General features: G+C 42.1%; 6 protein-coding genes across 8 annotated transcripts; all 6 read right to left on the bottom strand.

The window, feature by feature from the left end:
• Positions 1–7,709: 7,709 nt before the first annotated feature.
• On the bottom strand, positions 7,710–13,677 carry LOC139561705 (E3 ubiquitin-protein ligase TRIM21-like). Its single transcript, XM_071378959.1, has 8 exons — positions 13,404–13,677; positions 12,770–13,000; positions 12,455–12,595; positions 12,151–12,246; positions 11,006–11,239; positions 10,510–10,657; positions 8,790–8,816; positions 7,710–8,650 (listed from the first exon to the last, which is right to left on the bottom strand). Exons 1-8 carry the CDS (start codon positions 13,611–13,613, stop codon positions 8,112–8,114), a joined length of 1,626 nt encoding a protein of 541 aa, XP_071235060.1. The 5' UTR covers positions 13,614–13,677; the 3' UTR covers positions 7,710–8,111.
• A 7,311-nt stretch (positions 13,678–20,988) lies between these two features.
• LOC139561195 (zinc-binding protein A33-like) lies at positions 20,989–24,926 on the bottom strand. The gene is made up of 7 exons (XM_071378141.1): positions 24,825–24,926; positions 23,861–24,444; positions 23,682–23,777; positions 23,320–23,553; positions 23,075–23,222; positions 22,956–22,982; positions 20,989–21,856 (listed from the first exon to the last, which is right to left on the bottom strand). The coding sequence occupies exons 2-7, from the start codon at positions 24,440–24,442 to the stop codon at positions 21,273–21,275; spliced, it is 1,671 nt and encodes a 556-aa protein (XP_071234242.1). The 5' UTR covers positions 24,443–24,444; positions 24,825–24,926; the 3' UTR covers positions 20,989–21,272.
• A 299-nt stretch (positions 24,927–25,225) lies between these two features.
• LOC139561227 (E3 ubiquitin-protein ligase TRIM39-like) lies at positions 25,226–28,694 on the bottom strand. Of its 2 annotated transcripts, XM_071378190.1 has the most exons (7): positions 28,591–28,694; positions 27,576–28,159; positions 27,390–27,485; positions 26,928–27,161; positions 26,667–26,814; positions 26,535–26,561; positions 25,226–26,397 (listed from the first exon to the last, which is right to left on the bottom strand). In XM_071378190.1, exons 2-7 carry the CDS (start codon positions 28,155–28,157, stop codon positions 25,817–25,819), a joined length of 1,668 nt encoding a protein of 555 aa, XP_071234291.1. In that variant the 5' UTR covers positions 28,158–28,159; positions 28,591–28,694; the 3' UTR covers positions 25,226–25,816. The 2 variants fall into 2 exon arrangements, with proteins under 2 accessions (XP_071234291.1, XP_071234292.1); XM_071378191.1 differs by lacking the exon at positions 28,591–28,694 and having other exon boundaries at positions 27,576–28,525.
• A 189-nt stretch (positions 28,695–28,883) lies between these two features.
• On the bottom strand, positions 28,884–41,372 carry LOC139561224 (E3 ubiquitin-protein ligase TRIM39-like). The gene is made up of 9 exons (XM_071378185.1): positions 41,320–41,372; positions 39,549–40,174; positions 39,144–39,377; positions 38,472–38,567; positions 36,448–36,569; positions 33,003–33,114; positions 32,677–32,824; positions 32,428–32,454; positions 28,884–31,604 (listed from the first exon to the last, which is right to left on the bottom strand). Exons 2-9 carry the CDS (start codon positions 40,170–40,172, stop codon positions 31,048–31,050), a joined length of 1,920 nt encoding a protein of 639 aa, XP_071234286.1. The 5' UTR covers positions 40,173–40,174; positions 41,320–41,372; the 3' UTR covers positions 28,884–31,047.
• Positions 41,373–45,786: 4,414 nt separating this feature from the next.
• Positions 45,787–55,962, bottom strand: LOC139561225 (E3 ubiquitin-protein ligase TRIM39-like). 2 transcript variants are annotated; one of them, XM_071378187.1, is made up of 10 exons: positions 55,749–55,962; positions 54,827–54,954; positions 54,227–54,573; positions 53,927–54,122; positions 52,991–53,086; positions 50,838–51,071; positions 50,575–50,722; positions 48,705–48,731; positions 47,819–48,086; positions 45,787–46,975 (listed from the first exon to the last, which is right to left on the bottom strand). In XM_071378187.1, exons 1-10 carry the CDS (start codon positions 55,753–55,755, stop codon positions 46,705–46,707), a joined length of 1,722 nt encoding a protein of 573 aa, XP_071234288.1. In that variant the 5' UTR covers positions 55,756–55,962; the 3' UTR covers positions 45,787–46,704. The 2 variants fall into 2 exon arrangements, with proteins under 2 accessions (XP_071234288.1, XP_071234289.1); XM_071378188.1 differs by lacking the exon at positions 54,827–54,954 and having other exon boundaries at positions 55,749–55,961.
• Positions 55,963–57,543: 1,581 nt separating this feature from the next.
• LOC139561226 (E3 ubiquitin-protein ligase TRIM17-like) lies at positions 57,544–69,184 on the bottom strand. The gene is made up of 8 exons (XM_071378189.1): positions 69,074–69,184; positions 63,684–64,274; positions 63,225–63,320; positions 62,623–62,856; positions 62,093–62,255; positions 60,217–60,243; positions 59,094–59,473; positions 57,544–57,914 (listed from the first exon to the last, which is right to left on the bottom strand). The coding sequence occupies exons 2-8, from the start codon at positions 64,263–64,265 to the stop codon at positions 57,702–57,704; spliced, it is 1,695 nt and encodes a 564-aa protein (XP_071234290.1). The 5' UTR covers positions 64,266–64,274; positions 69,074–69,184; the 3' UTR covers positions 57,544–57,701.
• Positions 69,185–69,835: the final 651 nt, after the last annotated feature.

Genomic DNA, 69,835 nt, shown 5'->3' with positions numbered 1-69,835 from the left:
TGGTTTCAAGTCCACATTCAAACACAAAAGTGTACAAAAGATGATAAGACAAGAGTACAGCAAATGACTGGTAATCATCATGTTAGTCATACTGTTAAAAAGTAACTTCTGAGTAATATTCCTTGTCTCTAACCAAGGACAACTGAGTTACATCTGTATACAACATTAAACCAAATACTCATTTCAAATCCCATGTCTATTCTACATCAATAAAATAAGTGTTTTTCAGCAGGCAATCTTATGAGGTGGTGTTGACGGGGAGAGCCTGTGATATAATAGACAACAAAATACAATTTACCTCTTGGCTATAAAGAAAGGACTAATCTTTTTGCTAATGCACTTCACAACCAAAATGACTCTACTGGCTCTAAATGCTTGGCTGGGAAATTTGCCTACTAGTTTATCAAGCCAGGTCTTTTTTAATACAACTTTTCAAATATACACTGCTCAAAAAAATAAAGGGAACACTAAAATAACACATCCTAGATCTGAATGAATGAACTATACTTATTAAATACTTTTTTCTTTACATAGTTGAATGTGCTGACAACAAAATCACACAAAAATTATCAATGGAAATCAAATGTATCAACCTATGGAGGTCTGGATTTGGAGTCACACTCAAAATTAAAGTGGAAAACCACACTACAGGCATTTCCAACTTTGATGTAATGTCCTTAAAACAAGTCAAAATGAGGCTCAGTAGTGTGTGTGGCCTCCACGTGCCTGTACGACCTCCCTACAGCGCCTGGGCATACTCCTATTGAGGTGGCGGATGGTCTCCTGAGGGATCTCCTCCCAGACCTGGACTAAAGCATCCGCCAACTCCTGGCAGTCTGTGGTGCAACGTGGCGTTGGTGGATGGAGCGAGACATGATGTCCCAGATGTGCTCAATTGGATTCAGGTCTGGGGAACGGGCGGGCCAGTCCATAGCATCAATGCCTTCCTCTTGCAGGAACTGCTGACACACTCCAGCCACATGAGGTCGAGCATTGTCTTGCATTAGGAGGAACCCAGGGCCAACCGCACCAGCATATGGTCTCACAAGGGGTCTGAGGATCTCATCTCGGTACCTAATGGCAGTCAGGCTACCTCTGGCGAGCACATGGAGGGCTGTGCGGCCCCCCAAAGAAATGCCAACCCACACCATGACTGACCCAACGCCAAACCGGACATGCTGGAGGATGTTGCAGGCAGCAGAACGTTCTCCACGGTGTCTCCAGACTGTCACGTCTGTCACATGTGCTCAGTGTGAACCTGCTTTCATCTGTGAAGAGCACAGGGGGCCAGTGGCGAATTTGCCAATCTTGGTGTTCTCTGGCAAATGCCAAACGTCCTGCACGGTGTTGGGCTGTAAGTACAACCCCCACCTGTGGACGTCGGGCCCTCATACCACCCTCATGGAGTCTGTTTCTGACCGTTTGAGCAGACACATGCACATTTGTGGCCTGCTGGAGGTCATTTTGCAGGGCTCTGGCAGTGCTCCTCCTTGCACAAAGGCGGAGGTAGCGGTCCTGCTGCTGGGTTGTTGCCCTCCTACGGCCTCCTCCACGTCTCCTGATGTACTGGCCTGTCTCCTGGTATTGCCTCCATGCTCTGGACACTACGCTGACAGACACAGCAAACCTTCTTGCCACAGCTCGCATTGATGTGCCATCCTGGATGAGCTGCACTACCTGAGCCACTTGTGTGGGTTGTAGACTACGTCTCATGCTACCACTAGAGTGAAAGCACCGCCAGCATTCAAAAGTGACCAGAACATCAGCCAGGAAGCATAGGAACTGAGAAGTGGTCTGTGGTCACCACCTGCAGAAAAACTCCTTTATTGGGGGTGTCTTGCTAATTACCTATAATTTCCACCTGTTGTCTATTCCATTTGCACAACAGCATGTGAAATGTATTGTCAATCAGTGTTGCTTCCTAAGTGGACAGTTTGATTTCACAGAAGTGTGATTGACTTGGAGTTACATTGTGTTGTGTAAGTGTTCCCTTTATTTTTTTGAGCAGTGTATATAACCAGATACATAACCAGCAGTCTATGGTCTAGCTACCGGTATACTCAGCAACACTGCACTGGGGACCAACGAACTACAACCACCTATTCCATATGATAGTCTTTCAGCAGGGCATGCAAACCATAGATGGTCAATCCATATGGGGATTTTCAGTCTCAAATGGTTGTGATCTTTGAAATGCTTTGGGGGCGAAGAAACAACAAAGCCCCATTCATTGAAGGAAAGCAACGTGGGCAGAGGTGCAAAATAAGAGCTAAGACACTAATAATTCTGTAACCTCTACATACGTGTGTTCTCTGAGTGTCACTGAAATGTTGATACCCCATGTCATGGGTGCACAATCTCTAGCTTAGGCTGTACAGTCCAAGATGTATGTTGAATACGCATAATAGGCTTCATAGTGAGCTGATTTCCCACAGTCAAAGTCCTGCAATAAGAGCTAAGACGCTAATATTTGTGTAAACTCTACATAGTTGTGTTCTGTGAGTGTCAGTGAGTTGGCTGATACTCCATTTCATGGGTGCACGGTCCATAGGTTAGGATGTACAGTATAATGCAATTCTAAATGCTATTACACTCACAGTTTGAAATGAACAAATTCTTGCAATTTGTTTAATTTATATAACACCCCGATCTTGGTAATCATTATCTAGTTCAAATATGGCACGATTCCACTATATGTATCCGTTTGAATTACTTTCCATGGGGGACTTTAATTTTGAAAGCGAACCACAAATTCCAATATTGTGGCTAGTCCTTGTTGTATCTAGCTTCACACAGGTGTGCACAGCAGAGATGTTGACAAATGTCCAACACATGGCACAGTTGTTAATTTGGCACTGTTGATCAGCACACATTTGGATTAAAATGTCAAGTAGACAGGAGAAGGAGCGTAGCGGAATGTGTTATGTATGTTCAAATCTGGTGAGCTTGTCTAATGATAGAGTAGCAACCCGTATCATCGGCATATTCAACAGCGTTTAAGAAATATATTACCTTCAACACTGTTATCTTGTGATCAAGCCATCAATGTTTTGTGATTATTGGTGTTGTAAAAATGTTAGCTAACGTGTTAGCAATTAGCATGTTTAACATTTCAGTGGAAATACTACCACCAGCAGATTTTTGATAAGCGGTATAGCAAATAAAATATGTCCTGTATTATTGGCCACCTAACTGTTTTGTTCAATTACAAGATTTATCCGTTTTATTTTGATCAGAAAATATTGACCAACCTAGTATCCGAAGTGTTTACTAGATAGTTGACTAGTTGGCTAGCCTTCCAAAAAATGACTTGTGTGAAATCCGCTAGCTGCATTTCGGAGGTAAAAAGTTTGATTTTAAATGATGTGTGGTCTGTCGCACAGTCAATTTTTTTAATATACAGCGTGTCCCACAAAATGTATAACTTTTTTGAAAACTCTCAAAACCTAACTTACATAAATTGCAATGAAAATCGGTGGTCAGCTAGCTAGAAGGGTGTCTATAGTCGCAAAACTTACCGTTTAAATGTTGAGCTCGAGGTGATAAACTGCCTCTGCGGAAGAACCGGCACCCAAACTTGTATCGACCGGAAACATGACCTTGAAGTCCAGCAGATCTACAATTGCCTCTAACCTCTAGAAAGTTAGGGGTTGTCCGATGTTGGAGGAAAATGAGCTAGCAAGAATGCATTTGCACACTGCAGTCAGTCCACAACAGAACGATGCGCTTTGTTTATTTGTAACGTTAGCTAGTGTGAACGCTGCGTGTAACACATCCGGTGTCAGGATAAATAAAAAGCAAGGTCTGCTAACTTTCTTTAATTATGTTTAATTACCGCAAACAATGAATGGCAAATGCAATTTTCGTATAAACGGGTTCGCTGTATCACCGCGCAGGATGAACAGGGAACTGGCAAGAAGTACGTAAACACCTGTTCTTATACCGTGATAACGTAGTTTCAACGCGTCTGTTAGCCTATCACAGTAGAGGCTGGGCTTGGTTTAGACTTTGCCCCCCTTTGCTGGCCCTTTGTCCAAGCCCCTTGGCGCGTTCCTTTGTCCACATCTGGTTGCTGGGTAGATTAGCTCCGTCTTGGGTCTGTCGATTCTACACTAAAACAGTTCCTAATATGGTATTGTCCAGTATTCTAAACTCTTGGTTGGTCTAGAGAGATGCACCCCTCCCCTCTCCAGACCGTCCACAGCTTTTATGGCCTGTGTTGGTTCAGTCATTACACCTACACACACACCCCCCTCTGTATAGTTTGTGTATGTGTGTAACAAAACAATATTCCTCTTCAACCAATATGCTAACAGGCTATTATGCATAAACATAAATCCTAACACTAGCAATTTGTTTTCTCAGCAGTTTGAGATGTGTCATACCGTAGCTTGGACTATGGAGTAGCGAGCTAGATAGTGTTGCAAAATACCATTGTATGCATTGTAAGGTGACAATTTGCCCAAAGTTTGATGTTGGTTTTGAACTGATTTACATTAGCTAGCTAGCAATGTTTTGTGGGAAAATGTAGGGCTGGCATTTGGAATTGAGCTAGCTATCAATAGCTTGCTTCTGTGTTGAGGTCAGCTGTTGTTGTCTGGCTATAGCAAATGGCTGAAGTAATTTGTGTAAAAACCATCCATAATCAAATATAGCTACCTTTGTTTTCCTGTTCGTTAGCTAGAGGTGTGGTTAAAGTTAAGGTTATTGAACCCCCAAATACCAAGATTGGAGGACCTTCCACTGGCGACGAAGTGTTTACTCTGGTTGTTTTGAGTTTTGTATATCAAGAACGCTGTTGATGCCTGATATTAATAAACCAGTTTAACCCTTCACTTGGACTGGTGCTGTGTGATTGTATATATAAACCCTGTCTTACAAAGATCTTGGTGCCGAAACCGACACAATAGCTATAGTGATGTATTCATGACTTTATATGAGTATAGCTTCAGCAGTGCAGTGTATGACCTAATTTGCCCCAAAAGTGCTTTGAGTTAACAGCAATTGATGTGTGACTTCAGAGATGGCCAGTGTAACTATTTTGGGTTGGTGTTAAATTGTTTGTTGACTTGCTCCTGTGTGAATAAGAGGCATGTCAGCAAACATCTACAGTACACAGGCCTACACAGAGGGTTCAGGATGTATACACTTATGCTTTGTAATGCCAGTAAGAGTTTTAATTTCATACAAAAAGTAGTCACTCATTGGTTATATATATGCAATTGATTCAAATATTTTCATCAATGTGTAACAAAGTAAAAAGAAAGACAAAATACGTATCTGATTGAATTGACAATTTGCTAACACCATACTAACCCTAACCCAACCTAGGGCTGTTGCGGTGACCATATTACCGCAACACCGGCGGTCACAAGTCATGAAGGCAGTCAATTTCCATGTGACCGTTTAGTCACGTTAATTAGGCTTCTCCAAGTTCTGATGCTTTCTGCTGGTAATTGGTAGCCTACCAAACTTGCCAGTTGCCTGATACTCAGCACTCTATTATCCATCTAATCAATCTGACATCAATGCAAATGTAATCGAATCTAATCACACACTTCATGCAAGTCCATGAGCTCATGTTGCACAACATTTCTATAGGCTATGCAATTGCGCAAGAAAAGAGTGATGGGCTCTATAAAAAAGAGGAGGATTACATCAGCTTTCTATAGGCTAGGCCTACTATATTTATTTCTCAACTTTCTGTTACAGTTTCTGTTTTATTTTGAGTGTGTTTCCTTGGGTTACTGCTGGAGGGCACCCTTACCTTGTTTCTAGTTTCCAGCTTACCCTGATTGTTTCTTATTGGCTTCACCTGTGTTTGATTGCCCCCTCTGTTCACCTGGTTGCCTGGCTATTTAGGTTCCTCTGTTCACCTGGTTGCCTGGCTATTTAGGTTCCTCTGTTCACCTGGTTGCCTGGCTATTTAGGTTCCTCTGTTCACCTGGTTGCCTGGCTATTTAGGTTCCTCTGTTCACCTGGTTGCCTGGCTATTTAGGTTCCTCTGTTGGCCTGGATCCTTGCTTAGCTCTTATGTTTAGTGCACTCTTGTGTGGTTGCCTTGTTTCTGTTTTTAGACTTTTAGACTTTTAGACTTTTAGTAAAGATCTGGATTTACCCTTACCTCTGCTTGCTGTGTTTCTCTGCGACGGGGTTCGAGTTCGTACAATCATCATTGTAACACCTTCCTAATATTAAGCACGTTGCTTATATTTATAACAGGAGTATAGCCTACCTGACTGGAATGAAAATGAACCATGTCAAAAGCATCCTCCAGTTGCTCTTTAAGTGCATAGATGACATGTTTTCACCCTGTCCCTGTTGTAATACAGGTGCATGATAGTGGTGCGTTCTCAATCAAAACTAATGTCATACAAGTATTATTTAGTATATGTAAAGATTAAATCAAGAATAGTCTGATGGGTGACAATATTAGCCTATTATATATTATCACTTGAGAATGATGCCCAGCATAAGAAACAATTACTTTTTTTGCGACTTTTTCTAATCATAGTCGCACACCTCATGTAGCCTAGCCCATAGCTCTATTTAAAGTTGCCAAATAACTTCTTAAAACTAAGTACATTAATCCGCTTTACACGGGGTGTAAAGCCTAACTGACAAACATTAGCAGCGTGTGAGTTTACAGTTTGGGTAAGATCATTTTCACCAGAAAAATGCACCTTTATAATAAAAGCATTACAAGCATAATTGCATTTGCGGTCACATTTGATAAGTGTTTTCCGCTAATTATAGCCTACTACCATGTGCGCATTGCTGCGCTTATAATGTGAATAAATAGCCTAATAGCCTAACATTTTAAGCTATATGTTCTGATCTGTTGGGTCAGTCATATTGCGTAAAAAAGGTTTTTTGATGCTAGTGGTTGTATTAATTTGGGATCTATCACATCCCACAACTGGCCCAGACTATGTTTGGAATATTTATTTATCGCACAGAACAGAATAGGTTGACTTTTGCACTATGGGGGATAGTAGATTGACATAGGCTAGTGCTTTTGCTGTTCGTTAGGCCTACTCATCTTGTTGGCTGACGAAAAGTAAATGTGAACAGTTCTTCCAATAACTTAAATATGAACCTCGGAATTGGATAAGGACACGTGCAGTTGTGGCCCCGAAGTGTCGGTCTTCACTTGTAGCCTGTGAGAAAGACCCGATCAAGTGATGGAGAGCCATGTTAGTGAGAGGTGATTCAGAGCGAGCAGCACTCGCAAAAGGCATGACATTTTTTAGGGTGCATTACGGCCACACAAAGGGAATGCTGTAAAAATCGAGACATCAAGTGCTTGTCATATTGTGAATGAGTGACTGATGTCGTGTGTACAGCCTGCACCAAAAAACTAAGCAGAGCTCATGCCTTTCAAGCAACTTTTTTCAAATCATTAGAGTCACATCATGCAGCCTTACAATGTATTAGACATCTAAACATATAGCCCAATGTTTGTAGAACAATTAAAGTTACATGAATAACTCTTAAGCATATAGAAATACCTATTTCTTTGTTAACCACTAAACCTAAAATAGCCACATGTGCGCACTTCCTCAAATCTATTGGAGAAAATATCCTTTCTATTTTATTCAGCTTTGTTCAATTTTATTCTTCATACAATAATGCAACGAAATTCTAAGCAAATCTTGTCTGCTAAATGAACTAGTGTAGCCCACAGCCATTTGGCATCGCCAGATCAGGACCTAAAATAAGGACATCTCAAAGTATGCTACTCTGTTCTTCTGAAATAGACTACATTTTCTTAATATCATGCTTCTTTAGACCTGTCTAAAATAAATAATGGATTTATTGTGAATTTGTAGGCTATATTACATGGACTTATTAGACTTTTTCAAATGTTAACGTTCCAAAGGTCTGCACCAATGGCTTGTATGTGTGGAAGCCAGGAAATGCTAAATGTGTTTATGTTAATTAACAGTGAACTACCTTGACACCGACAGTTATTTGCTTGACAATCATCGGCTGACAACATTTTGTGACCGCCACAGCCCTAACCCGACCCTAACTCTAGCTGTAGCCCTAATCCTAATCCTAACCTGAAGTGAATGTCTTTCACCTATAAGGCTGAGCAATGCGTGACATCACCCTGTTTTGGTGATGACCAGTGGGTCTGAGTTCTCCTCCCCATTCAGAAGATGTGGGCTGAGATATGGATATATTTCCCCAATAAAGGAATACCCAGTGAAAGAATGTATGTGAGCCTTAGCCTCCACATTATAAAAAGACACCAACCCCTCCTCATAATCCACAAACACCCCCACCTTCTGGGGCTTTTCTCTCAGTGACAACAGAAAAGGCGGGTCCCCCAAGGCTCCGTATTTGGCACCATTATAATTCACTATAGCCCAGTAACCGTTAGTAGGATTCACAGAGAGCTTCCCCTTCCTGTTGGCATCTCCTCTTGCTATTCCCAGATCCCAACCCGTCTTGTTCCCGACATCCACCTCCCAGTATGATCTCCCAGAGGTTAGCTTGTTGTGTCCTAGGACGCTGCCGAAGTGATCGAAGCGATGCGGACAGTCAGGGAGGTCCTGTATCTTCCCTCCATCTCTCACTTCTTTCCCGTCCTCAGATAGAATCAACTGTGTGTTTGCTGTGTCCGGGTCCAATGTCACATCAACTGAATAACATCATATGTGGTTGTTATTGATATGAATGAGGTTAACATGTGGCCTACTTCAAAATGAATGTGGTTGAGATGTACTCTAAAATATTTGTATACTAATGTAGTTTTACACTGAAATAAAAAAAATATACACCTGCAAACTTCAGGATCCTCTCAAGTTCTGTGGAAGAAATCACATATTTGGGCTGTCAGGGTACTTGCAACATATCAAGCTAAACAGAAAAACACTGGAAAGTAGTCCTATACTATTTACAGTTGAAGTCGGAAGTTTACATTCACTTATGTTGGAGTCATTAAAACTTGTTTTTCAACCACTCCACAAATTTCTTGTTAATTAACAAACTATAGTTTTGGCAAGTCGGTTAGGACATCTACTCTGTACATGACATAAGTAATTTTGCCAACAATTGATTACAGACAGATTATTTCACTTGTAATTCACTGTATCACAATTCCAGTGGTTCAGAAGTGTACACTAAGTTGAATGTGCCTTTAAACAGCTTGGAAAATTCCATAAAATTATGTCATGGCTTTAGAATCTTCTGATAGGCTGATTGACATCATTTGAATCAATTGGAGGTGTACCTGTGGATGTATTTCAAGGCCTTCCTTCAAACTCAGTGCCTCTTTGCTTGACATCATTTGAACATCCAAAGAAATCAGCCAAGACCTCATAAAAAAATTGTAGACCACCACAAGTCTGGTTCATTCTTGAGAGCAATTTCCAAACGCCTGAAGGAACCACGTTCATCTGCACAAACAATAGTACGCAAGTATAAACACCATGGACCCAAGCAGTCGTCCTACCGCTCAGGAAGGAGACGCGTTCTGGAGACGCGTTCTGTCTCCTAGAGATGAATGTACTTCAGAGCAAAGGACCTTGTGAAGATGCTGGAGGAAACAGGTACAAAAGTATCTATATCCACAGTAAAACTGTGGTCCTATATCGCCTCTGCTCCAAAACCGCCATAAAAAAGCCAGACTATGGTTTGCAACTGCACATGGGGACAAAGATCATACTTTTTGGAGAAATGTCCTCTGGTCTGATGAAACAGAAATAGAACGGTTTGGCCATAATGACCATCGTTATGTTTGGAGGAAAAAGGGGGAGGCTTGCAAGCCGAAGAACACCATCCCAACCGTGAAGCACAGGGGTGGCAGCACCATGTTGTGGGGGTGCTTTGCTGCAGGAGGTACTGGTGCACTTCACAAAATAGATGGCATCATGAGGTAGAACAATTATGTGGATATGTTGAAGCAACATCTCAAGACATCAATCAGGAAGTTAAAGCTTGGTCGCAAATGGGTCTTCCAAATGGACAATGACCCCAAGCATACTTCCAAAGTTGTGGCAAAATGGCTTAAGGACAACAAAGTCAAGTTATTGGAGGGGCCATCACAAAGCCCTGATCTCAATCCTATAGAAAATTTGTGGGCAGAACTGAAAAAGCGTGTGCGGGCAAGGAGGCCTACAAACCTGACTCAGTTATACCAGCTCTGTCAGGAGGAATGGGAAGCTTGTGGAAGGCTACCTGAAACATTTGACCCAAGTTAAACAATTTAAAGGCAATGCTACCAAGTACTAATTGAGTGTATGTAAACTTCTGACCCACTGGGAATGTGATGAAAGAAATAAAAGCTGAAATAATCATTCTCTCTACTATTATTCTGACATTTCACATTCTTAAAATAAAGTGGTGATCCTAGCTGACCTAAGACAGGAGATTTTTACTGGGATTAAATGTCAGGAATTGTGAAAAACTGAGTTTAAATGTACTTGGCTAAGGTGTATGTAAACTTCCGACTCCAACTGTATTATTTTTAGTACGGTTTATATTGTCTCAATCTTTTACCAACTGAGGAGAGCTTCTCCAGCTCGTGCTTGATTCTCTCCGTCATGGTCGACCAGCTGCTTCTCATGGTGCCAAAGGAGAGTGTAGTATCAATGGAGGCCTCAGTCCAGTCTCTGCCATCACACAGCCCCGACAGGGATGGGAAAGTCTGGTGGCGAGACAGATGGAGGGACAAGGGAAAGAAAGAGAGGGAGACAGAGGAATCAATAGAGAGAAAGAGAGACACATTAACAGAGATAGATGACAAAGTTCATTGAACACTTGTTTTTCATTACACTGTATCATTATTATGAAATTCAATTTCAACCATTTTTAGACAGACAATAGACACTCCAGTCTAGTACACTCCATGTACTGTATTTCACACAATACTGGTACACAAACACATGCATCAACTAACATCGGAACAGCTTGCAGAATGTTCAGAGTGTGGTGCCAGTGGAGATCATGTGTGGATCATATATTAAAAGGGTTATGTCAAAGTAAAATTACTCACCTGCAGGAAGAGAATGTGATCCTTGAGGTCAGCAACATCCTCCAATTCACCAATGGTTTCTTTCAGTTCTCTGATCTCTCTCTTCAGCTCCTGGGTGAGTTCTCCTGCCTCTCTCTCCACCTCCTGCTGCCTCTCCTCCATGGGCCTGAGAGCATCTAGATGGGTCTCCTCTACAGCTGCTATCACTGCTTTGAACACAGAGTCAATCTCCCTCCTCTCCCTGTCCATGTGGGCCTAGAGGATGGATGGTGGACAACAACTCAGTATTAACTCAATGTCTCTCTCCCTCCTGTGTTTTTGTCTTTGTCTGCCTCACTTTTCACTTTACCTTTCTCTCTGTGCTTGTCTCACTGTCTGTGTTTCATGTCTCTCTTTCGCCCTGTCTATGTGCAACAGGTCTCTCTTTCTCCCTGTCTATGTGCAACAGGTCTCTCTTTCTCCCTCTCTATGTGCAACAGGTCTCTCTTCCTCCCTGTCTATGTGCAACAGGTCTCTCTTTCTCCCTCTCTATGTGCAACAGGTCTCTCTTTCTCCCTGTCTATGTGCAACAGGTCTCTCTTTCTCCCTATTTATGTGCAACAGGTCTCTCTTTCTCCCTGTTTATGTGCAACAGGTCTCTCTTTCTCCCTGTCTATGTGCAACAGGTCTCTCTTTCTCCCTGTCTATGTGCAACAGGTCTCTCTTTCTCCCTGTCTATGTGCAACAGGTCTCTCTTTCTCCCTGTCTATGTGCAACAGGTCTCTCTTTCTCCCTGTCTATGTGCAACAGGTCTCTCTTTCTTCCTGTCTATGTGAAACAGGTCTCTCTTTCTCCCTGTCCCTGTCTATGTGCAACAGGTCTCTCTTTCTCCCTGTCCCTGTCTATGTGCAACAGGTCTCTCTTTCTCCCTGTCCCTCTCTATGTGAAACAGGTCTCTCTTTCTCCCTGTCCCTGTCTATGTGCAACAGGTCTCTCTTTCTCCCTGTCTATGTGCAAAAGGTCTCTCTTTTTCCCTGTCTATGTGCAACAGGTCTCTCTTTCTCCCTGTCTATGTGCAACAGGTCTCTCCGCCTGTCTCATGGTTAAATATGTCACTGTTACAGTCCTCCATCTCTGTGTTTGCAAGTAAACAGGTAGTACCTCACTCTGACTTAACCAGGCCTCACCTTGCACTGCTCCACAGACACCCTGATCTCCTCCACCTTTCTCTCCCTCTCCAGGATTCTCTCCTGCATATCAGCCTTGGTGCTCCCCAGGTTACCCTAGGACATACAAACATGTACACACACACACACAATGAAACTATCTCATAGTTTTGTGGTAGGTTATTTTATGTTTTCATCACTCAATACACACTCTCATTCAGACACACTCAATACTACACACTTTTTAAACACAACGAAACATCTACAGAATTTATTGAACCAGTTGAATATATGACAGCATGAAAACCCATTGAAAATATGACACCTTCTTCCTGTCCCACTCCATTTCCACGGAGATGACCTCGTGACCCTCCTCCACGCAGAGGGCACAGACACAGCGCCCCTCTGCCCTGCTGTACAGCTCCAGGGGACGACCGTGGGTCAGACACGCCCTCCCATCCAGGTCCTTCACAGGGGCCACCAGCCTGTTTATTCATTTTAAACAGTACACTATATTATCCATCTAAGTGTGTGTTTTCTGATGAAGTTTTTTTCTATGCAATTTTCTGTATTTCTACAGTTTTATTGTGAACTGTTAGCAAGAATCAATAAAGTTAAAGTAAATCAAGCCATTCAGGACATCCACAGGGGCCACCAACCTGTGGCCCTTCAGCCTGCCTGCTGAGGTGTGGGGGCCCAGGTGAGTCTCGCAGTATGAGGCCAGACACACCAGACAGGACTTTTGGGCATTGAGCTTCCTCTCAATGCAGACGTCACAGGCCACCTCACCTGGAGCTCCAGAATACTCCCCTGGCTTCCTCTCCTGGGCCTTCTTCAACTCCTGAATGAGAGTACTGAGGATGATGTTCACCTGTGGATGATATTGTGCTTTGTTTATCAATTTGATGCTCTTACTGTTTATTATCTATCCCGTTGCCTAGTCACTTTATCCCTACCTATATGTAACTATCTACCTCGTACCCCTGCACATCGACTCGGTACTGGTACCAAGTGCATATAGCTAAGTTATCATTACTTATTGTGTATTTATTCCTTGTGTAATATTTGTTCTACTATTTCTAAATTTGTTCTCTCTGCATTGTTGAGAAGGGCCTATAAGTAAGCATTTCCCTGTTAGTATACAGCTCGGTTAGTCTACAAATCATTTGATTTGATTTTAGTACAATACATCCCCCCCAAACAACAGGTTGATGTAGAGGGGAAAATGGCTGAGACAGGAAGTGTTATATTGATTTTATCTGGCATTAATTCACCTGTGGGTTCCTCCTTAGATGCTCCTTGCAGACGGGGCATATGAGGTCATTGAAGTGGAGGTTGCATTCCAGGCAGGTCTGGCAGAAGGTGTGGCCACAGGGGGTGGTGACCGGGTCCTTAAACAGGCCCCGACAGATGGAACAGTTGAGGTGCTGCTCAATCAGGACAGGGGTGTTGATGGAGATGGAGACTGCAGATGAGAAGGCCATGTCTGATATGGGATGTTACAGATGTCAGATTAATTATTCATTGTTCATTAAACAGACAGTCTGCAGTTGCAACATCATTTTAAATGCCTCATGAGCTTAGTTAAACTGTAGTACTCCATCAGAACCCAAAATATAAGATTGTTTTACTCCAATGTTTGGAAACAAACACTATGTATCCTCAAAACATGGTTAAAACTTTCATCTTGATATAATGGATGGTCAGCCCTTGCATCCATAGGTCTGTCTATGAATTTAGGAGTGGTTACATTTCTCCAGCCCCATTGATAAGCTTTATACCGAAACAGGGGTGGGAATCACACTCTGTTATTGTTTCAACTGCTGATTGCCCCTTTAAGAGACTAAAGCGCATATTAGAGATGCGTTGTTGGTGGTGCATAGTTTGGTTTTTGCCCTAGCAGTACACAGCTGATTTAAATAATCAACGTTTTTTATTTGAATCAGATGTGTAGTGTTAGGGCAAAAACCAAAACGTGCACCCCATGAGGTCCCCAGGAAGAGTTTGGAAAACGCTGCTTTACAGAATAGTCACAACTTTGCTGTGTAGCTGAGGCACTAAAATGAACAGTGTTTGGTCGCCCTCTACTGGTACAGGAACAGTACAACACCATCCTGATGTCTATAGTACATTGTCTATTGAGGTATTGCATCAGTCAAATGAGATTTCACAGTGAGACATATAGGTATGCCCACATATGGTATGACCACTGACACACCCATATAACGAGAGATGACTCTAAGACACTGTGTGTATACCTACCTACCTACTGTACCTACCTACCTACCTACCTACTGACCTACCTACTGACCTACTGACCTACCTACCTACTGTACCTACCTACCTACCTACTGACCTACTGACCTACCTACCTACTGTACCTACCTACCTACCTACTGACCTACCTACCTACCTACTGTACCTACCTACCTACCTACTGTACCTACCTACCTACCTACTGTACCTACCTACCTACCTACTGTACCTACCTACCTACCTACCTACTGTACTTACCTACCTACCTACTGTACCTACCTACCTATCTACTGTACCTACCTACCTACCTACTGTACCTACCTACCTACTGACCTACCTACCTACCTACTGTACCTACCTACCTACCTACTGTACCTACCTACCTACCTACTGTACCTACCTACCTACCTACTGTACCTACCTACCTACCTACTGACCTACCTACTGACCTACTGACCTACCTATCTACTGACCTACTTTCCTACTGACCTACTTTTGACTATTTCATTGAATGAGGCTAATTGTTGGCTAGTTTTGATGCAGAAATAACAATAAAAGTAGTTTTACCATAGTCCTTCAAAGTATAATATGTCTATCAACAGTATTCCACCATGTCATAATGTCTTACATCTATGGTACCTGTACGTGGTCAATAACAAACAATCAATAATACATGACAGTTGAACAACATTCCTTTACATCCTATGTCAACACATCCTGACGGTAGCATAATGTACACATAAAAGTCATACAATCGGTTTTTACTATAAGAAAAAGAGTACTACCTTTCAGCTGATGCGATCTTCCTTTACTTCAGGCTCCTATAGTCTCTGTGTATTTGATCTCTAATACTCTCTGTCTTTTCTGCCTTGAGTTTCATTTCTGAAAACATAATAAATACACACCCCTTTCCCTGAATTAGGTATTTCTACATCAGAACCAGTGTGGGCCTATGCAAACGTGTGTGTGTGTGTGTGTGTGTGTGTGTGTGTGTGTGTGTGTGTGTGTGTGTGTGTGTGTGTGTGTGTGTGTGTGTGTGTGTGTGTGTGTGTGTGTGTGTGTGTGTGTACGTGTGTGGACGTGTTTAACTATTCTTGTGGGGACCAGAAGTCCCTACAAGAATAGTAAACGAACAAAAAGTTGACCAGCTGGGGACATTTTGTTAGTCCCCACAAGGTCAAATGCTATTTCTAGGGGGTTTAGGGTTAAGGTTAGAATTAGTGTTAGGGTTAGAATTATCTTAAATATTAAGGTTAGGAGCTAGGATTAGTTGTAGGGTTAGGGTTAGGAGCTAGGGTTAGGATAAAGTTTAGGTTTTTGGGTTAGGGTTAGGGTAAAGGTTAGGGTTAGGGTTAGGGTAAGAGTACGGGTTAGGATTAGGGTTAGGTTTAGGTTTAGGTTTAGGTTTAGGGTTAGTGAAAATAGGATTTTGAATGGGACTGAATTGTATGTCCCCACAAGGTTAGCTGTACAAGACTGTGTGTGTGTGTGTGTGTGTGTGTGTGTGTGTGTGTGTGTGTGTGTGTGTGTGTGTGTGTGTGTGTGTGTGTGTGTGTGTGTGTGTGTGTGTGTGTGTGTGTGTGTGTGTGTGTGTGTGTGTGTGTGTGTGTGTGTGTGTGTGTGTGTGTGTGTGTTTGATGCTTGAAAGTCAAACGTCTTTCTTTGGCATTCTGTTACGTTAACGACAAGCTGCAGTATTTACACAAGACAAAGACAAACTTTGCTAACTGCACAATCACAAAATGGTGACAACCCTGTGTAAAACTTGATTGGTGGGTCATGCTGTTTTCTGGCAAAGTTGAAAATAATTAAACATCTTCACATTTCCTCTGGTCAAATTATAAGAAGCCATACATTTTAGTGGTGCGCGGGTCAGCTGTTTGTTCACCCGCAATTGCTAATAACCCATCTGCAACAGCCTGACTATATGTAATAAAGTCAAAATCTGAGGCCCACACACAACCCTAACCCGCAAATATAGACAATACGCTATAAGCTACAGTCAAAGACGGCAGAAAGATTTTTTGACAGCGGTTGCAGGATTTCTTTTTTGCTTGAGTAAGATATGTTCCTGCTTATAATTTGACATTTTGGTAGGCTATTTGTTAGTCAACGTGTCTATAGTTAGATACATGTAGCTTCTCTATTGTCATTATATGTTGCCATAGAAGACTAAAAAAAACCCTGTGAAACAGAATAATGTAATAGTTTGATAGAATGAATGCTTCAGTCTATATAGTTATATCAGTAAAGTTCTCTCTGTCATCAAACATTTTTATTTTATGTAGAAAATGTCCAAATGACATCATTTTGACCGATGGTAAGGAAAAAGAAAGCTGTGAAAACGACTCAACGTGTTTCTGAGTTTCAGATCTCGACTCCTGTAGCTGGACGCCGCTCGGGGCTGATGTATGTTTCCCCGCCTTGTAATCTGTCCCTATCCGAATGGCCTGTGCTTCCTGGAACTTGCCTGCCAAGGAAGTCGTCTCCATCTGCTTCTCCTCCTCCATCTTGTAGTGGAGTAGACAAAGAACAGCAAGAGGATTGTTTCAATCAGAGCTGGTCCCATGTCACAAGTCGTGGAAACAGAAGGCAGCGGCATGCTGCTAAGCGGACGGGACGCGTGCGAGAGGTTCGGAGCAGATTGACATCAGTTATAGCTTCGCTGTACCTATTCTACCGGTGCCTTTATCGTTGGGATTGCCTGTGTCTGCGACGGCTGTGCTGATTTCAGCTACGCTGACTCCAGCAGCGGCTTTGTTGTCGAGTTTGGAACCTTTCCCTCTCTCTGGATCTGACGGGGCACTGCCTGCTATGGGAGGTTTGGATCTATCCCAGGGGGCAGCGAAAGGTTCAACGAATTGTGTGAGGGGTAGGAATGGGTGGATTTCTCCATCTCCTTCTCCGGCCATTGTATTGGGAAGATCAATGATGAGAAATGTCTCAGTACCTGAGCAAAAACATTGTGCTATCCATGAGCACAAGACATTAATAAGCTGCTCCCAAACATTTTAAACCTACATCAGGAATTTGAGTTTATGATAGTTCATGTGGGATTCAATAATATTATGAAGGGCAGCCGAGAACGTTGAGACAATGACTGACCCAAGCCCAGCTCAGTTAATCCCTACCATTGTGTCGCTGAGTTGTCATAATGCTTAAGCAAATGTACATTATCCCAGGGGCGTTGGAAGACACAATGTAAGTAACCTAATTTATGTCCCTCTTACTGCCCTGAATGGTTCTGCTGATCTTACAGCTAGAGTTATATAGCTAGCACTGAGGCGGTGTGCCCTAGTAGAAAATGCTAAAAAAATAGCCCACGTTACAATGTGTTTTTATTTAACCTTTATTTAACTAGGCAAGACAGTTAAGAACAAATTCTTGTTACAATGACAACCTACCCCGGCCTCTCCTAACCCAGACGATGCTGGGCCAATTGTACGCCGCCCTATGGGACTCCCGATCACAGCCGGTTGTGATACAGCCCGGGATCAAACCAGGCTCTGTAGTGGCACCTCTAGCATTGAGATGCAGTGCCTTAGACCGCTGCGCCACTCGGGAGCAGGGTTCATGAAATCAATAATTTGCTAGTAACAGATGATGTTCATATTCTGACAATCTCTGAAACTCACTTAGATTATACCTTTGATGATACAGTGGTAGCAATACATAACATCTACAGAAAATACAGAAATGACAAAGGTGGAGGTGTTGCCATTTATATTCAGAACCACATTCCTATAAAGCTTAGAGAGGATCTCATGTTAAATACTGTTGAAGTAATATGTCTTGAGGTTCATCTGCCTCACCTAAACCCATTCTGGTGGGAAGTTGCTATAGACCACCAATGTCTAGCAGACAGTCTCTGGATAACATGTGTGAAGTACTTGATAATGGATGTGATATCAACAGAGAGGTATATTTTCTTTCATCAAGCTGCCCACTCAAGAAAAAGCTTCAAACTGTAACTAGTGCTTACTTGTAACCTTGTCCAGGTTATCAGTCAACCTATCAAGGTTGTTACAAACAGCACAGGAATAAAATCAACATGTACTGATCTCATCTTTACTAATGCTGTTTGCAAAAAAATTAATTTGCTTTAAAGCAGTATCAAAATCCATTGCATGTAGTGATCACAATATAGCAGCCATAGATAGGAAAACCAAAGTTCCAAAGGCTGGTCTAAGAATAAAAGGTTTACACAATAGTGATTCCTATGTTGTTGATGTAAATAATGTTTGTTGGTCTGTGGTGTGTAATGAGGAGCAAACAGACGCTGCACTTGACACATTTCTGGAAATTGCTTATTCCAGTTACTATTTAGCATGCACCCATTAGTGAGTTTGGAAGTAGTGAACAAATTATTAGAAAGTGTTTGCCCTCAGGCCTGGAGGGAAGCAAAAGTACTTCCGCTACCCAAGAATAGGAAAGCCCCCTTTACTGTCTCAAATAGCCGACCAACCAGCTTGTTACCAACCCTTAGTAAACTTTTGGAAAAAAATGTTTGACCAGATACAATGCAATTTTACTTTCAGACTTTCAGCACGCTTAAAGGGAAGGACATCAACAAGCACGGCACTTACATAAATGACTGATGATTGGCTGAGCGAAATGTATGATAAAAAGATTGTGGGGGCTGTATGTTGTTAGACTTCAGTGCAGCCTTTGACATTATCCATCATAGTCTGCTGTGGATAAAGAGTAACCTGCCCAAAAGAACACAGAGGGTGTTCTTTAATGGAAGCCTCTCCAACATAATCCAGGTAGAATAAGGAATTCCCCAGAGCAGCTGTCTAGGAGCCTTACTTTTTTCAATCTTTACTAATGACATGCCACTAGCGTTGAGTATGGCCAGTGTGTCTATTTCAGAGAGAGTGAAATGACTGCAACACTTAACAAAGAGCTGCAGCTAGTTTCAGAAATTACGGCAAGGAATAAGTTAGTCCTAAATATTTCTAAAACTGAACACATTTTATTTGGGACAAATCACTCACTAAACCCTAAACCTAAACTAAATCTTGTAATAAATAATGTGGAAATTGAGCAAGTTAAGGTGACGAATTGTTGGACTGTAAACTGTCATGTTCAAAACATGTTGATACAACAGCAGCTAAGATGGGGAGAAATCTGTCCATAATAAAGCTCTGCTCTGCCTTTTTAACAACACTATCAACAAGGCAGGTCCTACAAGCTCTGGACTACTGTTTAGTTGTGTGGTCAGGTGCCACAAAGAGGGACCTCGGAAAATTACAATTGGCTCAGAACAGGGCAGCACGGCTGGCCCTTAAATGCACACGGAGAGCTAATATTAATAATATGCATGTACATGACTCAAAGAGGAGAGATTGACTTCATCACTACTTGTTTTTGTAAGAAGTGTTGACAAGCTGAATGCACCAAGGTGTCTGCCTTGGTAGCAGCTAATGGGGATCTTTAATACAAATACAAATAGCCTTCTTTATGTGGTTGAAATACTATCAGCTTTTATGATGAAGACAGCACCTCAACAGATGGTGTCAAACTGAGCATTGTATTCTCTTAAGATGCAGAAAGAAAGAAATCACTTTTCTCCTCTACTGTTCCCAAGTCCAAATTCTGCCTGCATTTGGTGTATCATTTTCATTCAAGAAATTTTTTTTTTTCTGCAGGAGTTTATAATAAGGCTATGTGAGAGGTTATAGACGTACAGTCAGTGTCCAGATTTCAGTTTCCATGTAACCTATCTAGACAGTAGGCTACAGTTTCCTGGACTTTCCATAGGCCTATTAGGAAGATGGCGCTGACAGACATGGCAGCTCTGCCCCTGAGCAACTTTGCAGTACTTAGTTTTTTTGTGTGTTATTTCTTACATTTTTAGCCTACAACGTGTTTTGTGTTGTTACACGCAGCCTGAAAGAATATGGATATAAGAGTGGCGGTAACTCACCAGCATTACAACCAGGTTATCATGAGGTGCTTTGAGAGGCTAGTTAAGGATCGTATTACTTCCACCTTTCCTGATACCCTAGACCCACTTCAATTTGCTTACCGCCCCAATAGATCCACAGACGATGCAATCGCCATTGCACTGCACACTGCCCTATCCCATCTGGACAAGAGGAATACCTATGTAAGAATGCTATTCATTGACTATAGCTCAGCCTTCAACAGCATAGTACCCTCCAAGATTATCATTGAGCTCGGGGCTCTGGGTCTGAACCGCGATCGGTGCAACTGGATCCTGGACTTCCTGAAAGGCCGCCCCCAGGTGGTGAAGGTAGGAAACAACACCTCCACTTCGCTGATCCTCAACACAGGGTCACCACAAGGTTGCGTGCTCAGTCCCCTCCTGTACACCCTGTTCACCCATGACCCATGACGAGACAGCCTGAGGGCCCTGGCGGAGTGGTGCCAGGAAAATAACCTCTCCCTCAACGTCAACAAAACAAAGGAGCTGATTGTGGACTTCAGGAAACAACAAAGGGAGCACGCCCTATCCACATCGACAGGGCCGCAGTGAAGAAGGTGGAAAGCTTCAAGTTCCTCGGCGTACACATCAATGACAATCTGAAAAGGTTCACCCACACTGACAGTGTGGTGAAGAAGGCGCAATCCAAAATGTAGATTAGAAAATTATTGATTTATAACATTATACACTCATAGTGTACATACAAACTAAACAGCCATTGATACAGAAAGGCAACAGTGTCAACAACATTGAATTATTGTTCTACGATATGTAAAATGGCTATAAAATGTGTTTTGACACTGTTACTAAAGATACATTAGAAATAAATATTTATGGGATTCATAGAAAGTGAACCACATTATGATGCATTAGAATGACTGGAAGGGAAACTATAAAACCAGATTTTTAGAGTGCTAGGGCCATACAATTCATATGGTTACTCTTTAGCTTTAGAGACGGCTTGCAGGAGTGATAGGTAGCGTGCTCTTGGGTCCTCCATGCAGGAAATGACCAATGCCTCTGACTTTTTGGCCTTGCTATACACGTAAAAGTAAGGGTAGAGTTTCTCAGTGAAAGACTGGTTTGTGAAAGAGTAGATGTGAGATTTTTCATCCACGTCGTAGAAGGAGACCTGACCCCTCTCATAGTCCACATAGATCCCAATTTTTCTAGGCCTGGGGTTCAGATAAAGATTCTTAAGGGGGGAGGAATGAACCTTATAATCAAATCCATCTTTTCCCAGTGCAAAGAACCCATGCGCTGAGATAATTTGGACCTTTTCCTTCCTGTTTACTGTTTCCTTGGCAACGCCTACATCCCAGTCATTTCTTAGGCCCACCTGAACCTCCCAGTAATGGCGTTCAGAGTTGAAGCCTTTCTCTCCTAAAACCATGGGGTAGATGTCAAACCTCTCTGGGTTGTCAGATATGATCTGGGGTGTTTTAGTGTATTTGATGCGTTTGCCACCATCAAACAGGCATATCCAACGACTTGCTGTGTTCGAGTCCAGGGTGACGTCCTCTGTGGAACAGAAAATTGATAGCAACCTTACTGAAATATATAGTGCTGCGAAAAAGTATATGCCTTTCTGTTTTTCTTCATTTTTGCATATTTGTGATACTGAATGTTTTCAGTTCTTCAACTTAAACCTAATATTAGATAAAGGGAATCTGAGTTTACAAATAACAAAGTTATGTAACACACAATTCCCCTGTGTGAAAAAATAATTGCCCCCTTACACTCAATAACTGGTTGTGTCACCGCTGCAATGACTGCAACCAAATACTTCCTGTCATTGTTGATCAGTATCTCACATCGCTGTGTAAGAATTTTGGCCCACTCTTCCATGCAGAACTGCTTTAACTCAGCGATATTTGCGGGTTTTCAATAATGAACTGCTTGTTTCAAGTCCTGCCACAGCATCTCAATTGGGATTAGGTCTCGACTTTCAGTTTAGGCCATTCCACAACTTCAAATTGGTTGCGTTTTAACAATTTTATGTAGACTTGATTGTGTGCTTTGGACAATTGTCTTGCTGCATGAACCAGCTGTGCTTCAGCTTCAGCTCACAGACTGATGGTCTAATATTCTCTTGTAGAATTATCTGATACAGAGCAGAAACCATGACCTAATCCCAATTGAGATGTTGTGGCAGGACTTGAAATGAGCAGTTCATGCTTGAAAACCCACAAATGTTGCTGAGTTAAAGCATTTCTGCATGGAAGAGTGGGCCAAAATTCCTCCACATGATGTGAGAGACTGATCAACAACTACAGGAAGCATTTGGTTGCAGTCATTGCAGCTAAAGGGGCATAAGTATAAAGAGTATAAGGGGGCAATTTATTTTTCACACAGGGGCATTGGGTGTTGCATAGCGTTGTTAATGAAATAAATGAAATAAGTATGTAATTGTTGTGTTATTTGTTCATTCAGGTTCCCTTTATCTAATATTAGGTTTTGGTTGAAGATCTCATAACATTCAGTGTCAAAAATATGCACAAGTCGAGAAAATTTGATAGAGGGAAAATACTTCATCATAGCACTGTATTCACTGTTAATGGCAATTACTGCTCTGATTTAAGTGTCATACTGCTTGTAGTTGAAGAATTTAGCATCTTACCTTTAAACCCCCCCATTCTCTTCAGTTCTGAAAAAAATATGAAAATGATTGATCCTCCACTATATTTACATTCAGAAATATATATATATATTTTTTAAATAATTTAACATAAAGCTTACCCATGTCTGTTAGTGTTTTCAATTCTCTCTTGAATATCTCCACCAGATTGGACACGGCTCTCCTCACTATCCCAACACACAGATCTGAGTACACACTGATCTCAGAAAAGTCCTTGGTGGATGGAGGGGCACATAGGGTCAGGTAAGTCTGCAGGGAAGGAGATCAGAAAGCCAACAACATTAAGTTATGTACAGTATAGTAATCCTCTGATACATTGACATCAACCACTGAGAGTGATACTGGCCTGTAGGAAGTGGAGGTGATCCTCAGTGTGTGAGAGCTGCTCCAGCTCAGTGCTTCTCCTCTGTAACTCAGTGATTTCCTGCTCCAGGTCATTGATGAGTCCTTCAGCCCTTTTCTCTGCTGCTGTTTGCATCGCCTCCATCACCTGCTTTAGATTGGTTCGTCTTTCGTCAACCGAACGCAACAGATTGGTGAAGAGATTCTCACTGTCCTCAATATCTTTGTTTGTACTTTTCTGATGTAATGGAAAGATGTATACACACTATTTATTAACTGATTGAATTGTTATACCCATTTTCCCAATGATTACATTAACATTGTGTATTGGTGATATTTTTTATTATGACATTTCTAAAGACTTACCCTACTGAGCTCCACGAAGTGTTTGATTTCATCCACCTTCTTCTGTCTGACCTGGACCATCTCTCCAACCTCTGCTTTAGCGGCTGCAAGCTCACCCTATAGACAGACAATATTGAAATAAATCAATTCTGTTTTTGCAGAAAAATAAATGTTAACTGTGTGGTTTCAACAAATCTTACCTTCTGGTGTGCTCCCATGTCTTCAATGGGCACAGTATCGTGAGACTTGTGGTCTGTCTCAGTACAGAACTGACACACACATGTCTGGTCGCTCCTACAGAACAGCTCCAGGAGCCTATCATGCTTCTTACACATCCTGTCCTCCAGGTTCTCCACAGGGTCGATCAGCTTGTGTCTCTTCAGATTCACCACTCTCTGATGATGCTCCAGGTGAGTCTCACAGTAAGAGGTCAGACACACCAGGCAGGACTTCAGAGCCTTGATCTTTCTTGTAGAACAAACACCACAAGCAACCTCCCCAGGAGCAGCTAAGCATTCTGGTACATTAAGTCTTCTTCTCTTGATATGCACAGAGATTTCCTCTATCACAGAGTTGGTGTAGACCTCTGGTCTCACATAGAATCGTTTCTGACATTTTAGACACTGGCATATCTCACTGTTATCCCAGTGTCCACTAATACAAACTTTGCAGAAGGTGTGGCCACAAGGAGTGGTAACTGGATCAGTGAACACATTCAGGCAGATAGAGCACAGGAACTGCTCTTCTGGTAGAAGGCTGCTGTCAGCATTCAATGATGACATCTCTATGTGGGAGATATGTTATTGTGATTAAATTATTATGGCTCTTGAATCATCCATATACTTTGAGTCAATATACATTTAGTCCATTTGCTTACTTAAGGTTGATAAGAAATGACTTCAACCCAAATACTGTGAAAATGCTGTAAAATACACATGTAGAAATATGTATAAAAAAACATTTTAAGCAGATGGAACTGAACTACACTGCAAGCAAAGGCTTGTACCAACATCATCAATAATAAGACTGGTCTCCACCCTGTTGAGTGACTCACTGTATATACATGTAACCCAACACCTCTTGCCAATTAATTGAAACCTAAAGTTGAACATCACTTTCTTTCACTTCAGTGAACAAAAGTAAAAAGTAAGAAATAATAACTACCTGTTTTGTCTTTTTTTTTAGCTAGATTTTTCCCGGCATACTTTTCAAACGCAGACAGGAATCATCAGGACAGGAAAGAAAACTATCACACACACATACAGTACTCCCTCACAAGAAGATAAATGCTGTTCCTTTTAGAAGGGAGGAGGATGAGCATTTGAAAGGGAGGAGCTACATTTCATAATTTCACTTAAAATGAAACTTAGAACTCTCACTGGAAACATTCACAGGTGACGCCCAAATCTTCAACTGTACAGTGGGGCAAAAAAGTATTTAGTCAGCCACCAATTGTGCAAGTTCTCCCACTTAAAAAGATGAGAGAGGCCTGTAATTTTCATCATAGGTACACTTCAACTATGACAGACAAAATGAGGGGAAAAAATCCAGAAAATCACATTGCAGGATTTTTAATGAATTTATTTGCAAATTATGGTGGAAAATAAGTATTTGGTCAATAACAAAAGTTTATCTCAATACTTTGTTATATACCCTTTGTTGGCAATGACAGAGGTCAAAGTCTTCACAAGGTTTTCACACACTGTTGCTGGTATTTTGGCCCATTCCTCCATGCAGATCTCCTCTAGAGCAGTGATGTTTTGGGGCTGTTGCTGGGCAATAATCATAGATACAATCAAGTCACAGCCACAGCAGGCCTGTGTGCAAATACTAGTATACGCTGTTGGAGTTGTTCTTTCCTTGTTCAATGTCATCAATTGTACTTTCCTCTCTTGCAAATCTTATACATACAAAAATGTTTGAAACATGTAAATACAGCAGAATTTCACACACATATTTGATGACAACATAACGACTTTATGTATTCCTTCATTTTATAACTTTTACTGTTGTTTATGAGGAAACACATGCTATATAAACATGATATAGGATTTTATTACATCAGAGGAAACTAGTGAGGGGTGCCAAGTCATTTAATTTTGTGTATTATTGAGTACTATTGAGTAATAATATCTAGCCTTTTATGGTGAGTATCTTCACTTTGCGGTATTGGAGAGTCTCCTCAAATGGTCTTTGTACTTCTTTATCCAATCGATGTAAATGACTAGTGACTCAGACTTCTTTTTCATGCTGTAGAGGTAAAAGTAGGGGTAAAGTTTCCCGGTGAAGGACAGACCAAGGAATGAGTAGAGGTGTGACTTTGCCAGCACATCATAAAAAGACACCTGCCCTTTCTCGTAATCAACATACACACCGACTCTTCTCGGTATGGGGTTCAGATTGAAGGTGGTAGGGGGTGAAGAACCAGCCTCATACTCCAAGTATCCGCTCTTTGACAGAACAAAGAAGCCATGTTCGGAATTCTTTTTAACCGCCTTCTTCCGGTTGACGGCCCTCATGGCAATGCCAACCTCCCACCTCCCACTCACGCCCACCTGGACCTCCCAGTAATGGCGTCCAGAGTTGAAACCCTTCTCTCCTAAGACCGCTGAGTAGTAGTCAAACCTCTTTGGATTGTCAGACACCGTCTGGGCTGTTTTGGCGTACTTTGTTCGCATTCCGTCTTCAGAGAGCTGTAGCCAACGATTTGCAGTGTTGGGGTCCAGAGTGACTTCATCTGAGGAGCAGAGATATGGGCCGATATATAATTTAGATAACATTTACAAAACATATAGCACAATTATGGGCCATATCATGGTTGTTAATGAGCATTAACCTCGTTATCATTCTCAAAGAAATTACAATTTATATCACCTTTGAACTCTTGCATTCTTGTGAGTTCTGTAAGAAAATAGACAGAACGTCATTAAACAATCCAGACAGAATACAATAGGACAGATTTTTTTAAATGCTTCTTTAATAAATATTGGTCAAAATGAATCTTACCTATTTCTGTAAGAACTTTTAGTTCTCCTCTTATGTTTTCCTCAATTTGAGACAAGGCTCTTCTCAAAGTCCCCACACACAGATCAGTGTTAACACTCACCCTGGACCATTTCTTAGTAGACGGAGGGGTGCGAAGGGACGGCAAACTCTACAACTCCCAAAAATGTATTCATTATCTCAGGAGTTTTCACTTCATGCATTTACAGTATATTGACAATATAGATTAACCCTAACCTATTGATGACAGAGAGGGACACTGACCTGTAGGAGGTGGAGGTAGTCCTCAGTGTGTGAGAGCTGCTCCAGCTCAGTGCTTCTCTTCTGTAGCTCAGTGATTTCCTGCTCCAACTGTTGGGTGAGCCCTTCAGCTCTCCTCTCCGCTGCTTTTTGCCTCTCCTCTATTACCTTCACAAGCTTAGTTCTCCTTTTTTTTATAGACTGTAACAGTTCAGTGAAAAGCTTTTCACTGTCCTCCACTTCTTTCTCAGTACTTTTCTAATGAAAAAAAATTGCATGTAGAGTTAATTACTTCAAAAACAATATATTTGGTTAATACTCTACTATAAACTGCTTGAATACAGAAGATACCTGCCTTCTGATAAATTGATTGAATAATATTCATTTTGGTTTAAAAAAATGTATACACATTTTCCCACTGGCTAAATAAACATTATGGCAATCCAGTGTGGTAATGTAACATGTTTTATTTTTGTCAGAACTTACTTTGCTGAGCACCACTGAGTGTTTGATCTCCTCCATCTTTGCATGTTTGTCCTGAATCATTTTCTGCACCTCTGCCTTAGTGGACACAAGCTCAGCCTGTGGAAAATTCATATCAAGTATGCATGAAGGAAATTAAGATGTCGTCGAAAGAGAATGATAGAAAAAAATTGAATTAAAAGGTCTTACCTTTTGTTTTACTCCCTCCTCTTCAATGGGTACAGTATTGTGACACTTGTGGTCAGTCTCAGTACACAAAACACACACACATGTCTGATCAGTCCTACAGAACAGCTCCAGGCCTCTTTCGTGCTTCTTACACATCCTGTCCTCCAAGTTATTCACAGGGTCGATCAGCTTGTGTCTCTTCAGATTCACCACTCTCTGATGAGGCTCCAGGTGAGTCTCACAGTAAGAGGTCAGACACACCAGGCAGGACTTCAGGGCCTTGAGCTTTATTGTGGAACAAACATCACAAGCCACCTCCCCAACGGAAACTGAGCATTCTGGTATATCAAGTCTTCTTCTCTTGATATGCACTGAGATCTCCTCTATCACAGAGTTGGTGGAGACCTCTGGTCTCACATAGAATCGTTTCTGACATTTTAGACACTGGCATATCTCACTGTTATCCCAGTATCCACTAATACAAACTTTGCAGAAGGTGTGGCCACAAGGAGTGGTAACTGGATCAGTGAACACATTCAGGCAGATAGAGCACAGGAACTGCTCTTCTGGTAGAAGGCTGCTGTCAACATTCAATGATGACATCTCTATGGGGGGAGATATGTTATTATTAAATTATTATGGCTCTTGAATAATCATATAATTTTAGTACCTTTAGCCCATATACTTTAGCACAGTATTGATGAGGTTCATAAGAAATAAGACTTCAGCTCAATTACAGTGAAAATCCTATAAATACACAAGTAAATATGTATAAAAAAAGTACATGCACAACATTTTATGCAGGTAAAACTGAACTACACTGCAAGCAAAGGCTTGTACCTACATCATCAATAATAAGACTGGTCTCCATCCTGCTGAGAGTGACTCACTGTACATGCATGTAACCCAACACCTCCAGCCAATTAACCAAAACCTCAAGATGAAAAACATCAGTTTCTCTCACTTTTTCTCAGAAAGCAACAACCCGAAAATAACAAGATAAGTCCAAAGTAAGACAAAAAAAACATATGCCTACCTGTTTTGTGAAGAAGAAAAAACAATAGAAAATGTCTATAGCAAGATTTGTCTGGGCTCACTTTTCAAAATGCACCACCAGAATGACAACAGCGAAACACACATACTCACAAACGGTACTGTATTATATTACCTTTACAAAGACAGGAGGATGAATGTTTGAGAGGGAGGAGCTAAGTGACATAATTTTGCTGAAAGTGAAACTTTAAACTGTAACACAAAACATTCCCACGTGAAACCTACATTTTCAGATTGAGTGTGTTCAAACTTTTCAAAATCTCACAAGACATGGACCAAAGACAAACATACATTTATTGTTGAAAATCATTCATATTTTTTTCACAATGTAAGTTGAATATGTAAATAGGTGCTAAAGTGCAAGTTAGAGGACAGTACTGTCATCCTCATAGATACATTCAAGGACCTGGGATGAAACCAATGTCTGTTAGATTCATCTTCTTTCAGATATTTAATCTAGACTTTAACGAACAGGAAATATGCCATAAAAAAACACAAACATTAAAAAAACACAAAGAAAAAAACAACCACTTTTCCTACCAAGATTATATTTGAAGGTATTTTCTGGGATGTGAGAACTCTGTTTGTTTGACCTGACAAAGATCCGTTACGGATCGAAACGTTGTCAATAAATCGTTGAATTGGGAGCTTTAACAGTGTGCAGGCCTTCTTCTCCTATAAAAGGTATTTTCTGCACAAAGAACTGTAGTCTTTCAGAGTTGTTCATCATAGCTGCAGTCTTTCTCAACAAGGTTCAACTGACATGGGGGATAGGGGGGCTGGACACCACCATAATACATTCCATTGTTATCACCATGAAATAAATATTAAATATGAGCCCCTCCTGCAATTGTGAAAAGATATTGACGTCTGGCACTCCCTAAGAGTTTACAGCGCATTCGGAAAGTCCTCAGACGCCTTCGCCTTTTCCACATATTTTTACTTTACAACCTTAATCTAAAATGTATAAAAAAATTGTATAAAAATAATGTTCTCATCAATCTACACACAATACCCCATAATGACAAAGCAAAACAGGTTTTTAGACATTTTTGCAAATGTATTAAAAATTAAGAACAGAAATACCTTTACATAAGTATTCAGACCCTTTGCTATGAGACTCGCAATTGAGGTCAGGTCCATCCTGTTTCCATTGATCATCCTTGAGATGTTTCTACAACTTGATTGGAGTCCAGCTGTGGTAAATTCAATTGATTGGACATGATTTGGAAAGGCACAGACCTGTCTATATAAGGTCCCACAGTTGACAGCGCATGTCAAAGCAAAAACCAAATCGTGAGGTCGAAGGAATTGTCCATAGAGCTCCGAGGCAGGATTGTGTCAAAGCACAGATCTGGGGAAGGGTACCAAAACATCATTCTTAAATGGAAGAAGTTTGGAACCACCAAGACTCTTCCTAGAGCTGGCCGCACGGACAAACTGAGCAATCGGGGGAGAAGGGCCTTGGTCAGGGAGATGACCAAGAACCCAGTGGTCACTGACAGAGCTCCAGTTTCTCTGTGGAGATGGGAGAATCTTCCAGAAGGACAACCATCTCTGCAGCACTCCACCAATTACGCATTTATGGTAGAGTGGCCAGACGGAAGCCAATCCTCAGTAAAAGGCACATGAAAGCCTCCTTGGAGTTTGCCAAAAGGCACCTAAGGCTCTCAGATAATGAGAAACAAGATTCTCTGGTCTGATGAAACCAATATTGTGTTTCAGCAGCAGGGACTGGGAGGAATGAGGGAAAGATGAACGGAGCAAAGTACAGAGAGATCTTTGATGAAAACATGCTTCAGAGCGCTCCTGACCTCAGACTGGGGCGAAGGTTAACCTTCCAAAGGGACAACAACCCTAAGCACACAGCCAATGATAACGCAGGAGTGGCTTCAGGACAAGTCTCTCCATGTCCTTGAGTGGCCCAGCCAGAGCCCGGACTTGAACCCAATCTAACATCTCTGGAGAGACCTGAAAATAGCTGTTCGGCAACGCTCCCCATCCAATCTGACAGAGCTTGAGAGAGAAGAATGGGAGAAACTCCCCAAATACAGGTGTGCCAAGCTTGTAGCGTAATACTTAATTAAGAAGACTCGAGGCTGTAATCGCTGCAAAAGTGCTTCAACAAAGTACTGAGTAACGGTCTGAATACTTATGTAAATGTGATATTTCAGCTTTTTATCTTTAATACATTTGCAAAATGTTCTATTTCTTGGGGGGTGGGGGTGTCATTATAGGGTATTGTGTGTAGATTGATGAGGGAAAAAAACATTTTCATCCATTTTAGAATAACGTAACAAAATGTGGAAAATGTCAAGGGATCTGAATACTTTCTAAATGCACTGTATATATATAATTCAGACATGGTTTCCCTACCAAGATAATTTGTAAATGTATTTCCTGCACACAGAATTGTAGTCTTTCAGAGTTGCAGTCTTTCTCAGCATTGCTTGATCTGAGTCTTCTCATTGGCCGGACAGATTACCATGGTATCCGACTGTTTATCACAACAGTATAAATAAAAGAAGGGAAACAACTTTTCCTTAAAGCTGTCCTCCATGAACGTATAGATATGACTCCTCTCCCTCACATTGTAAAATGACACCTGGCCCTCCTCACAGTCCACGTACACCCCGACCCTCTTTGGCTTGGGGTCAAGGGTCAGCGGTAACGGCGGGGTCGTGGAGGCCCTATACTCCTGACCTTTCTTCATGGCCAGCGCCCAGTAGCCCTGGGAGGAGCTAATGGCGATCCGGCCCTTCCTGTTGACCGATGCCTTGGCCACGCCTAGGTACCAGTCATCTTTGTCTCCCACCTGAACCTCCCAGTAGTGCCGCCCGGTGCTGAAGCCCTCGCAGCCCAGGACGATGACCACGGTGTCAAAACGCTCTGGGACGTCCGGAAGGTCCTGCCACGCCCCGAGGTGTCGTACCTGTCGACCGTCCTCTGAGAGCTGGAGCCACGGGTTGGCTGTGTCCGGGTCAAGTGTCAGGTCGACTGAGAATGGGGAGGAGAAATGTGTGAGCTACTGTATGTAATGCAATGAAATTACATTGAAAGGTTAGTCTCAATATACATTTTTCAGGAGAGACCTGGTAAAGGTGTTAGAGATGTGTGGAATATATAGGAATAGGATGCAATTGCACCTGCCCACTGTTCTTAGGTCAGTTATGTGTAACTCCCCTGCACACTTTGATTTTATCCCTAGCACTACAAATCTGATTAAAATACTCAAAGCTTGATGATGAGTTGGTTATGTGAATCATCTGTGTAGTGCTAGGGCAAAAGCCAAAAAGTGCACCCAGGGGGGGGCCCAGGACCGAGCTTGGAAAACCCTTTTCTAGGGCATTATCATTTAGAATGGCAAAAAAGAAACTGCATGCATCTGATTATAGACAAGTTGACTAACAAACAGCCTACCAAAATGTCCTAAAATCATAAGCAGAAACATAGACAATAAAAAAAATTCTGCTCCAACGGTCAAAAAAATAATTCTGAGATCTCTGATTGTAACCTAGTGCATTTTCTATTTTAGTGGGTTAGGGTCGGGTGTGGGCCTTTGATTTTCACTTTATCACATATAGTCGGGTGGTTGCGGATGGGTTACTAGCGATTTCATGCAGGTGCAGGTGAACAATCAGCTGACCGTGCACCACTAGTCTGGGAAGGCAAACTGAACCTAGGTCTGCATCTACAGAAAACTTCTATCAACAGCTTCAATTGTACCAGTTACAATATTGCTTGTGACTTTTTAAGGACTAGAATTGTGGATAATTTCACAGGTACATCTATGGAGCAGAGGGAAAAGAAAAATGTTCACCTGAGTATTTTGGAATTCTCTTCAGCTCTGTAAAATAAAGAAATAATCAATATCAATGTATAATTTGCTATATAGAACATTGGGGGGGAAAGTTTCCTTGACACAAATTAAGCCTATTGCTGGACCGAAAAGCACAGTCTTTGGGGAATCTTCATTGAAAATGCTTTTTATTTTAAGGCTAGACTATCTGTGTCCTGGAACCCGCCCCTAAAGGTGTGGACCTCATGTAAAGAGGAATCATAAACCTACCAGTGTCCACCAGTTTCTCAATTTCTTTAGCCAGTGTTTTTTCCAGTTCTGACACTGCTCTTCTGATGATCCCAACACACACCTCAGAGTGAACCCTGGTCCCAGACCAGTCCTTAGTGGCTGGAGGGCTGCACAGGGCTGGGAAACTCTACAGCGAGAGATATGAAAAAACGGTGAGTCAATCTACCTATGCAATATATTTGTATGCCATATATCTACAGTATCTAGACTCTACAATGTGTGGTCATTCTCATGATGCTTGGGTACCACACACATATATTCTGCTATGCATTGACAATGAAATGAATGTATGAAATAATTCCAACCTGTAGGAAGTGGATGTGGTCTTCTGTGCATGAGAGGTGTTCCAGGTCTTTATTCCTCCTCTGTAGCTCAGTGATCTCCTGCTCCAGATCCCCTATGAGTCCCTGGGACCACCTTGTAGAGACAGGACACCATAGTGTTAACTTAAAATAAAATCACATTTTATTGGTGAAATAAACATATTTAGCAGACGATATTGCGGGTTTAGCGAAATGCTTGTGTTCCTAGCTCCAACAGTGCAGTAATATCTAACAATACACACAAATCTAAAAGTAAAAGAATGGAATTAAAATACAGTAGAGTACAGCCTATACATATTAAATGAGTAAAACAGTATGTAAACATTATTAAGGTGACTGGTGTTCCATTGAAAGTGACCAGCGATTCCATGTCTATGTATATAGGGCAGCAGCCTCTAAGGTGCATGGTTGAGTAACCGGGTGGTAGCCGGTTAGTGATGCCTATTTAGCAGTCTGATGGCCTTGAGATAGAAGCTGTTTTTCAGTCTCTCGGTCCCAGCATTGATTCACCTGTACTGACCTCGCCTTCTGGATGAAAGCGGGGTGAACAGGCCGTGGCTCGGGTGGTTGACGTCCTTGATAATCTTTTTGGCCTTCCTGTACATCGGGTGCCGTAGGTATCTTGGAGGGCAGGCAGTGTGCCCCCGGTGATGCATTGGGTAGACTACACCACCCTCTGGAGAGCCCTGCGGTTGCGGGCGGCAAAGTTGCCGTACTAGACTGTGATACAGCCCGACAGGATGCTCTCAAATGTACATCTGTAAAAGTTTGTGAGGGTCTTGGGGGCCAACACACATTTCTTCAGCCTCCTGAGGTTGAAGAGGCGCTGTTGCGCCTTTTTCACCACACTGGCTGTGTGGGTGGATCATTTCAGATTGTCAGTGATGTGTACGCCGAGGAACTTGAAGCTTTCCCTTTTCCACTGCGGTCCCGTCAATGTGAATATGGGCGTGCTCTCTCTGTTGTCCATGATCAGCTCCTTTGTTTTGTTGACGCTGAGGGAGAGGTTTTTTTCCTGGCACTACCCCGCTAGGGCCCTCACTTCCTCCCTGTAGGCGGTTTTGTCATTGTTGTTAATCAGGCCTACTACTGTTGTGTCGTCTGCAAACTTGATGATTGAGTTTGAGATGTGCGTGGCCAAGCAGTCATGGGTGAACAGGGAATACAGGAGGGGGCTGAACACATACCCTTGTGGGGCCCCTGTTTTGAGGATCAGCGTAGCGGAGGTGTTGTTTCCTACCTTCACCACCTGGGGGCGGCGCATCAGGAAGTCCAGGACCCAGTTGCACAGGGCGGGGTTCAGACCCAGGGCCCCAAGATTAATGATGAGCTTGGAGGGTACTATGGTGTTGAAGGCTGAGCTATATTCAATGAACAGCATTCTTACACATGTATTCCTCTTGTCCAGATGGAATAGGGCAGTGTGCAGTGCAATGGCGATTGCATAATGTGTGGATCTATTGGGGCGGTATGCAAATTGAAGTGGGTCTAGGGTGTCAGGTAAGGTGGAGGTGATATGATCCTTAACTAGCCTCTCAAAGCATTTAATTTTGTCAGAAGTGAGTGCTACAGGGTGATAGTCATTTAGTTCAGTTACCTTTGCTTTCTTGGGTACAGGAACAATGGTGGACAACTTGAAGCAAGTGGACTCGGATAGGTAGAGATTGAATATGTCCGTAAATACTCCAGCCAGCTGGTCTGCACATGCTCTGAGGACGCGGCTAGGGATACTGTCTGGACCGGCAGCCTTGCGAGGGTTAACACGATTAAAATGTCTTACTCACGTCGGCCATGGAGAACGAGAGCCCACAGTCCTTGGGAGCAGACCGTGTCGGTGGCACTGTGTTATCCTCAATGTGGGCGAAGAAGGTGTTTAGCTTGTCTGGGAGCAAGACGTCGGTGTCCGTGACTTGGCTGGTTTTCCCTTTGTAATCGGTGATTGTATGTAGACCCAGCCACATACTACATCTCGTGTCTGAGCCATAGAATTGCAATTCCACTTTGTCTCTGTACTGATGTTTTGCCTGTTTGATTGCCTTACAGAGGGAGTAAATACACTGTTTGTATTGGACCATATTCCCAGTCATCTTGCCGTTGTTAAATGCGGTGGTTGGCACTTTCAGTTTTGTTCGAATGCTGCCATCTATCACAGTTTTTGGTCAAGGTAGTCACAGTGGGAACAACATTCCCTACACACTTCTTGATGTACTCAGTTACCCTGTCGTGAATACGTCAATGTTATTCTCAGAGGCAACCCGGAACATATCCCAGTCCACCTGATGAAAATAATCTTGAAGCATGGATTCTGATTGGTCAGCGTTGAAAAGTACTTAGCACGGGTACTTCCTGTGTGAGTTTATGCCTGTAGGAAGGGAGGAGCAGAATGAAGTCGTGATCTAATTTGCTGAAGGGAGGGCGGGGGAGGGCCTTGCAGTCATCCCGGAAAGGAGTCAAGAATTTCTGTAGCGTGAGTACTACAGTCAAAAGGGTGATAGAACTTTGGTAGCGTTTTCCTCAAATTTGCTTTGATAAAATCCCCAGCTACAATAAATGCGGCCTCAGGACATGTGGTTTCCAGTTTGCACAAAGTCCAGTGTAATTCCTTGAGGGCCGTCATGGTATTGGCTTGAAGGGGAATATACATGGCTGTGACTTTAACCGAAGAGAACTCTCTTGGGAGGTAATACAGTAGACATTTGATTGTGAGATATTCTAGGTTGGGTGAACAAAAGGACTTGAGTTCCTGTACGTTATCACAATCACACTATGAGTAGTTAATCATGAAACATACACTACTTCCTTTCTTCTTCTCGTCGAGTTCTTTATTCCTGTCTGCGCGATATACTGAGAACCCAGCTGGCTATATGGACGGGGACAATATTTCCGGAGAGAGCCATGATTCCGTGAAACAGAGTTTGTTACAGTCCCTGATGTCTCTCTGGAAGGAGATCCTCACCCTGAGCTTGTCTACTTTATAGTTCAAGGACTGAACATTAGCTAGTAAAATACTCTGAAGTGGTGGATGGTATGCACGCATCCTGAGTCGGCTAGAAGTCCACTCTGAATACCTCTTCTTTGCCGGTGGCGTCTTGGAGCAGCCTTTGGGATAAGTTAAATTGCCCTGTGGGGTACGAACAAAGGATCCAATTCGGGAAAGTCATATTTCTGGTCGTAATGCTGGTGAGTTACCGCCGATCTGATATCTAAATGTTATTTCCCGGCTGTATGTAATAACACAAAACACTTTCTGGGCTAATAATGTAAGAAATAACAGACAAAAAAACGAAATACTGAAAAGTTGCTTAGGAGCTAGAAGCAGAGCTGCCATCTGTCAGCGCCATTTTCTCCATCAGGAACCTCTTTAGTAAGATAACACCGGATACACGACACAGAGCATTATGGGTACTGTAGTACCTCCCCTACACACCTCTCTGTCTCGCTCTGCTTCTCCTCGATGGCCAGCACCAGCTCAGTCTGGGTCCTCTGGATGGAGTGAATCAGCTCTTGGAACATCTGCTTGCTGTCCTCGATCTCCCTCTGGGCGCTGGACTATAGCAGGGAGTACTATTACTTAAGGTGAAGCAGTATTGCATTCTGGGGTCCCACTTATACCATAGTAATTACAATGTTATTATACATTGTTACATGGTATTTACATATTTGTAATTGCATAATTAAGACTAGGGTTGCAAAATTCCTTTGAACTTTCTATAAATTCCCTGGTTTTCTTGGTTGGAGGATTCCTGGAATCAGAAGGGAATAATCAGGAAATCCGGACATCTCCAATCAGGATTTCTGGAAAACCAGGGAATTTATTGAAAGTTTCAGGTATTTTGTAACCCCAGTTGTGACTACAGCAGTGTGCATACTAGTTGTTTATATTATGGTATTCCCTCTGGGTACTGGATCATACTTCACAATATTTACACTTCATAACATGGTAAAAACCATTTTAGAGCAGTGTTACAATGAGTAAATTATCATTGTATTTATTCCTTATGTTATTATCTTTCAATTTGTTTCTATCTGCATTGTTGGGAAGGGGCCCGTAAGTAAACATTTCACTGTTAGTCTACACCTGCTGTTAACGAAGCATGTGACAAATACAATTTGATTTGATTATTACACGTTTGAATATTGCTTACTTCTTAGCAACTGGGTATCATCAATGTTATTATTATACTGTATTGGGACACCTCTCTAGAGTGTAGAAGAGGATATCATTTCTTGAGCAGCAGCTGCAGCGGCAGTAGTATACTACAGTATTCTGTCTAACGCCCTGTAGTAAGCACATCAATAAGGTTAACACTACAACCCTGCCAAGAGGTCCAGGGTGCACACCAAATTACACCCTATTCCCTAATAAGTGAACTACTTTTAACCAGGGCCCTGGTCAAAAGTAGTGCACGACATAAGGAATGGGGGCTGTTTGGGATGCAGCGCCTTTCAGACTCTTTGGTCTTTATGGCTGAAGTGTTGGCTTTGAGTGTGCCAGGACGTTATTGAGATCCACCCCTTCTGTCAGACGACCTTTAGGTTGCCTGAGGAGGATACATTTACATTGTGTGTTTTTCTACATCTCGATAAAGGAAGGAAAATACTTTGAAGCTAAAATACGGATCTACCCTACAAAATCCAACAGCAATGTATTGTGTCAACCCTGCTCCCCACATTGGGCCGATGTACAAAGCTAAATTATATCCTAGAATCCAGCAGTGTATTATGTCAACCCTGGTCCTTAAAGGGATCCTTCAGGATTTTGGCAATGAGGCCCTGTATCTACTTCCCTAGAGTCAGATGAACTTGTGGGTACCATTTTTATGTCTCTGCGTGCAATTTGAAGGAAGTGGCTAACTAGTTCAATTGCTCATGAGCGTTAGCGTAATGAGCTAATGCTAGTCAGCATTAGCTCACGCAACTACAGTACCTCTAACTCCCTTCATATTGGACACAGAGACATAAAAATGGCATCCACAAGTTCATCTCACCATGTTTGTCAAAATATATCCCTGATATATCTATGATTTAATCTCTTGTACAGTACGAATCCCAACTGTCAACTTGACAACTGGGCGGCAGGTAGCCTAGTGGTTAGTGTTGGGCCTGTAACCGAAAGGTTGGTGGATCGAATCCCAGAGCTGAAAAGGTACAAATCTGTTGTTCTGCCCCTGAACAAGGCAGTTAACCCACTGTTCCTAGGCCTTCATTGTAAACAAGAATTTGTTCTTAACCGACTTGCCTTGTTAAATAAAGGTAAAAAATAAATACAATTATATAACCTCTGTTTCCTATATGCTATAGAGTACTGCTTTTGACCAGGATCCAAGGCTGTGATGAAAAGTAGTGCACTATGTACAGAACAGGGTACCTTTTAACCAGGGCCCGTATTGTTAAAAGTTGTCCACTATGTAGGGAATAGGGTACCATTTTCATAGCAGCCAAATAACTCACTTTATTCAGCTCCACTGAGTGTTTGATCTCCTCCACCTTCTTCAGTCTTTCCTGGATCATCTGCTGTACATCAATCTCTGTCTTCTTCAGCTGAGCCTGATGTGGGAAACGTAGGTGAGAGATAATTCATCTTACCTGAGGCAGTCTATAGCCTGGTCCCAGATCTGCTTATACAACATGTTGACAATGACCAACAAGGACTTGGCATGATAGCACAAGCAGACTGGAATTCAGGGTAGGCAGCATATTCTCTTCCAATAAAATCTACTGCTAGGCTTCACAAATTGTAGTGTTTTATTGGTGTATTTAAGTAACAAATACACTTGATCTCTTCTGAAAGTTACTTTTACAACCGCAATTGGAATCACTGTCTGTCGGTTTTATTAGTAGTGGACTATAGATAATAATGTGATGCAACATCAGGATTAGACTATACTCTTTTGCTTTCCATGCTATGTGCATCAGGCCTTGACATCAGAAGAGTTGCTATGTCTTCGAAAATTATAAACCAATTCAATGAACTGCAATTCATTCTCAACACGTTCAGATACAGTATAGTGTTTGCACAGTATGGGGCAAATCCTAACTTCCAGTCTCTCACTGACATCAATGCATGACTAAGAGAAAATTGGATGTTAGGATTTAACCTCAAGTCTAGGGGATTCCTCTCACCTTCTTGTCAGACCACTCCCTCTCCACAGGGACAGTATAGTGGGCTCTGTGGTCCGTCTCGGTGCACAGCACGCACACACACATCTGGTCCTTCTTACAGAAGAGCTCCAGGAGCCTCTCGTGCTTCGGACACATTCTATCTTCCAGGTTAGCCACAGGCTCAATCAGCTTGTGCTTAGTGAAGCGGGTGTTGTGGTTCTTCATGTGTTCCTCGCAGTACGAGGTCAGACACACCTACGAATAATTCATAATAATAATCATAATAAATTATTACAATTGTTAAGCGCTTTCAGAACAATCAACTTGAATAATCTTCATCATCATCAAAATATAACAGACAAGAAATTTATAAATGATATATTATCCAAAACACAACAAACAAATCTAATAAGAATCGTATATCACCAGGCAGGACTTGACAGCCTTCATGCGATCACCCATGCAGACATCACAAGAAACCTCGCCCCAGGGAGTGTGGGGTGGAGAGGGCGGAGCAAGGGCTGGTGGTGCCTTTGGCTTTTCCTCTGGTTTTGAATCCATTAATTTCTCTGGTTCCTGGCTGGTCGTTCGCTGTAGCTGTAGCTTCTGCATCTTTTGATTCAGCCTCAGCTCCTGAAGAAGTTTCTGCTGCTTTTGAACCAGATCCTGCTGTTCTTTCTTCTTAGTTTCCTGCTCCATCTTTTTCTCCTCCTGCTCCTTTCTTTGTTCCTCCATCTTCTTTTGTAGCTCACGTTCCTCTTTCAGCTCCTGCTGTTGGAGACGCTCTGCATTGCTAACCCTGATGTACTTGAATTGCTCTGCAATCTCCCTCAGGACAGTGTTGATGCTAATGTCGGGCCTCTTGAAGAAGGTCTTCTTGCACATGGGGCATTGGAACAGGGCGGTGGTCTTCCAGTAGTCTAGGATGCAGCAGCGGCAGAAGTTATGTCCACAGGGGATGGAGACAGGGTTGGTGAACACGTCCAGACAGATGGAACAATGGACCTGCTCTTCCGCCAGATTTCCATTATTTCCTGCAAGGTAAGCCATTGCTGGCAGAGAACGCCATGCACTGTCACACTTTACATTGCAGTGTTCTGTGACACTTTATTGACATTGGGATCGTTGTCCAACCTGTGATATCTGACCTGTGAGATGCGGGCCATAAAGCAGGCAGTAACATCAGGTGTATTTTAAAACAAAAAGGTCTTCATGAAGTATGGATGGCTGTTAATATCGTCTCCAAAAATATATTTCTCGAACTAGAATATTAGATATTAATTTCAAGTGTTTCTTGAAGAATTACTATTATAACACTAACAACAAATGCGGTCCTCGCCACTTCTGATGACGAGCCAAGCGAGATCTGTTGATAAGCGTGTGGGCATTCATTACTTGAATTATCCCCCATGTTAAATAGACTAGGCAAGAGTTGTTTGATTTGGAAAGCAGGTTGGCAGCATGTTAAAACTATGTGCACCCCTGGCCCACCCGCTTTGGAATTTGGGCAACAAGCATTTATGAACACATGGCCTGCGTTCCAAATGGAACCATAATACCCTATGCAGTGCATTACTTTGGACTTGTGCCCACATGGCTCTGGTCAAAAGTAGTGCACAATAAAGGGAATATGGTGCCATTTGGAATGCACACCATGGATAGAAGGTTGGCTATTCATAGATCTGCTCTGCTTTCTCTGTCATAAACAACTTGGGTACATGCGTATAAGCTCTTCTTTCTCCAGACAGGTACACTTCTCTTCATGGATTTGAAAGATGACTGGTATATCAATCCAATGGTTTTACATAAGTGAATGAGTGTTAACTTCAGGAGGAAAAATAGATTGTTATTATTATAACCACAAAGAGACTTTCTCCTCAGATAATTACAAATGATTTGTTTTCATATGCATCCTCCAATCCGCCTGTAGAACACAATCAAGATATTTCAACAGCTGAGACCAAGCTTTAGTTGAAGCCTCGCATTATCAACGATATTAAACTCTTTCCCATCTGTCCTGATCGAATACAAACACAATCAAAAATACATTATAGAATTCCCAATACCTTAAGTGTATTCTTGCTGAAGCAGTTGAGGTAGAGAGAAAACGTGCAGAGAAAGAGAGAGACAGAGACATAGACAGACAGAGAGCTAGACAGATAGAGACAGAGAAAAAGAGAGATATGGGAACACTCACCAGAAGGCAGCTGCTGTAGAGAACCACTGTAGACAGTCCCTGCTCTGACCAACACTGACACATGACACTGTTGCCACCAACAGCCCCACTCCCCAAAATATACCCCTCTCCCTCCGCCTCTTCACCTCATTTACCAATTTATACTTCCACGATCACTGTGCACAAAGGGGAACAAGATTAACCCTTTATTAGGTAATGGCTTTTATCATTCTTTGCCTAGAGCCCCATGTCACTTTTTCATTGATTAACATTTGTAAGATTGGGTCCTACACTCAGCACAAAATTTAGTAACACATAGAATAGACATACCGGGGTGGCAGGTAGCGTAGCAGTTAAGAGGTTTGGGCTAGTATCCGAAAGCTGGTTTGAATCCCCGAGCCGACGAGGTGAACCATCTGTCAATGTGCCCTTGAGCAAGGCACTTACCCCTAATTGTTGGGTAAGAGCGTCTGCTAAGTTACTAAATTGTGAACGTCAACATCCCACAATGCCGTATCTCTCACTTTAGATGTAAGTTATGTCATCACGTGGCCTTTTGGGTGTATATTGTGCCCCCCCTCCTCTCTCTCTCCCACGTCAGGTTTTACAAAGGTCATAAACACAGTGGTTCCTCCTTTAAAGGTTGTGTCATACAGCGGCACACCTTGCGAGCTGCCGCAGCATTCTGTGGCATGTCATTTAATCGTGAGCCATTTTTTCTGTTAATGCAAGTTAGTGCTAGTTTGACCACCAGAGGGCATCTTTGAGAAGCATTCGATACTCTTCCATTTGGGCATTACCAGAGATGGGGAGGGCATGCGGGAGACTGATTCCATATGTGTTATTTCATAGTTGTGATGTTTTCACTATTATTCTACAATGTAGAAAATAGTAAAAATAAAGAAAAATCCTGGAATGAGTAGGTGTGTCCAAACTTTTGACTGGTACTTGCTTAATTAATTTCATTCATATTATGGTGTTTCTATTCCAAGAAAAATGAAAAACTTTAGGAAGGAAGAGAAAATATGGTGCTGTACAATGTGACGGTTGGCAGTATAGTACTGGGCTATTTATCTAAAGACTCCCTGTGTCATGAGGGCAGAGCACGCGGGAGACTGGGGTTCAAGACAGAGAGGAAGGAGTAGGCTGTCCTTGTAAATAAGAATTTGTTCTTAACTGATTCCATGTGTTATTTCATAGTTGTGATGTCTTCAATATTATTCTACAATTTAGAAAAAAGTACAAATAAAAACAAATCCTGGAATGAGTAGGTGTGTCCAAATATGGCACTGTACAACGTGACGGTCGGGAGTAGACTACAGCATAAGTGGATTGGAAGATTCTAAATTAATATCTAAGGGGCATAACATTTCCACACCCTAATTGTAGTGTAACCGAACTTTCAGTTGAGCGTACTAGCTCTTTGCCTTTTCTACTTCTCTACCAGAAGTTGATGCTGGAGTGCCTACTCTCATAAATTCAGAGTGTTGTCAGATTGTCAATTTGTAAATTCAGACCGTTTCACTCTCGGAGCACACACTGGACGTTCGGGCCGAGGAGTAAGGTTGATTTGAGCGTTCTGGCCTTACAACGGCAGTCAAGCACCCAAGCTACAGTAATGTTGGCTAGCTTGCTAGCTACTTCCAGACACATATTCGACCACTCTGACCATTTTACTCACCCTAGCAGATCTGGTTAGGCAGTTTTCGTGTTAACCAGAGCGTTGTTGACTGTAACTGCTGCAAGAAAAGGGGAAAAAATGCTTTTTTGCCGACGTTTACTGACACCGGCCATATTCAATGGGTGTTGAGCGATCATAAATTCATTATTCTGGTATATTCAGACAAGAGTGCTCTGAAATCGGTGTAGATAGCCAGAGCGAACTTACGAAAGCCCCCACGAATGTCCATTGAAAACGCACACCGACTATGCCATTTAGCTAAGCTAAGAATGATGGGAATAATCAAGTCAATAAACGTTGGGTAGTTAGATAGCCTATAGTTAATAAACTGGCAAGTTTGATGTATAACTACTAACGTTAGGTAGCTAGCTAACATACTGGTACATACTGCTGTAATGATATGCTATGTAGTTCGTAAGGACAGCGCAGCTTATAAATTGTCAGCCAACATAACGTGTAAGGTAACTTATTTGAAAAGTCATTACTTTATTACATTGAGTAGCAAGCTATCACTTGGTCATTAGGGCAAATCTGGTCTGTGATAGGAGGGGGGGGTTTCACACCTAGTTCTGCTATTAACTCATAAGCTGGCCATGTCGTATTTGTTTCATAATCGATAGTCATATTTCATGACAGTGTAACGGTTAGCTTTGTTTACAGAAGGATGAAAGAACACAATATGTCTGTCAGGGAATGCTATTCTGATATGTCAGATGAAGATTTAGACCAGAAAGTCAGAACCAGTAAGGCAAGGATGCCCCATGCGGGATTTATAATGGTCAAAGGAAGTCTCTGAGCAATGGGCCATCGTGTACAATGGCGAAGAGTCTTTGCAGAGTGTAGATGGTGCAGGTATCATTGCCAGCTTCGTTGCATTGCTCTGCAAAAATACTCCGTTCCTGCTCCCATGTCTCTCGTCCACATTGATACAAATCATGAATAGATAAGGTACTAAGATGTATAATGTTCTCATCAAATATTCACTTACCTTTGATGATCTTCATCAGAATGCACTCCCAGGAATCCCTGTTCCACAATAAATGTTTGTTTTGTTCGATATAGTCCATCATTTATGTCCAAATACCTCCATTTTGTATGCGCGCCTCTCAATTGTATTTTTTTTCTTGACTCGTTATGACGTTATAATTACTTACATTTGCTTCCACCCATAATGTTTTGTCAGCCATCTTTGCTGAAGAAAGTCACCAGGGACAGGTGGCTCACGTCAAACTCATCAATGGAACCACTTGATATGATTGGTCATTTAAAAACCTTGGGACCCAAATGCATAATGAGTGCTCTAACTCCCCCTTGTGGTGGTCTGGAGCAATGACGCCGTGATGCTGGGTACCTCTAAGTCCCGCGGTATAATCTCGCAAGGAGGAACCACAGTACCTGGAAGAAACTGCCATGCACTATTGAGGAAGAGAGTCTACCATAAAAAAGAGCTTATCTTTGTTCAAAACTCCTAATCCCCAAAATGGGAGAACTAAACAATATATTTTTTGAGAATGTGGGAATGGTCCGTGGACACTTAAGGGAAAGTAATGTCAAATGTGTTTCATGAAGGACAGGAAACACACATAACCGTGTCTCTTAAAGTGTACATTTCCCAGCTGTCTGGGAAATCAAAATATTGTGAAACGTGTGATTAAACATGAAGCTATTTGTGAAAATATGTAATGTTAACCTTCTAAATGAGTATGGATTTTCATATAAAGATTAATTAGTCAGTGGCCACACCCCCGTGAGGCCAGACATCACATTAGGTGTCATCGAACCGCCCCTTTTCCCACAGAGTATAAAACCCACTTCCTACAAAATATACATTAACTCAGAGAACGCCGGGACAGAGTCACCACATTGGAATGGCCACAATTCTATACTCCACGGAGACCATGCAGCTGTAGTTTTGGCTACACGGCTGGAAATGGTTCAACTCTGAGACTATTGATCACTACAGAAGAAGGAGCAAATTCTAGGTGACACAAGAATTACTAGTCTGCAGCTAGAAATTACGTAAACCTAGAACGAGAATACCTACAACCGCCGAAGCATCTATCCTATGAGAACATTTCCGAATGTTACTCTGAAGTATCCATTCTAACCACCTACAGCCACAAAAGACATTGTGACTTCTGGGAAAGTTAACTAGAGACTCTGATGAACTCTACAGGACGATCGAGTATTCCAACAGAGAAGACGACGACATACAGGCATAAATATATACATTGCAATTATTCTTGAATGAGCGGCCGTTCATGTGGAAAGGATTATAATTTCAATGATTATAATTATCCATTCTCAGTCCCCACCCCTTTCCTTTGTCTACCAAGCAGTCATTTCGGCTTAGCCCACTAGGGACTTTTCAATCATTGTTGGTAACCAATATCTACTGTTTGTTACGCATTTCTGTGATTAGTTAGTAAATACATTAAGCCAATTTGTATATTGCTGATTCATTATGGAAACTAAGGTTCATGCAGATATTCAAGGGTTCGCGACGTTCAGTAATGAGAACTGATGACGAAAAAGTAATAATTCATTAAATCCAAGACTAATTGATCAGATATTTTAATATCTGAAGTTATATTTGGAGAATTAGAACTAAATAAATGTCCGTGGTGCCTGACTTCCTAGTTATTGTTTACATTATTAGTTTAATCACATAATAATTAAACCTAGAGAATTTATTTGATAATATAGTCTACACATTTAATGATAGTCCAGACACATTTCTATAACTCCAAGTTTGCTGTAGTGGTTTTCTTTCCTAGGACTTTTGTTGAATATCATTTCAGAGGCCATTTACTTGATAGAACATCTTTATTTAAAAGCTGCAGATTGAAGTACAAAAGTAAAAACATTTTTCTCTGTGAATTTGCTGTACTGTAGTTACATAGTTAATATATGTTATTGTGGATGTAGCGAAATTCCTAGCTCCAACTGTGCAGTAATATCTAAGAATACACAATTCACAAAAATCAAAAAGTAAAACAATGGAATAGAAGTTTTAGGATAAGCAATGTCGGAGTCCGGTCTCCATTCGTGTATACACACGCACACACACTCCGTGAATTTGCTGTGCTGTAGTTGTTTATAGCTTTCAATTTACCTCTAGACTTATAAAATATATAATGAAAGACATAAAAAGGTCAACTGTTTCACAGTAAGGATTTTTAGAAGATATATTTGTATCCAAAGATCGATCCCTTTATTAACAAATACTTAACATGTTTAGCAGTTTATTGTTTAGTAAAGCAATACTCAAATTAAAGTATGGCAATACCCAACTAAATGTCTATTTTGATTAATCCAGCTATCAAAATAGTTAAAATGTAAAGCACTAGACTTCTGTGTATTAAAGCAAGTAAGAATCTGGACAGTAAGGTCAATCAAACATTAGCTTTTTCTGACCATGTTACCTAACCCGAGGAAAACTCTGGGCCTTAGTTATACAGTATATTGGCTATCACTTGGGTACCACAGTTTTTCCTGGTAAGATCACACAGTGAGGAAGAACTCAGGCCCCTAATCAAGTGGCTAAAATGTGATTGGTCAACCTCTGAACAGAATGGGTTGTTGTCAAGGTTGCATCCCAAATGGCACTCTATTCTCTGCATAGTGCACTACATTGACCAGGGCCCATAGGAGTGCAGTCAAACTTAGTGCACTGTATAGGGAATAGGGTGCTATTTGGGACACATCCCATGCCTTGTTTTGTCTCAGCTATGTTTCACAGTACTGATGATGAGCGGGGCCGTGTTCTTTCCATCCTGGTTGAGACAGGGACTAAATATCGGATACAAACTCTCACTGAAAGTATCCACGAACGTGAAGAGGTGTGTGCGCGCCTTGACGTCGTAGAACAACAACTGGCCACCTTCGTAGTCAAGGAAGATGCCAATCTTCTGGGGGTGAGAGGTCAGCTGGAGGGGATGTCGAGTGGATGCCAGAGCCTTGACCTCCCCACTCTTCAGCCACAGGCACCAGTACCTATGTGATGAATTGACATTAGATTATTACTCTTGCTAAATATCACATCCATAAATTATCTGTAAATGTATTAGCTAATGTTAACTACAGCATTTGTTCATGTCTATTCATGTACCCTTATCGGCACGTGTTAGCAATACAATTAAAATAAAACAAACAATATTTTAAAAAGGTAGGATTAAATAATTACTTTGCTACACTGAATAATATGCTCTGTAACAATAAGGTCATGAAATCTATTGAATATGTTATTATTATTATACATTTTGTATACATTTGTTTACCCCCTTTCTCTCCCCAACTTTTATCTTGTCTCATCGCTGCAACTCCCCAACGGGCTTGGGAGGCAAATAAAGGTCGAGTCATGCGTCCTAAGAAACATGACCAGCCAAACCGCACTTATTAACACCCTCCCGCTTAACCCGGAAGCCAGCCTTACGAATGTGTCGGAGTAAAACCGTTCAATTGACAACAGTGGTCAGCCTGCAGGCGCCCGGGCCCACCACAAGGAGTCGCTAGTGCACAATGAGCCAGGTAAAATCCCCCCGGCCAAACCCTCCCCTAACCCGGACGACGCTGGGCCAATTGTAAGCTGCCCTATGGGACTCTCGATCACGGCCAGTTGTGATAAAACCTGGGGTTGAACCCGGGTCTGTAATGGCGCCTCTAGCACTGCGATGCAGTGCCTTAGACCACTGCACCACTAGGGCAATTTGTGATGTTTTGTGTTCAAATTTGTGGAAGGATGTGTTGCTTTTTGTATTACATTTGAACTTTTATCCTTCAAAATGTATGACATTTTAATTGAAAAAGTAAAACAATTAAATAGAAAGTCAGCATTACCCTCCGTCAGGGCTCAGCTTTATCTCTCCTTTCCGGCGTGCCGATGCCTGCATCACACCCACAGTCCAGGCAGTCTTTCGGCCCACCTCAACCTCCCAGTAATGGCGTCCAAAGGAGAGGCCCTCGCGAGCGAGCACGAAGAGGGCGGGGCTGAAGCGACGAGTGCCTTCCGACTGGTTGTGCTTCCGTTCCTCGTATATCACCTGGCGACCGTCCTCTGACAGGACCAGGTTCCTCTGGGCGGTACCCGGGTCCAGGTACACTTCAGCTGGAGGAGCAGAGAGAGAGAGAGAGAGAGCCGTGTTGAGAACAGTGCTGATTCTATTTAGAACAGCATTGATTCTTATGAGAAGAGAGTAAGTTATATTTGGAAGAGGGTGGGTTATATTGTGACCAGTCTAAATTCCATTTAAAACAATGTACGTACTGTAGTTGACCAGACAAAATGGAGGAGTGGACATATCCCTGGAGTAAACAACCGGTGGAGGCTGCTGCTCATAATAAATGTCTGGAACGGCGCAAATGGAATGGCATCACATTGAAACCATGTGTTTGATGTTGTTGATACCTTTCCACTTACTCTGCTCAGCCATTACCATGCCGCCCTCCCCAATTAAGGTGCCACCAACCTCCACTGCAGGTTTGTATCAAATCCTAACTGTTATAATGACCCAGTACTGACACTGTATTGTGAAGTATAGACAGAGCTGAATTACTGAGGTTAGTCTTACAATTTTCCTCTAATATCGACCAACATTTTAGTAGTCCACAGGGTTCTGTCATTAACGTTAAAACAAAGTTGTTTCAAAGAGGAGTATGTTTAGCCAAATCACAGTTGAAAGTCAAATTCGCACCAATCAACAAAAAAAAACGTAACTGTACTCACTTGCATAGTTCTGCAGCTGCCTGAGCTCTGCAAAAGACAGAGAGCGAGAACAAAATCAGTTACTTGAAATTGGAAAGAATGAACCAAAAGACAGAGCAAACTAGAATGCTATTTGACCCTAAACAGAGAGTACATAGTGGCATAATACCTGACCACTGTGACTGACACAAAATGAAGGGAAGCTTTAACTATGTACAGACTCAGTGAGAATATCCTTGCTATTGAGAGCTGCAGCAGCCGTAGGCAGACCTGGCTATAAAGAGAAGACAGTCTACAGGATGTGCCCACTGCCAACAAAATGAGGTTGGAAACTGAGCTGCAATTTCTAACTTCCTGCCAAACGTGTGACCATATAAGAGACACATATTTCCCTCAGATTACACAGACCCACAAAGAATTTGAAAACAAATCATATGTTGATATCTCCAATATCTATTAGGTGAAATGCCACAGTGTGCCATCACAGCAGCAAGATTTGTGCCCTGTTGCTACAAGAAAAGGACAACGAGTGAAGAACAAAAACCATAGTAAATACAACCCATATTTATGTTTATTTATTTTCCATTTTGTACTTTAAAACTTCTACAGGATTGGTGGGTCCCCTGCGAGACGGTTGACCTAACGTAGGCTAATGCGATTAGCATGAGGTTGTAAGTAACAAGAACATTTCCAAGGACATAGACATATCTGATATTGGCAAAAAGCTTAAATTCTTGTTCATCTAACTGCACTGCCCAATTTACAGTAGCTATTACAGTGAAAGAATACCATTCTATTGTTTGAGGAGAGTGCACAGTTTTGAACATAAAACGTTATTAATAAACGAATTTGGCACATTTGGGCAGTCTTGATACAAAATTTTGAACAGAAATGCAATGGTTAATTGGATCAGTCTGAAACTTTGCACATACACTGCTATTATCTAGTGGCCAAAACCTAAATTGCAGCTGGGCTGGAAAAATACATTATGGCCTTTCTCTTCCATTTCAAAGATGGTACAAAAAAAAGCGACAGTCGGCGCGGGCGGGCGAGCAACAGGCGGCGCGGATGGAGGTAAAGGTAAACGTGGAGGTAAACAAGCAGTGCTAATCCCACCTTCATGTGGCACTGTCAGTCAGTCGCCTGTTGTTGCCATCTCATTACTAACAGATGGCTGACCTTTGGCATCTACTGTACTTCCATCGGATGACTCACTCTTTATATATAGAGGTGCTAGTCCAATGACCTACATCTAGATATCTACATAGACACCACAGGAGGTTAGTGGCTCCATTGGGGAGGACGGGCTCATGGTAATGGCTGGAGTGGAATAGTATCAAATACATCAAACCAATGCCATTCCATTCATGCCATTCCATTTGCTCCATTATGGCCATTATTATGAGCCGTGATAAACACTGACGTAAGGTCCGTTTGGTGGTTTTCTTCTTCCCTGCAGTTGAGATAAGGATTGAGTGAAACTAGACTGATCCAAGATTGGTGCCTACAGGTATATTCTATCTGGAGAGAAATGGGATTTGGAAACAGGAAGTGAGGTCACAGTAAGCAAGTGAAAATGGTTGTCTCTCGATTTTCACTGTTTTACACATTTGACTAAAGCCTTATAACTGTAGATCAGGGGTAGGCAACCCTGGTCTTGGAGTGCCGTAGAACTCCATGTTTTTGATTTAACCGACGTGGAACACCAGGTGTGTTGAATTTAGGCAATCACTGGACTGATCAATTAGCTCAGTTGGTCAGGAGTGGTGCCCAGTGGCAACAAAATCCTGCAGTACCTGTAGCCTACCCCTGCTGTGGGTAGTGCAGCACTATTTTACCCTGAAAAACAAGGTATCATTTGCTCTATATAATAATGGTTGATTTTACCCACCTTTTCCATACAGACTCTTCAATTCTTCCTGGAACTTGTCGACAAGGGTGCTGACGGATGATTGGATGGTTCCTAGGTAGAGGTCTGTGTTCACACTCACGCCTGACCAATTACTGGTCTCTGGGAGGGGCGCCAGGGTGGGCAGGCTCTGCAGGGGAGGACGAGGAGGGGTTTAACTGTGGGTGTGTGTGTGTGTGTGTGTATATGTGTGTCTGAGTTTGTGTGTGTGGGTCTGTGTATCCCCTCGTCATGTCTTAGCCTACCTGGAGGAAGATGACTTTATCCTGGTTCTGTGCCAGGGCGTCCAGCTCTCCGCTCCTCTTCCGGAGCTGGCTCAGTTCGTCCTCCAGACCTCGGGCCAGCTCCTGGGCATGCCTCTCCGCCTCACGCTGTCTCGTAGCGATCAGCTCCACCAGCTCAGCCTGGCTCTGCTCCACTAGCCGCTGCAGCTCTGCATACACCTGCCAGCTGTCCTCCAACTCCCTCTGGGCAGTGCTCTATAAAGACAGGTGATAAGACAGACGTATACAGACATTGAGACATTGTTCTATTTTTTAAATGTTTTATTTCACCTTTATTTAACCAGGCAGGCCAGATGATAACAAGTTCTCATTTACAACTGCGACCTGGCCAAGATAAAGCAAAGCAGTGTGACACAAACACATGGAATAAACAAACGTACAGTCAATAACACAATAGAAAAGTATATATACAGTGAGAGTCAGAGATGGGAGAGGACAGCGTGACATGTACAGACATTCTAGAGATACAGATAAATGCATTACCACAGCTAGACTCCAAGTTGTAGAAACATCAAGGATAATCAATGGAAACAGGATGCATCTGAGCTCATTTGAATCCCATAGCAAAGGATCTGAATACTTTTTTTTTTTTATTATAAATTTGCAAACATTTCTAAAAACCTGTTTTCCCATTGTTATTATGGGGTAGTGTGTGTAGATTGATGCGGAAAACTATTAGAATAAGAATAAGGTTGTAACGTAACAAAATGTGGAAAAAGTCAAGGGGTCTGAATACTTTATGAAAGCACTGTACTGTATACAGACATTCTGGAGATGGAGATAAATCCTTCACTCTCCTCCATCTCCCTCTGAGCACTGCTATAAAGACAAGATGATGCCGGAGAGAGGTTGTGTTGTGAAAACACACACGGCTGAGGTAGGTGTTTGAATGATGCAAAGTGACTAAAGCTGTGGACACGCACACCCACCCTCCCCGGTTTGCCAACAGCACAACTCGCCAAACAGGTCTGGCTGCCTTATCTCCCTCAGCCCACATTCAAATATCTACCTGTTTGAGTTGGAGGAAACAGTGTGTGTTTTGTTCTACTTCCTTTCCATTTCACATGTTCATGATTACACAGGAAAAGTGTAGAATACAAAAACATTGAAAATCAGAACCTATTAACAGAATTGGTTATCATCCCCCCCATCCCCCCATCCCTCCCTCCAGTCAGAAAGTTAACCCACTAATATAGCCCATCCCTCTGTAACCTCATCGCATTTTTAAACATGGCTCAAGTGAACTGCAGTTGCACTGTGCTCTATTTACAGTCCATATCTGACCAGGAGACTGGTCGACCAGTGAACTTAGGAAGCTTTAGTGAGTGGGAAGTACAGCTAAAGAGAAAACAGGGTTGTTTACTACTGTGTACTACCATTTAGCCTAGTCTCAATTGGCTGTGTCTACAGTATGTAATCCCTGCAGGAATTGACCCCACGACCTTGGCAAGTGCCTGTCTATGTCTATGTATGCCTAGTGCCTGTCTATGTATTTGAGTGGCTACATTTTCTCTAGTCCTATGCCTCAGCTATTTACCTAAACAAGTGGCGGGGTGGTCGTTTTGCTGTTATTCGAATACCGGATTTCCCCTTTAAATCCTACAGAAATTCTACCTTATTAACCTCTTTGGTCCACAAAGGGAGTTTCCAGGAGGTTCTAGCTAAGGAGTATAGGATTAAAACAGGGTGTGGGCACTCATGTAAATGTTTGCACTGGCCACGCCGGTTAGTCTGCCTAGGAAATGGACCAGAGCCATTACAAACATGGGAGCAAAAACGCTTTCTATGGTAGTCAACTGTAAGACCTATCGTAAGGGCTGGGGACACTATGGGGGTAATGACACTATGCAAATGTATTCTATTTGATTTATACATCATACATTTATTCACCATATGTCAAGAGATGTTTATGTTACAGAAATGATAGAATGGGAAAAAAAAGGGGCTTGATCAAGAGGCAGTAAGTCAATCAACTATACTGTACAATGCACTATTGTTGATTTGCTATGGTTTGCCCTTATGAATACAATCCAGTTTACACTCACTCAACCAAACACCACAAAAGACAAAGGTGGTGCATTTTGATGAAATCACCATTCATATAAGGGACTCACTTTTATGACCCGTATGGACTGGTTGATCTCCTCCAACTTCTTGGCCCGCTCCTTGATCAGGTGTTTCAGCTCCGACCTCCACTTGCCCAGATGACTCTGTGTGAGGGCAGAAAATATCCAAGTCTGATATTATGCCAGCAGCATACCACCCTGCATACCACTGTTGGCTTGCTTCTGAAGCTAAGCAGGGTCGGTCCTGGTCAGTCCCTGGATGGGAGACCAGATGCTGCTGGAAGTGGTGTTGGAGGGCCAGTAGGAGGCACTCTTTCCTCTGGTCTAAAAAATATCCCAATGCCCCAGGGCAGTGATTGGGGACACTGCCCTGTGTAGGGTGCCGTCTTTCGGATGGGACGTTAAACGGGTGTCCTGACTCTCTGAGGTCATTAAAGATCCCATGGCACTTATCGTAAGAGTAGGGGTGTTAACCCCGGTGTCCTGGCTAAATTCCCAATCTGGCCCTCAAACCATCATGGTCACCTAATAATCCCCAGTTTATAATTGGCTCATTCATCCCCCTCCTCTCCCCTGTAACTATTCCCCAGGTCGTTGCTGCAAATGAGAACGTGTTCTCAGTCAACTTACCTGGTAAAATAAATAAAAAATATATATAGTACAGTACAAAACCAAAAATACACAAGAGGGGGTGCTTTTGTTGCAATTACTGGCTAGATGTGATGCAGATGCTAGGTGTGATGAATACCGAATCACCTCCGTTACCCAAGGGATGGCTGTACCCAACAATAATATCCACAAGTTATATAGTGTTACACATGTCTGTCTGTCTGCTGAGCTAATGCACTGTAGTGCTGCACAATTTCTGTAATTATAATCAACCAGGGTATCCTGTGCACTACAAGACTGTGTTAGCCCGCTGAGCTAAAGCCTGGCTATCAAGCCTATCTTTTTGCTGTATGTGTCTATCTACCCTGGACTCACCATCTTCTTCTTCCACTCACGGTCGACGGAGACGATCTCGTGGGTCTTGTGTGAGGCTTCTGCGCAGGAGATGCAGATGCAGCCGTGGTCGTTACGACAGTAGACCTCCAGCAGGCGCTCGTGCTTCTTACAGATCTTCTCTTCCAGGTGGTGCATGGGCTCAACCAGGCGGTGGGACGTCAGAGACTTCACCTTCCTGTGTTTAGGTCAAGTTTAGCTTATGTGTCAGGGTGGGGGTCAATTACATTTCAACCATAGGGAGAAGGAGGAAAAATATATATATTTTTTTTTATTTCTCACTTGTGATGTCGGAGATGTGCTTCACAGTATGACCCGGGACAGTTGAGACAAGACTTCAATGCCTTCATCTTCCTCCCAATGCACGCATCACATGGCACCTCGCCCGCCCGGGCGAACTCTCCACCCTCCGCAGCAGCTGCCGGGGACTCTCCGTGAAACCCATGTCCCGCCGCCAGACACCCAGCCACCGCACCCGCCTTCGTGTTCGGTGAAGTCACCCCCACATCGAGCCCCTGGAACTGGGAAGAGATCTCGGCGAGGACCCGGTTGATGCTGAGCTCCGGCCTCCGGGTGTAGCTCTTCTTACACATGGGGCACTGGAACTTCTTGCTGTGATCCCAGTAGCCCTACAGAACGAGAAGGAGGAAGGGGAGGAATGAGAAAGAGAATGACTTTGTACATTTTCTTTACAGTCCATGGAAACACACACACACACGAGAGGTTGGAAGCACATAGTCTAGTATTCTTCCTAGGTTCCTTAATACTTTCTAGAATGTTTTTCTTGGCCACGTTTCTTTGCTTTTTAGGGTCTAGGCCAGGTAACTGTAAAGCATTGTGACAACTGCTGATGTAAAAAAGGCTTTAAAGTAAATGTGATACCTGAAGACAGGCCTTGCAGAAGCTGTGTCCGCAGGGGGTCGAGACAGGCTCTACGAAGACCTCCAGACAGATAGAACATTGGAATGACTCCTCTGACAAGGTGCCCCCCCTCCCTGGGGATCTCACACCTGACAGGGGGGAGGCAAGGAGAGGGAGGTGAGTGAGAGCGTGTGTGTGCGGGCGAGTGAGTGCGTAAGAGGGAGAGATGAAAAAGCCAGTATGTTTAAAATGAGTACTACAGCCCTAACTTTTTAAACATCAACACAATGCTCACTCCCATCAGCAAACGGGTCATGAAAGAGCTTGTTCCAAATGCTTCAGCTGGAAACCATCCCTGGAATGTAGAAATGCAGGGTGTACGTCTACCTTGTACCTGCTCTAAGTTTTAAAATAATCTGTACGGATGCGCACAGTATTCCCTGTACAGTGCACTCTGGTCAAATGTAGTGCACTGATAGAGGATATGGTGCCCTTTGGGGCGCTACCTACTTGAATTGAAATGACATGCTTCGATAAATACCTTTTCAACTTCAAATAACGATACTATTAACAAAACAGCTTCACAAATACAGGAAGTTTGAAGTAACAGGGAGAGCATATGGCAGAATAACCGATGTCAATTTCCACAGAACTATTATCAAATTCATGCTAAAAAAAAAACACTTTTAGACACTATTCTTTCATGTTGACTTTAAAAATAATTTCTCAGCCCATACCATTGATTCATACTTTTGTAAATTGTTCTATACTACATCAACATTTCTTTAAATGCACTCATGAAAACACTCCTCACATACTGTGAAAAAAACCTGTCCAAACAAGTTTACAATCATTCTTGGTAACCAACTTGAGGATGACATATGAGATATATTACAACAATAAAAGGGATAAAAATGTTTATAAATATAAAAGGTTAACTTACTCTGCATGCTGATTAAGGTATCCTGTTTCTCGCGTGTCCACAGTCCCGTATGTCTCTGTACAGGACTCCGGAGCTTTCTCCCTACTCCACTGTATTGTACTGGCAGTCTCTCTATGGAAATCCACAACAGGTTTTGGCCCTGTGAAACTCACTAGTGTCTCTCCCTCGAGCTCAACATCCCACCATGCAGTATCTCCCTCGCTCTCTCACTTTGATCTGAGCAGTGAGCACTGTGGGTGTGTCCAAACTTCACCTGAGCCTGTATTCGCGAAGCAGGAGTGCGGATCTAGGATCAGGTCCCTTATCAAAGTCCATATAATCATATTATGGTCGAAATGCAAAACTGATCTTAGATCAGCAATCCTAGTCAACGGCTTTACGAATACAGGACATGGTAGGAAATTAGTGCTTCTCTAGTCTCCACCTTTACGCACGCCCTACTCAACCCCAATACCACAACATCACAATCACTCCAGAAGCCTAAGCAAAGTTGTCAGAATTGTCACAATTAGGCCTAGGCTATAATGGATTGTAATTTGTTCCTTTCTATGAAAACATTACAAAAACTAACCAGATTAAGTCAAGATATACCTGTGTGACACTGCACACTGAAGTAGCCTACGCACGAGTCTGTCATTTCACTCCATTGCCATCAGTTGGCGCTAAACACAGAATGGAAATATTTGCAAATGTTGTGAAGTCACAAGAGATATGGGTTTTGGGTCAAGATTCACATGGCATTGACCAACACACTATTATATTATCAGATATGGCCTCCTCTAGAAATAGTCTGCTTGAAAGACAGTTAAATTGCTCAGTCTGGAATTGTTCACTACTCCAGTCACTACTCCCCAGGGCCATAACTTCTGTAAGAATTATATTGGTCAATGGTTTGTGCATTCATATACAGTGTAAATTTAAAATCAACATTGAGTGTAAAATGGAGGAAAGTTGAGGTGATGAAGAAAGAAATTACCTAGGCAGCATCCCCATTCCCAACCCTTCTGTCGCTTACACTTGCATACTCCCAGTCATGATTGAGTGCCAACAATGTCTCCTTCCTCCCGAAGTGTACACTCCCAGTTACAGATTTAACAAAGGTGGAAACTTTCCAGCCAATGCTTACACCAATCCAATGCGTTCAAATACATGAATGCTCAAGTACACTTGGAGAAGTGGAATGCAGCCCAGATTTAAAAAACATTGCCCTCTTACCATCTGCAACATTCTGAACAAATCACCAATGAATTTGGAGTAGTTTTAGAAAAGACTGTCTACTGTGACCATCCCCCCCACCATCATCTTTGCAAGTACCCAGTTACTGTGAGCTCCTGCCCAAGTCTAGCACTGCATGTGCCTAAACCATGGCTGTCTGAAAACATTACTAGCAGTCAACCCTTGCTTCCTCCATCCTGGGAAAGAACACAATTTCATACCCCTCACGTAGTCTCCTCAAACCCGATTGGAGGAAAAGGTCAGAGGGGAGGGACCCCTGGCTTACTCATCCAATGGGTTTTGAGAATGAGACTAGAGAGGACACGAGGAGTATGCAATTGAGATCTTCCCCTGGGTCTCCTCAACTCCATTAGAGGGGAAGACCCAAGATCACTCGTTCAGACCTCCTCCAATAAGATTCATTGCGAAAACAAGGACAGAGGAAGCAAAGATAAATCCTTCTTTAAAAAAAAAAAAATTCAGCTCACGTTAAATGAGAATAAGGCAATGCCACTATACAATCCTGTTAAACGGGAAGGGAGAGATCGGTTTTCTACATGCAACAATAAGGAGCTTGAGGTAAAAAAATAAAAAATAACTTTTATTAAGACATCTTTAAAAACAGATATATTTTTTAACTGGATTAAAAAAAATTGACAAGAAAACAAACACAAAAAAAAGTTAAGTAATCTTAACCAGAATTCTCCCCCAAAAGGCTTGGACTGGCACTGAGCATCATCATCCACGTTGGTGGTTTGTGGCAGTGAGGGGTCTAACAATCATGACGTGGTTGGCGGGGTTGTCTCCAGGACTGAAGAAATTAGGGCTGAAGACAGGGAAGAGTCTTTCATTGGTTGGCACGTGGTGGTATGTGTAGAGGTGAAGACCGAGATTCACGTTGTAGAAAGACAGGCGCCGCTCCAGCCCGTCAAAGTACACACCCACATGTGCCTGTAAAGTATAAAATACATTTATTAATAGTTACTTAATAAAGTAAACTAACTGTATTTGAATAAAATTGCCCCTCCGGAATAAACACATTTGACTTGAATTTAAAGGCGTAGATATGATTCCGGATTTTGCCTCCGTTTCAACTCTTCTCATTATGAAATGCAACAGATCAGGATTTGGGTTTTGGAGGCATGCTTTTATGTGGGCATCTCGAGTGCGCGCACGTTTGTGTGTGTTCGAACGAGGGAAGCGTTTGTACTTTCCCTGCCAAAACCCACAGTCAAATCACCCTTCTAAAAAACTTGAAAGTGTCTAACCAGCTCATGTCTGGAAGTAGACTAGCTAGCAAGCCAGCCAGCCAACTTTTCGCCATTAAGCTTCCGTCAGCTGGTATGCTACCGTGACAGAGTTGGTTTGACTTTGGATAGCCAATCTGTGGGGCTAGTTAGGGATAACTTAGACAATGTAAGTGGAACAATATCTTCATGTTACACACCTTTTAGTTGTCTCATTAAAATGGTTTCAAGATGTATATACACATTTCTATAATGTATAGTTGGTTTGAGGTTAAGTAAAAAAATAAATAGCTATTGACCTTTTAAAATATTGTCCCATGTACATAGTGTAATTTACTGATGGTCTCCAACTAGCCCCATAGGGATATCCACTGTCAAACCAAATTGACCACGGGCATTACGATCGGGTCGTGTTCAGCTGCAGCCAACTTGAGTGATGCCAGCTGTGGGCAGGATTGAAATAAACCCATGGAGAACTTCTACAGTACCCCCTCATTCTGTGATACACATTTCTTCCCCATTTAGCAAATATCAGTTTTGGACTTTATGACCAAAATTATTCTATTAAAAAAAAAAAAAAAAAAATTGAGACTAGAATAAAATGTTTGACTCATATCTATGCCACATATTGAGTGATCAAACATTAGAAATATTCAACTTGTATCTTCAAACATTCATCATGACACTAAAGGCTAGCTCCAAAAGACATGCATGAATCAAAATGAGAGAACCTTTTCCCCAGTTCAAATATTCCAGTGTGAGTGTGCCCTCTCCTGGTGAGGAACATTTAAAGTATAGTTGTATTTATTTATTCATAGAGGTGTATTATACTCGAGAGCACTTTGGGCCAAGTGCCCTCTGTCCAACTGTGCCATCAACATACCATTCTCCTTTGTGTTCCGACAGCCACAGGTGTTGTGTTGGTGGAGGGCCAAAGCTTTCCCCCGTGGTGTACCAGGACCCAGAACCCCTTCTCGGGGGTGAGATCCACCCCTCGTGATGTCATGGAGGATTTAGTTGCCACACCCACGCACCACACACCAGATGCCGTGGAAGTCCAGTCCTCCACCTCCACCTCCACCTCCCAGTAGGCTCGGTGGCTGCTGAACCCCTTGGGGGCGAGGACGCACAGCACCTGGGTGAAGCGCTGAGCAGACAGGGGAAACGTCTGGCCCATCTTGCGCCGGTCCACTCGGATCTCACGTGACGCCTGTTTGAACAGGAGTGATGGGTGGGCTGTGCTGGGGTCAGGAGTCACCTCAACTGAGAGGAGAAGAGAAAGGTAGGGCTAGAGGAACGCAACAATCAATTGTTCCTAATTATAGGTATTTGGCCGGCAGACCCAAGGTTACGTAAGGGTTCATTTTGGGAGGGGGTCTGGGTAGAGGACAACTTTATGATCAGTGGTTGTATTCATTTCAATCCAATAGCAGACACAAATTCCTCTTTTTGCCATATTGTACATTGCTGTTATTTAAAAAAAATTAAATCATTAGCACAGTATGATCCAATTCCAGCTCCAAAGACATTTATTTTTTTAACACTAAAGTAGATTGTGTTAATTTTTACATTGAATCATGTCGAACACCATAGTTTAAAAACCTCTGTGGGTAGTGCTAAAACAATGACTTCATAGCTGAATTCCTCCATTTTATGCACCTTTGCCATTATAGAGAAGTGTATATTTGTCCCTGGTACATAAACAAGTTCAGTAAGGGTTAAGGTCAAAGTATACGATACATGAGGTTTACAGGCAGCACCTTCATTTGGGAAGGACAGGCTCATAGTAAATCGGTGGAACAGAATGGTATAAAACAAACACGTAGTTTCCATCTGGTTGATACCATTTCATTTACTCCATTCTATTATTATGATCAGTCCTCTCTCACCGGCCTTCTGTGATGTGGTTAGCAATCCACCTTCCAGAATCATTCAAAATCTGCTGGGTGGATACGAAATATAAAACACAACATGGGAAGCAGACTCAGGACTACACCTTCCCTCACCTGTGAACTCTTTAACCACGGCAATCTCTGTGGGATAAACAAAAAAAGGTTAAACATTTTTGGGGAAAACATACAACCACAAAATGTTGTGCATCTGGGCCCATTTTCACATGTCAGAGTAGGAGTGCTGAACCAGTTGTTCCACTCTTCATGTATAAACTGACTCTTTGGCTGCGTTTACACAGACAGCCCAATTCTGATCATTTTTCCACTCATTTTACTTTTGACTGATCACATCAGATCTTTTTCAGAGCTGATTGGTCAAATTACCAATTAGTGAAAAAAAGATAAGAATTGGTTTGCCTGTGTAAACGCAGCCTAATTGGTCTTGACTAATCAGATCAGGGGCACATTCCTCTGCCCAGGTGTTGCAGACACATGCCATATCTTACAATGCCTGGATAGCTATTTTAAATATATGCTAATGACATATGTGACCTGTTTCAAGAAGCTAGGCATTAAATATATTTTTTTCTCCAATTTGTTTTGGTAGAACTGCCTTCTGGAACATGGGAAATTTCATGTGCCTTAATAAAACAAACTTGTATGTGATCTGTAAATACAAATACAGTAAAATTATGACCGCAGTTGGTTTGGCCACAGAAACAAAATACAGGAACCATCCCACTAGCCATGATTGGCTGAGATAATGGATGGACTGAAAATTCCGAAATATGCATTTGGAAAGGTCTGCCATGTAGCATACTTCTGTCTATAACATGACCTGCTTAGTATGTGTGGATAATCCCTATTACTGCACTTTAATAAAAAAAAAATATATCATGATGTGTTGCATTTCTGACCTGAAGTTAATAGCGCTATAGACAAAGATCAGTGGGAAATGTGATGACTACTTTCTGGAGGACTAACGCGCCATGCTGACTGACAAAAAAAAAAAAGAAAAGACAATTAGGAAATACCAGATTTAGGTAAAAACATTTTAATTGAACCAGACGTTGTAGAATATTCCCCCATCACTGTCATCAGAAGAAAAGGTGATCAACAGTGTTGTCACGGAAGAAGTTAAGTGTCTTTAAAAATCGGTGGAATGCCCAGTGGAAGCAGAGATGAGTCCCAAATGTGGCGAGTCGAAAAGAGAACACAGGAGGCTGTTGTACTTATCTCCATACTAATAGCTAGCTAACGTTACGTACGCATGTATGATCTATGTTACAAATAATATTGCATCTAAGTAGGCCACTTGCATTGCCAGCCATAGCCACATTTTTAGCTAGGTAACTAACTTTGAACTTACATGGTTAGCTTTAGCTACCTGCAGATTCATGCATGGTATTAAGAGTTCAGATTACGGTTCATTGTTTAGCTAGCTACATGTCTAAACAAAATATTCCACTATGCAAGTAACCATTTCACTGTACCGTTTATCACATGCACAGGATACAGTAGGTGTAAAGTCAGTGTTTACCAGAGATGGTAATGTGCAGAACATGACCTTGCACCAAAGTCAGATTAGGATATAGGCCAAGACCTGGAGTTTTTCCTTATTATATAGGCCACTACTTTTAGTCTTGAAATGTTTGGTTGTTTACTACATTACTGTATTCTCTCAGTTTAGCACATGTCCTCACATGTGAATCCTTAAAGAGTCTACTTTTATCCAATGTAAAACCTTTATTTATTTTATTTTTTTAAATCACACCATTTGCAATATAGGCCCGAATCCAGGTGGTGGGTCACTCGACTGCTGCCCGACGACAGTCAAGCAACCATTGGTTTATGCATGCAACGCCTGAGCAGGGGAACGTGACCCATATTTTTGCCAATAATTGGAAAACATGTTAGAACTGCCTGTGTAAAAGCAGCCTTTAAGATCTTAAAAGCTGAACTGACTACATCAGACTGAGAGAAAAAAGACCTGGGAGAGCATAGCCATTTGTAGACAAGTAGGCCATCTTAGGTAGTTTGGCCATGGCTTTCATTAAGGTATTCAGAAGGTTTCCCAGTAGGTCTGGGGGGATGTTGATGCTGCATTGTCCTCTGACCCCATCTGGAATAGCAGAAGGGAGAGAGGGAAGAATCTAAAAGGAGAAGGAACAAAAGAGAGAGATGGAATGAATGGGGTTGAACATAGAAGCAAGTTGACCCGCAACAATGCCGTGTTTAGATTCTCCACACTTGTACCCTTCTTGGATTTAAAAGCATTCGATTTTTGTAAGCATTGGCTGTAGGAAGTTTCCAACATAGCTACATCTGTGACTTGGAGTGTAATTCAAGAAAACACTTTGGGAGAAGTGGAAGCGATTCAGGGTGCAGCCAATGGCCATGTTCGAGAGCATCAAAACCATGATGCATAATTAGTCAATTGTGACAATGAGAAGTTATTTATGGATGCAAGGGGATTTGCAGATAAATCACTCTGGACTCAAGTCGGCTGCAATGACTCACATTAAGAAACGCAAAGGAGTCTGAGGAGCCAATCAGCCGCTCCAGCTCGGCACCTCTACTCGTCAGAGCTGTTATGTCATCTTCAAGCACACGTCTCCGACGGGAAGCTGTGCTCTTCATCTCATCCACCCTCCTACAGGCCTCAATGTTGTAGCGATCACAAATCCGCCCCACCTGGCTGACCAGGTCTCGTCGGAACCCATTCACAAACCGGATCTGGCTCTTCGCTACATCCTGCAAGGGGGCAAGTACACCAAACAGATCTAGGAGGTGTTTTCATTGATGTGATAACTTCTGAAAGTTCCAGATAGAAATACAATAGATGGACAATCATTTAATCTCAATCAGCATGTTCTACACAACACATTTCTATCTGAATGTTCCAAAGCATTACACCATCCTGAACACATCCTAAGGCAAAATAGATTCTCTCAGTAGGCACAACAATGGAAGCAGATGCCCTGAAGCAGTGACTAACCCAAGTGCAGTCTTTGTAACCCCATGTGAGGTTTCTTGGAATGTTTTACAATTGAATGCTATGGCAAAAGACTGCACAATTACAACAGGCGTGACTACAGCCAATTCAAATAAAAAAAACTCACCTTGCAGTGATGGAATAAAGAGTTGAATTGCTCTGCTTCTTTCCAAGTGGCCTTCAGCTTCTCCTTTACCTTTGCTTGGGCTTCAGTCAGCTGAGCCTGAAGTGAAGACCATAAGTGTTAGCATTAGTGCTGGGATGGAACAAAAAAAAACACACACGGTCCCCATGGGCATATTCATTAGGCACCAAACTAAATACATTTTTTTTTTAAATGGATGAAACACGTGAGGGACTACTTGAACAATGTTCCGTTCCAAAATGTTTTGATATGGTGTGCCTTAATGAATACAAATAAGGACCAGGATCAAAGGAAATCATAGGGAAACATTTCACATCAGAAACAAGCATTTATTGGACAAGTTCAGCTAGTCCCTCTCGGTTTCAGTCAGTTTGCTTCCGTTTGGTGCCTAATGAATACAACCCTGGATTGAGGAACCATTGCGCCAAAACTAATTCTTACCTTTTGAGCCAAGAACTCTACCTGCATCGACACAACCTGGTGTGCCGGCGCCTGGTGAGTGTCACACACCCCACACAGCATGGTCTTGTCGGTGCGGCAGTAACGCTCCAGGAGCCTCTCATGGTTCAAACACATCCTCTTCTTCAGGTTAGCCAGGGGCCTGACCAGCTGATGCCTGGAGAACCGGGCATTGTGAACCATTTCATGCTCCAGGCAGTACGACGACATACACACCAGGCAGGTCTTGACAGCCTTGGTCATCCCATATCCTAAGCACGCGTCACAGGAGACCTCTCCCGGAGCCACAGCGGGCCTGTCTACGGCCGCACCGCCCCTTCTCCTCGCCCCCTTGAAGCTTTCCACAAGGTCTCTCAGGACTATGTTGACCTGGATGGTGGGGGTAGGTGTGAACCTCGTATTGCACACAGAACAGACTGCATAGTCTCCACTGCTGTTCCAGTCATCCTCGAGACAAGGCTTGCAAAAGGTGTGTCCACACGGAATTGTGGCTGGGTTGGTGAAAACACCAAGACAGATAGAGCACAGGAACTGGTCCTCTGACATGGCGTTGTAAGACGCCATCTCTTCAAGCTGGGGACAACCGGTTAGAAAACATCGAAATAAATTTAAGTTGCACATGAATTAGTCTAACGCAGTCCAATTCCGATAACCCCCCCTAATTGGGTCTTTTGACCAATCACATCAGATATTTTTTTACAGCTGATACAATCGGTCTAAATATCAATTAATGAAAAGATCAGAATTGGACTGCCTGTCTAAACACGACTAGCCTGTAAATATTGCATTGACAAAAAGTAATGTGAATAGTGAACATGATAAGGTTGGAGACAACCAGAAACTGGCAAGTTGTTCAGCCTATTGTTTACATTCACATCTGTCCCAAAATTATGGTAAGGTAGCAAACATTTTAGTGACTTAAAGTAACTGCCCAGAGAAAATTCCACTTTCAAAAGTGTATATTCTGTTACCTCATATGCAAATAAATGTAAACTTACATTGCCAACGCATAAATTGAAATAAAAAAAACACTTCAAACTTGTATCTCAAAGACAGTACATTTGTTTTGCCATTTCCTCAGAACATGTCATCTCCCTAAGGAGAATGAGTTGGCCAATCAGCAGCCCAGAGGGGGATGAGCTGGTCAATCGGCAGTCTAGTTGCATTACCATTTATGACGATATATGCCCACACCATTCTATTGTTAGGGGTACGCACACACCACAGGAGGATAGCGGCATCTTAATTGGAGAGGACGGGCTCATGTTAATAGCTTGACTGGAACGGTATCAAATGCCATTCGACCATTCTAGCCATTGTTATGAGCCACCCTTCCCTCCACAGCCTCCAATATTGCTCCTGAGTGGCACAGCGGTCTAAGGCACTGCATCTCAGTGCAAGAGGCATCACTGCAGTCCCTTGTTAGAATCCAGGCTGCATCGCATCCGGCTGTGATTGGGAGTCCCATAGGCCGGCTTACAATTGGTCCAGTGTCATCCGGGTTTGGCCGGGGTAGACCTTATTGTAAATAAGAATTTGTTCTTAACTGACTTGCCTAGTTAAAAGGTTAAATATAAAATACAACTATTCAAACAGAGAATCTGCTTTTTAACCATACCAACCATTTTTTTATTATTATTATATTTAGGTGCAGGAGTTCCACTATATTAAAAGTATAATTTATAAGAGCAACACAAGCCAAAGCTGAACATTTGAGGTGCTGGTACTCAGTTCTGGTGAGCTCCTGCCCATGCCGAGCATTGGTAACGGTGTCTGTTAGCATTTTGTAATGCATGTTTTGACTGGTCTTTGTATAGCCTATAGGCCTAGGTTTTTGGGAGTACCTGTTCAAGCTCAGGCTACACATGCAGACTTCCATTCATGTGTGTTGAAGCTCTTGTTATATGCTCAGCTGAGTGAGTTAGGTCTGATTTTTAGGTTATCCAAATCTTTGTGTGTCCAAGGTAGACTATTTCTACTGTTTTGTATTTTTCAACGGTCATTTTGCATTCATATTTTTGTTACATGCACTCTTATCACTGGGCTGCACTGTAAATAAAACTCGTATTTTTCACCATATTTGTTCTGTTAGTTCAAGCCCTCCTAACTAGATCCTATTCGCTTAAAGTAACTGCCCAGTGTTTCCAGATTTAAATTAAATAATGACCTGTAGCTACTTACAATAGGATTGAAATAGTTGTCCTTCCAATAAACAGTACCAGCACCCAACATGAGTAAAGGCACCTATTTCAGTCCAAGTCAAGCACTGTTCGTTACACATTGAAGACAACATGAATAATGATTGCGGCAGTCACTGACTTAAGCCTGAGTGAATATATCGAATTTTACAATTATTCAGTAACTGCATAAACCACTGCATTTTACCAGAGTCACCAAGACAGGTGATGCACGCACCCTCAAAACATGAGACAGGAACACAAACACAGGTTGGCAACAATAATGTATATACACGCTGGCTTGCTCATGCCATGTATTGGCTATTGAGGTTTTGAAGCCACAGTAAGGCCATATTGGCACTCCCCGATAGGAGCAGTCCTCCATAGGAATTAATTAAAATTCTAACATATTTCAATGAAAGGTTAAGGACAAAATTTAATTTGTCGTCATGGGGACAGTAACATTAGTAATCTCCAATTTTACCCATTTGTTAATTTTGTTTAGCTCACAATTTAATTTAAAAAGTATTTATTACAGTGTCTTAGAATTAATGTGGCAAAAATGAATGTAGACATTAACAAATGCTTTTCTATACCTTCCAAAATGTTTTTATAATGGTGGGTAAATACCAATATGGAGGTGCAGTGGCTTAAACACAGCACCCCCAACAGTCATCTAGTGTGTGTGTGTGTGTATATATATATATCATTGCCAACCAGTTATATATATATATATATAAATAAACTGGTTGGCAATGAAATGTAACTTTGTAAACAATTGATAAACAATTGTTGCAATAAATGGTTACAATATTCGTTTTTTATAGGGGGTAGATCAGCTTTAATATTGCAGATATGTTTTGGCCTCCATCAATGTAATTGTCTGCATCATTTCCAATCCACACACGCTCCCTCTGGCGCTCGACGTCACCGGTCCACTAATCACCGGACCTGGCATCTATATTACACAAACCGAATCATCATTCGCTCTCTGATTACCACCTAATGACTAATAACAACTGAGGGATAAATAAAGGGGGAGTAGTCATTAGGTGGTGTTGTGGTTTCATCTCACGTTCAGTATGCTTTATGTTTGTTCTTTTGTATCGTTTCATTATTAAACTCACATTCTGCACCTGCTTCCTGACTCCCGGCGTATATGTTACACGCACACACATTTTTTAAAATATATTTTCCACTAATCCTACCACCACTACCCTAATTGGAGTAAACAGACAGTGTTTTACAAAAAAATTGATTGTGCTGTATGTTGTAATCTACCTCAGAAACAAACTATAGGCTATGCGTGCAAGTGCTACAAACTTCAGATTGTCAAGAGTTCAATTTATATGTCTGACAGTGGCAAGGGAATCATTCTCCTTTCGTAACCAAGTGGGAGTTTACAACACACGTTAAGAATTAAATACACTTGAAAGGCCCTCCAACTGGATATTACTAGTGGGAAACTAGTCTTTCATCCTGAGCTCCCACATGCTGATGTCACCAATTTAGGAAATTACATTTAACTGCATTTTCAGTAGCTAAATGCAACATGTTTAAAAGCAATATATTAATATGTTTTATGCCAACTTGTTTACAAGCATGATAGCTGTACTTTTAGTTTATGGAGCTTGGTGGCAATTTGCCAGTCTGTTTCTCAACGAGTTCAAATAACGTGAATGCATCCAACTAGTAGTTGACACTTCACAAAATGGTATATTCCCACCTCCCATATCGTTACAAACACAGCGTTAGACTAAAATGCCTTGTGAATTCCACTTGGGGATGGTGCAGCATAGCTCACATTTGACAAACGCTCATAACAAGAGCTTCCAAGTACAGGTTGTCATAAATAGAAGTTGATAGTATAGCCTGAATTTACACTCCCAAAACAGGCTAAACCATTCTCCTCAATAGGTTTTAGGCTACACAGAGACCAGTCGAGACGCACATGACAAAATGAAAATAGACACCGTTAAACATGTAAAACCACATAAATAATGTAAGCATGAACGAATAACAATAATCTGAAACTGAATAAACCAATGCATTTTACCAGAGGAAGAGGCAAAGCGAGAGGAAAATCTGTCCACGAAAATAAACCCATGAGGTAAATAATGTTTGTATGGAGGTCAATAAGAGTGTCGAATTTGGAAAACAAAACATTTTATTGCTAATTTGCGACGCAAGATATATTTGATTGAATCGAAGTTTCACAATGGCTCGGTGGTTACATATGCACTGATAAGTGGACGCTTGTGGAATTTCAAAAATTAAAAGATCAGAGTTTCCCGTTGTCATAGAGAGACTCATGGACATCATTTTTTTTTAAATGGCAATAATATTTAACCCATATAAAAGTCAGTTAAGAACAAATTCTTATTGACAATGACGGCCTACTTGTAAAGTCCCCCCCAGTCAAACCCTCCCCTAACCCCGACGACTCTGGGCCTATTGTGCACTGCCCTATGGGACTCCCGATCTTAGCCGGATGTGATACAGCCCAGGATCAAACCCAGGTCTGTCGTGACACCTACTAGCACTGCCTTAGACCACTGCGCCACTCAGGAGCACAAAGGGCTTCCACCATTTTAAAGTAGGCAACTGATAAGATTCATACAAGTTAGGAACAATCAGCCAATTAAGAAAGAAAAGGACGATTTTAAAGTGGAGACAAGCGTCATTGGCACTGTCCATGTTATCACAGATCCTTTAATGGCAGCGATACAAAGATGAGTCCTCTATCTCTATGACCCATTGGTCACATGCTTCTGCCCCATTGGCAAGAATAGCCCCACCTGATCGCACGTTCTCCTGCCTTCCATCTTTGAGAACATGCATTTCCATTAAAACATTCACTCGACCATCTTGTCAAAATATGACAATCTTTGATTTTACCAGCGTCACCGACATAATAGATGGTGACGTGTGCTCGCACCCGCAAAACTGTGACCACAAACACAGGTGGACAAACGATTGTTGCAATAAATGGTTACAATGTTACACCAAAAATGTTGTAAAGTCCTTATGTTGTAATCTAACAAATATAGGCTGCACATGGACGCAAGTGCTTAAAAGTTGTCAAGAGTTCCATTTGTTTGACTCAGTTGGTGGGAAATTAAGGGCCTTGTGAATGCCATGTGGGGATAGTGCGGCATAGATCACATTTGACAAAGGTATTCCTTTGAAACTCACCTGTCTATGTATGCAGAACACAGCTCACAAGGAAACAATTATCTTCCACTTCTGGGGGGAAAACACAATCTGATGAATTTCCTTGATTGAGTTCAGGTGGCATTTTGAAGACTGGTAAACTCCTCCCTCTTTCATGAAAAAACCACGTCCCTGGAAGTTTTTAGTATGGGTATGTGCTCAGCAACCATTGGTCTCACCGTACAGGACACAGAATGAAAACTTTGTAACGCTTTGTCCCGGGCTGCGTTCAGTACGTTTTTAAATTAAACAGAAACAGTGCTGACCTGAATGACCAATTGAAAATCGGGGAGTGTTTGGATTGTGGGTTGGGGAACGCCGTTAACATGGCCACTTCCGTTTAAATACGCCACTCATTGCTTCACCCACCGAACGGGAGAAAACATACCTAAAAGTCTGTTCAAGAATGTACAAAAAACATTTTGGGGGAAACGTGTCATTCAGTGCAAATAGTTCCTCAACGTAGCAAACGTTCAAGCGAACTGAACGCACCTCCTGTTCAGAGATAACACTACACTGAAGAGGCATACAACCACAGGTAAGGACTCTAATGTAAAAAAAAAAAAAAAAAAAAAAAAGGATTGTATTGATCATTTAAAATGGTAGGAGACAACATCACATACATTAAAAGGGCAATATGCAGTTGTTATATCCATTTTTGGACTTAAATTAATAAATTAATCATACAGTATATACCTGTTGATTCTTGAAAAATATAACCTATGACTCATGAACTTAGTTCAA

The sequence above is a fragment of the Salvelinus alpinus genome, chromosome 31, assembly GCF_045679555.1.
Source record: "Salvelinus alpinus chromosome 31, SLU_Salpinus.1, whole genome shotgun sequence".
NCBI classification, from domain to species: domain Eukaryota; kingdom Metazoa; phylum Chordata; class Actinopteri; order Salmoniformes; family Salmonidae; genus Salvelinus; species Salvelinus alpinus.
Note: the sequence above shows the minus strand (reverse complement) of the source record. Positions and strands in the feature narration are given on the sequence as shown.

What these genes read in the sequence shown, in the direction of transcription:
- LOC139561705 (XM_071378959.1), bottom strand. Translation starts at nt 13,613, where the DNA reads ATGGCCTTCTCATCTGCAGTCTCCATCTCCATCAACACCCCTGTCCTG. An exon ending in TGTCTGTGGAGCAGTGCAAG is followed by an intron (nt 11,240 to 12,150) that starts GTGAGGCCTGGT and finishes TCCATCCTCTAG; the next exon opens with GCCCACATGGACAGGGAGAG. An exon ending in ATCACATTCTCTTCCTGCAG is followed by an intron (nt 10,658 to 11,005) that starts GTGAGTAATTTT and finishes TCTCGCCACCAG; the next exon opens with ACTTTCCCATCCCTGTCGGG.
- LOC139561227 (XM_071378190.1), bottom strand. Translation starts at nt 28,157, where the DNA reads ATGTCATCATTGAATGTTGACAGCAGCCTTCTACCAGAAGAGCAGTTC. An exon ending in ACTCAGTGGTGCTCAGCAAA is followed by an intron (nt 27,162 to 27,389) that starts GTAAGTTCTGAC and finishes TTTTTTCATTAG; the next exon opens with AAAAGTACTGAGAAAGAAGT. An exon ending in ACTACCTCCACCTCCTACAG is followed by an intron (nt 26,815 to 26,927) that starts GTCAGTGTCCCT and finishes TGGGAGTTGTAG; the next exon opens with AGTTTGCCGTCCCTTCGCAC.
- LOC139561224 (XM_071378185.1), bottom strand. Translation starts at nt 40,172, where the DNA reads ATGGCTTACCTTGCAGGAAATAATGGAAATCTGGCGGAAGAGCAGGTC. An exon ending in AGGCTGTCAAGTCCTGCCTG is followed by an intron (nt 39,378 to 39,548) that starts GTGATATACGAT and finishes AATTATTCGTAG; the next exon opens with GTGTGTCTGACCTCGTACTG. An exon ending in ACCACATCCACTTCCTACAG is followed by an intron (nt 32,825 to 33,002) that starts GTTGGAATTATT and finishes CTCTCGCTGTAG; the next exon opens with AGTTTCCCAGCCCTGTGCAG.
- LOC139561195 (XM_071378141.1), bottom strand. Translation starts at nt 24,442, where the DNA reads ATGTCATCATTGAATGCTGACAGCAGCCTTCTACCAGAAGAGCAGTTC. An exon ending in ATCACCTCCACTTCCTACAG is followed by an intron (nt 23,223 to 23,319) that starts GCCAGTATCACT and finishes CCTTCCCTGCAG; the next exon opens with ACTTACCTGACCCTATGTGC. An exon ending in GAGAATGGGGGGGTTTAAAG is followed by an intron (nt 21,857 to 22,955) that starts GTAAGATGCTAA and finishes TCTGTTCCACAG; the next exon opens with AGGACGTCACCCTGGACTCG.
- LOC139561226 (XM_071378189.1), bottom strand. Translation starts at nt 64,265, where the DNA reads ATGGCGTCTTACAACGCCATGTCAGAGGACCAGTTCCTGTGCTCTATC. An exon ending in AAATGGCTATGCTCTCCCAG is followed by an intron (nt 60,244 to 62,092) that starts GTCTTTTTTCTC and finishes TTTATCCCACAG; the next exon opens with AGATTGCCGTGGTTAAAGAG. An exon ending in CGTGGTTAAAGAGTTCACAG is followed by an intron (nt 59,474 to 60,216) that starts GTGAGGGAAGGT and finishes TTCTCCTCTCAG; the next exon opens with TTGAGGTGACTCCTGACCCC.
- LOC139561225 (XM_071378187.1), bottom strand. An exon ending in GTGAGTGGAAGAAGAAGATG is followed by an intron (nt 53,087 to 53,926) that starts GTGAGTCCAGGG and finishes GCCCTCACACAG; the next exon opens with AGTCATCTGGGCAAGTGGAG. An exon ending in GCAGCTGCAGAACTATGCAA is followed by an intron (nt 48,087 to 48,704) that starts GTGAGTACAGTT and finishes CTGCTCCTCCAG; the next exon opens with CTGAAGTGTACCTGGACCCG.